This window comes from Erpetoichthys calabaricus, chromosome 17, assembly GCF_900747795.2.
Source record: "Erpetoichthys calabaricus chromosome 17, fErpCal1.3, whole genome shotgun sequence".
In the NCBI taxonomy this organism is placed as follows: domain Eukaryota; kingdom Metazoa; phylum Chordata; class Cladistia; order Polypteriformes; family Polypteridae; genus Erpetoichthys; species Erpetoichthys calabaricus.
Genome location: NC_041410.2, coordinates 11,044,364 through 11,116,452, shown reverse-complemented (window position 1 = coordinate 11,116,452; position 72,089 = coordinate 11,044,364). Strand labels below are relative to the sequence as shown.

The 72,089-nt window shown below is 41.7% G+C and overlaps 1 protein-coding gene across 1 annotated transcript; it reads left to right on the top strand.

Moving 5' to 3' along the window:
* The first annotated feature begins 24,759 nt into the window (after positions 1-24,759).
* On the top strand, positions 24,760-69,990 carry LOC114667662 (intercellular adhesion molecule 1-like). The gene is made up of 7 exons (XM_028823046.2): positions 24,760-25,151; positions 42,833-43,102; positions 46,050-46,361; positions 51,675-51,947; positions 53,021-53,293; positions 62,304-62,543; positions 68,983-69,990. Exons 1-7 carry the CDS (start codon positions 25,088-25,090, stop codon positions 69,183-69,185), a joined length of 1,635 nt encoding a protein of 544 aa, XP_028678879.1. The 5' UTR covers positions 24,760-25,087; the 3' UTR covers positions 69,186-69,990.
* The last annotated feature ends 2,099 nt before the right edge of the window (positions 69,991-72,089 follow it).

The following is a 72,089-nucleotide window of genomic DNA, read 5'->3' as shown; positions in this document are numbered from 1 at the left end:
GTAGAACACTATGCCGTCATGGTTTCAAATCACGCATTGCACGGAAGGTTCCCCTGCTCAAGTCATCACATGTCCAGGCCCGTCTGAAGTTTGCCAATGAGCATCTGGATGATCCAGAGGAGGCATGGGAGAAAGTCATGTGGTCAGATGAGACCAAAATAGAACTTTTTGGTCTAAACTTCACTCGCCGTGTTTGGAGGAAAAAGAAGGAGGAGTTGCATCCCAAGAACGCCATCCCTACTGTGAAGCATGTGGGTGGAAACATCATGCTTTGGGGGTGCTTTTCTGCGAAGGGGACAGGATGACTACACTGTATTAAGGAGAGGATGAATGGGGCCATGTATTGTGAGATTTTGAGCAACAACCCCCTTCCCTCAGTCAGAGCACTGAAGATGGGTCGTGGCTGGGTCTTCCAACATGACAATGAGCCGAAACACACTGCCAGGATAACCAAGGAGTGGCTCCGTAAGAGGCATATCAAGGTTCTGGAATGGCCTAGCCAGTCTCCAGACCTAAATCCAATCGAAAATCGATGGAGGGAGCTGAAACTCCGTGTTGCTCAGCGCCAGCCCCGGAACCTGACAGATCTAGAGGAGATCTGTGTGTGGAGGAGTGGGCCAAAATCCCTGTTGCAGTGTGTGCAAACCTGGTCAAGAACTACGGGAAACATTTGACCTCTGTAATTGCAAACAAAGGCTTCTGTACCAAATATTAACACTGATTTTCTCAGGTGTTCAAATACTTATGTGCAGCAGTGCAATACAAATAAATTCTGTACAAATCATACAATGTGATTTCTTGAATTTTTTTTTTACATTCTGTCTCTCACAGTGGGAATGCACCTACAATGTGAATTTCCGACCCCTCCATGATTTCTAAGTGGGAGAACTTGCAAAATCGCAGGGTGTTCAAATACTTATGTTCCTCACTATAAACAAACACATGGCTGATGGAAGAAGTTCAAAATTATGTCCTTGTTCCTCAATATGTCTTAGTTTAGACATTAGCCTTGAAATCTCTGTGTATGTGACAACTGTCCAGTTTTATTGTTTACAGGACATCTGCTGATCTCTTAGTCATACATGTGGTGTATTACATCAACCCGCTGCTGGTACATTCTGGTCTTTGTTGTTCCATTGACCTTTGTCTGGGTTCCTGATAGGCCTAAACAGGTTTCCAGCATGCATTAACTCTTTCATACTTCTAAGATGGCAAAAACAGTACCCTAAATGACTACAGGACCCCAAAGTCTAGTTTTTCTTCCACGCCTGTTTTTGTCACGTTTAGTCATTGATCCCAACCACACAATTATGGATGTGCCTGACGAGAGCAGAACTGCAGGTGGTATATGACTGCTATAAACAATATTCACTCCTATGGAAGTTTTTGCATTTTATTGTTATACGACATGGAATCACAGAGGAGTTAATTTGGCTTTTTTGGCAACAGGAAGACACTCTTTAATATCAAAGTGAAAACAGATCTCTGCAAAGCCCCCAGGGGCAGCCCATTGGCTTTGAAAGGTCACATGATCAGTTAAGCTGTCTGGGGTTTCACATGTGTGTAGTCTAAATGGCACTGCATATGGAAGGGCCCACTTACGGAGAGTCGGTATCTACACAATGAAGACAAAAAACACTGAGGGCAACTTTATGAAAAGCACAAGTCAGGGCATGGAGACAACAAATAAAATAATTCAATTACATAAATAATTGTATTAGAATGATTTCACAAAACTGTGCTGTTTTACTAAGAACCTCCATAGACCACAAAGGAGATGCCATCAAAGGTCAACCCAGGGTGACCAAATCCCAACACACAATCCATTACTGAAGTCAAAAAACAAATGAGCAAAATAATCATAAATTCATTAAACCCCCAGAAGTAAACTAAGAAACACTCGCCAAACTCGCGGGCAAATTCAAAATGAACTAAACAGGAACTGTGGGCGACTCTGAATTTATAGAGCAGAGGAGGGGCAGTTCCTGGTGGTGATTGGCAGGTGCTACCCCGCCTCTTTGGGAACCGCCCACAAAACAGCTGGAACTTCACACAGGCAGCCTACATACATAAACAAAATCAAATAAATAAAAAACATAATACATATAATCAACACATATCAAAATTTAAAATGTACAAGATTAATTTGAATCTTTTATTTTTCTTTTGTTAATTATTGGTCATTACTTCATTTGGTATACTTTCAAAAATGTTCGTTTAAGAAAGTTGAACGACACCTTCAGCACACATCAATGAAATCTTCAGTGTATGAAGGCTATTGAGCCACCACAAGCCCAATTTAGGCTTACTTTTTAAACATAGGGCATCTTAAAGGGCTTTTTAAAAAAGGGCTTATTTAATTTAGTCTACTAACACTCTACTTTCACTGTTAAGATTGAGTATGACTCGTTGCTATACAAATATTAAATAAAAATGTGACAAGTGGCTCTTGAATGAAGTAAACAAAAATCTGAAACTTTCATATCAGTGAACTGAGTCACCGAAGGCTCCTGACCGCTACGCCATGCGCACATTTTCTAACTTATTTAAACACCCAACTACCCCATCCGACACACGCTGGTTTCATCTCCGGCTGTCCACCCGGGGTGTTAGCCACAGGTGACTTCCGCTCCTCTTACTCCGCTGCAGCCGCATCTAAAAACAGAACGGCCAAAAAGCAGCCACGTACGGCACGCTCCTTCACTGCTTTTAATTGAAGGCTCGCTTTCTTCTCCCTCCCACACTCCCTAGACTCCGAAACGAAAGGGAAATTCCAGACATGCCATGAGAGGAGCCTCTGAGTGAAAAAATGTCCGAGTACTCAGCCCAACTGAACGGCCCACAAACTTTCCGCCGGCGCTGCCTGCTATTTTCAAAATAAAGCCGCTGATGCAAGCTCAAAACTCGCCTGCAGTCGCGGGATGACGTCATACATTCATTTACATACTAAAAAGGAATAACTAATAACGTTTAAATGAAATATAAATAAAAAAATCGGGGAAAGGCGTGTAAACATTCGTTTATTATGTTTAAAAAGTCAGTTTCGGTACATATTAAGTTAAAACAAATAAATTCGATGCTGTTTAATGACCCAATGATGAAATACAATACATGCAATTACAAATTGGTGGAAACAACTTTTTACATTATTCTAACTCATTATGCTTTCACAGGGATGTTGTACCGTGTTAGCCATTAGGGATGTTGTGAGACGTTAAGCAAATCATTACATTTTGTCTGAAGAAGGGGGCTGAGTTGCCTTGAAAGCTTGCATAAGTATCTATCTATCTATCTATCTATCTATCTATCTATCTATCTATCTATCTATCTATCTATCTATTGTAGTCAATAAAAAGTGTCAATTTGCTTGATTTCTCACCACAGGTCAGAACAAAAATAAACGATGTGGCCGCGTGTGTTGTGATTAAACAAACTGAATTCTTCTGTTTTTACAATATAAAATGCGTCAAAAAGTAGATAGATAGATAGATAGATAGATAGATAGATAGATAGATAGATAGATAGATAGATAGATAGATAGAAGTTATTATTAATTACAGGGGTGGACAGTGTTGGTCCTGGAGGGCTGCAGTGGCTGCAGGATTTTGCTCCAACCCAATTGCTTAGAGATCAATTCTTGCCAATCTCAGACCTTATTTCATTTTATGGCTTGTTAGTCTGCAACATTTGGTTCTTATATTGTAGATTTTTTCCTTTCTAAGGTTATCATCCAAATGATTTGAAGCCTTCTTCTTCTTCCGGCTACTCCCATTAGGGGTTGCCACAGCAGACCATTGAAGCCTAAAATGGATCATTTTCAGTCTGTCACGTTTTTCTCTTAAGTGTTTTATTAAACCAAATAGTGCATGATGAATCCACGCAGGTGTAGATGAAAACAAGTTAGATGGGGAACATCTGGCTCCTTTGTCATGTGTGTCTTATTGCTAATAAGAAGCCATTCAAAGAGTGAATTCAGCTATTTAAGACTGAAATAAGCATTTAAGTGTGGGGACCACAAAAATGAAGCATCAAAATGTCACTTGAGCAATAAGTGCTTCATCAGCAATTATTGAGTTCTCATTAAGAAATTGGGTTGGACCAAAAGTCTTCACCCACTGCGGCCCACTGGGCAGGACTGTCTTAATGGCACCACAGGCCCCCTGGGCAGAGTAGTGCGCTGGGGCCCCTGTTTTGAAAGCAAAACAGAAGCATACACAGGCATCAGAAACATCATGGGCTCCTATGGTCCTGTGGCCTCTGGCCAGTACCCTTTGTGCCCATAGGTTAAGACGGCCCTGCCTTCAGGACCGAAAATTGACCACCCCTAAATATCCTATTGATGATTTTGAATTTGTAAGGTTATGTTTTGTTTTGGACCCTTTATATTCGTCTCCAAGCACAGTTATGGGAGTTGAGTGACTAAGCATTTCACTCCACATATTTTCAACAGACCTACATTTTTTTAGGGCCTTGAAACTTGTAACCAGCAATGAGGCTCAGTTAACCACTGTCATCTTCTTCATTGGGGTTGTTCTGCTGCAGAACACCAAAAATGGCTTGAAATATTTAACCACTACATCTCAGATTTTCATTAAAATGTATGTACTGAATTATGTCACATGTCAGAGTCACTGGTGTGAATAAAACTTTTTAGTAAAAAAACCCCCCAAAAATTAATAAATATTACTACAAATATTTTTTTCAAATTATGGGAGGAGGGGTGAAAATTAAAGTAATTTCTGGGGCCCCTCCAGGATTAGGAGACCTGAAGCTTAAGCTTTAGTTTTATAGTAAATCTGCCCCTGCATATTGTACTGTATATGTGAGAAATACAATTTGATTTGATATAGCGACAAATACTAGATAATATCATCATCATCATCATAATCAAAGTCTGAAGCTGGCAGTTCTGCTCCCAGTCTGGCCGTGTGACGTCATCACTCAGGTGATTACCCCCCCCCCCCCCCCCCCCACTTTCGGCAGAGTTATGTGGATCGAGTGAAAAGCGGGGCTTTCTGGAAAAAATCCCACGGGCCAGTTACGTTACATCTGCATTGTGATTCGCGGGGGCCGTGCAGAAGTAAAAGCAACTTGTCTTTGGAGCGGCGGCGACAACACGATACCTTGGTCTGGTGCTCCGAGGCTGCCAAGCGTGTCAGTTAAAACAAATAAATAAATAAATAACGTGAGGCTGTGCCGATTCCCCTCCCCCAGTCCCATAACTAAGCGGTGTGTACTCAGATTCACACGCTTTGCAATGTGTCCTTCAGTCGTGCTCTTGGTATGCGGCGCCCTCGAACGATGACGTTTGTCTTAACATAGGGAACTTGACTGCCCCACTTCCTGTTTGATTGTCGTGGTCAAACCGAAAACGCCAAGTTTGTGCCGAGCAGCGCACCGTGCGCCTCATTTGGGTGCAAATTTGGCATCGGCATAAAGTGTGGGGCCGTTAGGTGGCCTGAAAACTTGAAGGACACATCTGGAAGAAAACTTGCAATTTCTTGAAGTACATCTTTTTAAGCTTGTCTCTGCTGTGTCATTTATATTTTTTGTGCTAAACTGCTGTGGTTTATTTATTTATTCATTCTGCAGTACTTCCTGTGCATGGCTATTTACTTCTGCATTGAGTTACTTCTCATTTAAACGCACTCCCTTTTCTGAGCACAGCAGGCTCTGCTGCCTTTCTTTCATTCTAAATAAGCTGTCTTACCTAGTGCTCTCATTCACTCATGTTCTGAGTCTTTTGTGTTCTCAGAAGTTTCACTTTCAGATCTTTCTGACTTGCTAAGGAAGATGAAACCTTCATCATGTCCTACTGACCTGTTGCCAACATCATTAATGTTGAAATCTTTGAGTTTTATAGGTCCGTGCCTTTTGATTATCATAAATTGCTCCTTGAGATCTGGTGTGGTTCCATCGTATTTTAAACATGCTGTAATTCAATCGTTGTTGAAAAAATCTAATTCTGGTTCCTCTATTTTGAGGCCAATTTCAGAACTGCCTTTTATTGCCAAAGTTTTGGAAAAGGTGGTTGAACAGCAACTTTCTGCCTTCTTAGAAAAGCATCGGTTCTTTGATTCTTTTCAATCTGGTTTTTGGAGGCGACATTCTACAAGAACAGCTCTTCTAAAAGTTTTTAATGATCTTTTAATTGCTGCTGATGCAGGCAGGTGCTCTGTGCTTGTACTGTTAGATCTTACCGCAGCTTTTGATATGGTAGACCAGGGGTGTCGAACTCCAGGTCTGGAGGGCCGCAGTGGCTGCAGGTTTTTATTCTAACCCTTTTCCTAATCAGTGATCAGTTTTGACTGCTAATGAACTCCTTTTCCCTTCATTTTAATAGTCCTGTTTTTAAAGAGTCAGTCCTCTGAATGTATTCCTTTCTTCATTAAATGACAGCCAAACAGAAATGAGATGTGAAACGAGCCGACAGATGACCAGCTAAGCTGGGATTTCAAACTCCAATCACTTTCTTAATGAGAAGCCGATTCTTGCTGTTAATTAAACTCATTATTTAATTCCATGGCTTGTTGCTGCTCTCATTCTTTGTTGATTTTTCTGTTTTTTCTAAGAACACCGTCACCATGTTTTGGTGACCTGAGAGATCAACCTTACTGAGACCTTCACCTTTCTTTATTTTCAGATACTGTGTGATGGGCACAGGGGAGCTGGTCATGTAGCGCCTCGTTTTGTATCTCATTATTGTTTAGCTGCTAATTAAGGAAAAAGAGACGACTAAGGGGCCTGAGTCACGTTAATTAAAACTAAGGCAAAAGAAGTTAATTAGCAGAAAAAAACAGGTCACTAATGAAGAAGAAAGTTAGAATGAAAACCTGCAGCCACTGCGGCCCTCCAGGACTGGAGTTCGACACCCGTGCGGTAGACCATCGGGTCTTAATTAATAGATTAGAGCTGTTAGGTGTCTTTGGCTCTGCTTTGTCAAATAGGAGTTTCTCAGTCGGTGTGGCTGGCTTTTCATCTGACTCTACTCCTTCCACATGTGGAGTGCCACAGGGATCGTTCTTGGACCTGTACTTTTCTCTTTATATATTCTTCCCCTACCACAGATTCTTAACTCTTTTAAGGACATCTCGTATCATCTATATGCAGATGATATACGCCTTTATTTTTCATTTAAGCCTAACCAAATTAATACTTTGGTCACTTTGGTTGATTGTCTGTCTCAGGGTAACGACTGGCTCAGTAGTAATTACCTGCAGTTGAATTCAGGAAAAACTGAGGTACTAATTGTTGCTCCTCCTGTTCTTCATTCTGAGATCAGTTTAAAGCTTCTGTCTCTCCTGTTATTAAGTCAAGTCTACGTAACCTTGGGGTTATTTTTGACCAGTCCCTGACACTTGATGAATATGTAAGGTCAGTCAGCCGCTTGGGTTTCTTTCATTTAAGAAATGTCTCAAAACTAAGAAATGTTGTTTCAAAATCAGAATTGGCGATGCTTGTTCATTCTGTTATTTCCTCACGACTTGATTACTATAATGCTCTCTTTACAGGTTTGTGCAAGTCCTCTCTCTCACATCTTCAGTTAGTTGAAAATGCAGTTGCCAGACTCCTAACTCGCACTAGCCGGAGTGATCATATCACCCCCATTTTTCACACACTGCACTGGCTCCCAGTGTTTTATAGAATTCATTTTAAAGTTTTGGTACTTACTTTCAGAGCTTTGCATGGACAAGCTCCTGAGTGCCTAACCAGCCTGCTCCAACACCATGCAGCTTGCCGGACCCTAAGATCTGGGCAACAGGGCCTTCTCGTTGTCCCTCGCACTCGGCTAAAAACCCGTGGGGATCGTGCCTTTCAGTCTATGGCACCAAGACTATGGAATAGCCTGCCTTGTGGTCTGCATGGAGTCGAGTCTGTTGATTCTTTTAAAAAAAACAACTAAAAACATTTATTTTTAAACAAGCTTTTAATCAGTGCTGAATAGTTCCAGTTTGTTTATTTATTGTTTTTATTGGTTTTAAGTTTTGTTTTAATTGTTGTATTTGTATTGTATTTGCTGTTTAGCGCTCTGTGACCTTATGTCTGTGAAGGGCGCTATATAAATAAACTACTATTACTAGTAATTACACTTTTGTGCCAACAGATCGGATCAGGATGGCAGACTGAGCTACAAATCCACCAGTTCTTTCCCTCTGTGGAGTTAAAGCAATCAAGCCAGGCACTTTCCAAATCCGCTTTTTCACACAGATCTAAAGGTAAAATTAATGGATGTCTCTAAGATGAACACCTGTTGGATTGCCCTAAATATGCCCTGCATTGAACTGGTGTCACATCATTAGTTTCTACCATTCATTTTCGAAACCTGCTCATCTAGAGCAGGGTTGTGGGGAAGCTGGAGCCTATCCCAGCAAGAGTGGGACACAAGGCAGGAACAGGACAGGGTGCCAGTCCATCACACACACACACACGCACACGCACACGCACAAAAACACACAGGGCATCACCAATCCACCATAACATGCATGACTTTTGACTGTGGGAGGAAAACCGCATGAAAAAATGGGAAGAACATTAAAACTCCACACTCTTAAATATAAAATATGCCAGAGCAGTTCTTCAGAGCAGTGCTATAGGGGAACCATTTTTGGTTTGTTAAAGAACCATCCACAAGAAGGTTCCTGAAAGATCCTTTAATAATTGTTTTGTCTTGGTAGAGTAATATATATTGCTGTACTTTCCCCTATTGTATTATTAATGTGTAGCCTTAGAATGCCTAATCTCACAGACTTACCACTGTTTATAAGGTACTATTGTATATAACTTATCCTCACCTTCCCTTCTATATCTATAACCTCAGGCAATTAGATGTAGCAAAAAGACAAGCAGAAGTTACAGTTTAAACAATGTATTATTGATAATATTCATAAATGATAACAACATGCAAAGTATATTTGAATATTGGCAACCATACAACCTGATTAAATGGTGATATGTAGTTCAGGCGGCACACGGACTTGTAGTTACTTAAATGTCTCTAGTTAAGGCATCATTGGTGCTCAGCTTTCAGCCACATGTCTGTTCAAAATGGCTGCTGAGCTGTGCTTTTCATTGTGTTGTCTTCATCATCACAGGTTAGCACGAGAGATGCTTCTTTCAGATGTTGGTTAGTAAGAGAGAGATACTTCTACATCATCACAGGTTAGCAAGAGAGAGAGAGATTGTGAGGTTAAACACCTACATTTATAGATGTTCTGTCCAACCCCTAAAGCCAATAGGACATCATGGTAATTAAAAGCTTCTGATCCAAGGGGGGGTTTGCAGGTAGAAATTACCTTAGCAAAGAAACACTCGGCAAACTGGTTTAAGACACATCCCCCCAAATCCTGTCGTAAAATTCAAACAGACCCATTCCTATGGGTAAAACACTAAATTACATTGCTTTGCCTAAATTACAAATAAAGACATACAAAATATTTATCAAGTTATATGTACAATCTCACATCACAACAATTATTTAGATCAGTAAGAGTCTCAATAAATAACCATTAATAGCTAATAGATCCATCCATCCATTTTCCAACCCGCTGAATCCGAACACAGGGTCACGGGGGTCTGCTGGAGCCAACACAAGGCACAAGGCAGGAACCAATCCCGGGCAGGGTGCCAACCCACTGCAGGACACACACAAACACACCCACACACCAAGCACACACTAGGGCCAATTTAGAATCGCCAATTAGCTAATAGATGACTTATTAAAAAATACCAGTGGGTTCCTGATTTTAAAAGTACTTTTGATGCACACAATAACCCAAGGTTAAGTTCAGCTTTTCTTGATCCGTTAGTTTCCTATTAGGCACTCTACACTAAAGATTTCCCATTTTTCCACATATTGTGAATCTTTTCAAAGCCCAAGAGCCTTCATGTCTCAGAGTGAAACGGTTATTTATTAACCACACGACCCAGTAAAGTGCCTCTGTAGATCCATTAATCGTCCCACACTCTTAAAAGATAAGGTGTCAAAGTGATTCCTTCAGAGCGATATCATTGGGGAACTATTTGTGGTTCTCAACCGAAACATCCACATGAAGGTTTCACAAAGAACGCTGCCTTCGTTCACGTCCTCCGTAGCCAGCCAGCCACACTATGAAATATTGTCGCTAGATGCCAGTCCAGTCAATTACGTATTTTTTCTTATATATTTTTCCAATATAAAATACAAGAGCTGTCTCTATGATTTTTACAAATCGTGTCAGCTCTGACTCAGTGCTCTGTTTTCTATAACATTACATTGGGGAGCATCCCGCTAGGAGTTTCGAGCAGGGAAGGCCGATGAGTCGACGCCCCTTGCCCCACCTCTTGACCCTGATTGGCCATTCCATTGCATCTGGTCTCGGATCAAAATTCAATACAGTCGGATCTGCCGCTGAGTGGAATGCAGTACGTCTGCTGTGCTTTTAGATATGATGCGCGACCTATGGACAGAAATTTAAATCGCAACATGGTTTTGTATTGCGTTTTAATTTGACAATACACTTGCGCGCATTAGTATAAAAAAAATTAAACATTTGGGTTATGTTTTTAATTATGACACTCCAAACCTGAGCCAAAACCAATTCTTCCCTGCATTTTCAGATATATTGCGTTAAAAACCTAGTTAACACTTTGGATTGCATTTCATTTTGCACGTATAATCTTCCATAACGTCCTCCCACCACCACCAGAGCCCAACTGCGTGGATGGAATTTTGAAATACTTCTCCTTTCCTTAACGGTTTTACTTTTACTTTCTAAAAATAGCACTAAAGAATAACGAGTCCTTACTTTGAATTATGTCCCTTTAGTGACGCTGTGCTGGCGGGGGCAGGAGACGTCATCTGCTGAGAAACGCTGCAAAGACCTGAAAGCTTGTAATGTTAGGATCACGTACAGATTGCGACCGCAATCACATGACAAAACGTTTGCTAACAGGACTGCTCTTAAAAGGCAATTTACTAGGGAAAAGGTACTATATACAGTAGCACAAAATGTCTGTCCATTACCTGATGTGCCATTTTTTATACATCCAGCTCAGTGCAAGTGCTGTGAAGTTTGAAACGCGATACACCTCTGGGTAGGTGCAAAGTGTTGGGGTGTCGTTGATCTGCCAACTCATTTTTATATTCAGCAGCGTCACACTTTTTGGGCAGGACGTGCCATTTCTCAGGAACACTCGGTGTAGGCAGAGCACCACCAACCCCTCCTTCCCATGTCCATTCTTTCCTCCACATTGTGTTTTGCATGGAGCCTGCCTTGCATCCTAATGGCGCCTTTCACCCCGGGGATGAAGCTCATTTTGTGCTGAAAGCAATGAAAGAAAAAAAAAATCTTGACAAAAGAAAGCTGTCGCCAAATAGAAAGATCGTCAGTTTCATTAAAAAGGGTCTTTAGTCTTGTGAAAAAGGACAATACAAAGGATAAGCAACGAAGCGCAAAAAAAAAAATGACAACTGTGAAAGTGTAAAGTTGGTGAGGCCACCTTACTGTTTGAAGAGTTTGAATGAAGGGCTCACCGAGGACTGCATCTGCTAACTGACGAGCAAATCTCGCCAACATACTGGGAAAGGCGCTGTGGGCAATTAAATGAACTGGATGCATGGCGGCAAAAAATGATTGTATGTGGCGAAATGGTGACAAAGTGCTCTAAAGTGCTGCTTCAGGAACTTAATGGACAGGGGTGCAAAATAAACTAGGCAGCCCACATGTGTAATTAAATACAATTCAACTAAAAAAAATGAAATGAGATACATCAAGCATATACAAGTCAAAGGTCTGGACATATCAAGATGTGTGAATGTTTTTGATAGAAATGAATACATTTCTTTATTAGGGTACCATTATATTGATTTTCAAATACAGCTAAAACATTCCTAGTGTGTATAATGGCTGTTACTGCTTGAAGTGACTTGATTTTTATGATAGACAATTGGAATAAGCTATCAAGTATTGTGTGGTAGACAGTAGGACTACAGGGACTTTCAAAACATGTTATGATGTTATTTTGGAAGAATTAAATAGATTGGACTGGCGAGCTTTGCTGGACTGAATGGTCTGGTCTCGTCCAGATTGTTCTAATGTTCTAATTTTAAATTTATTATTCATATAGGACTGCAAAGCCCCACTTTTAGCAGCCGTTCCTTTACTGTTCTAATGGTCGGCTCCCTTAGTTTATCCTTAGTCATTTTAAGTGCTAATTGGTTATTAGGGAAACCTGCATATAACTGCATTAGCACCACTGAAACCTGTCATTCTGTTTGTTCATTTAGGTTGGAAGGTCCTGGCAATCCTAGAGTTCAGTTCTGGGTTCAGAATTGGCCAAAATGATGTAGCTTTCTCAAGAAACATGTCCATCCATTATTTTCTTGCAGAATGAAGGTTATTCTAATTGACAGATTGCCAAGGAAATGAAGATTTAATGCAAAAGTCGCAGTATGGAGACCACAGTTCATGTCCCGAGTCCCAAGTTTGCATGTTCTCCTTGTGACTGCATTGGATTCCTCCAGGTGCTTCAATTTGCTCCCACAGTTCAAAGATATGCAGGTTAGTGTGTGTGTGAGTGTGTTCCACTGGGATGGACTGGTGCCCTGTCCATTGGATTGTTCCTGCCTATTCATGCTGAGTTAGGCTCCAGCCCCCCTAAAACCCCACTCAGGATCAAGTGGGCTTAGAAAATGATATGGCATGGTGTTTACAGAGATGAGGGCAAGCTGGATCTACTGCAGGATAGGGAAAAAATGGGAAGGCCCAGATGGACAACTGCATAAGAACAGAAGGACATCAGATTGTGTAGTGTGAGGAACAAATGCTTTAGAGGTCCTCAGTTAGCTTCTTCCTTAAATACACACCAGATCCCAGCAGTGAGAAGACAACTTCAGCATGCTGACCATAATATGTTCTTCCAGCTATCTTCTGTCCCGCGTCGGAGTTCTTTTGCCTGTTTAAACATTTTCTTTTCACTTGGCCATTTCACATATGGCTTTTTCTTTGAAACTCTTGCCTCTGAGGCCAGCATCCTGGTGTCATCTTTTCACTATTGCAGATGGTGTGTATTTAAGGAAGAAACTAACTGAGGATCCGTAAGGCATTTATTTCTAATACTACCTCTTATGATGTTCTTCTCCTGTTATGCCGTTGGCCATCTGGACCTTCAACCTTCTTTTTCTGTGCTTGTCAGATCCAGTTTGCCCTCTTCTTTCAAGACAGTAATGGACACCTGTGTATGAAATGTTCATTTTCTTGGCAATCTGTCACATGGAATAACCTTCACTGTGTAAAAAGAAACAAAAGACTGACAGTGCTCTTAGAAAAGAGAAAATCAACAATTTCAGAAATGTCTACTATTGCAGAATGAGAGCAGTGACAAGCCACGGAATTAAAGAACGAGTTTAATTAACAACAAGACTCGGCGCCTGATTAAGCAACTGGTTGGAGTGAAACTGGTTGGATTTTGTGGCCCTGACTTAGTTGGTCTTCTGTTGGCTCACTCATTTCACATTTCATTTCTGTGTGAGTGCCATCTAAGGAAAGAAATGAAGCAATTCAGAGGAACGATGAAGAAATTCAAAGGAACACATCTTAAAAAAACAACTCTCTTAAAATGAAAGGAAAAGGAGTTAATTAGCAGCAAAAACAGGTCACCAATTAAGAAGAGAGTTAGAATGAAAACCTGCAGACACTGCGCCCTCCAGGACCGGATATGGCGATCACTGCTCTGTGGTATCAATTTGAAGAACTGCTTTGTCACCCTTTATTTGTAAGAGGATTTAAAGAATGAGATTGCAAGTACAAGCAGCCATAATAAGGTAGGTTCCTATGCTGGGTCACTGAGCTCAATGATATACAAGAACCTCAGGGTAGAACTGCTGTGTCTGCAGATTGAGACAAACCACTTGAGGTAGTTTGGTCAGGTAATTAGGGGGCCTCCCATGGCATGGTCCACTACAAGAAGACCAAAGATGGACCTAGCAGATGTCTCATTGGCCTTTGGGCCATTAGGAAGTTCACCAGGAAAGGGTGATAGTCCTAAAGTGGCCTGGAGGACCTGGTTCAGCATGATAACCCACCATCCCCAGCTGGAAAAGCAGAATGAAAAGGACGATAATGATGATGTGAGGATGATGAGTACAATGACTTTACTTGCATCTCCAATTGTACTCCTTTCTTCCGTACAAATGTTCCTAATTCTCACTTAAACAAGACAGATGACTCCTAATTTTGATTTGAGTAAACTATCAGCTGGACCCCGACTTCCCCCCATGTTTAATTACATCACAGTGCTGACTCTGACACCCCTTCAGCCCTTACATTAACACTTAAGATTCTCTCCCACACGTGCAGAGCCGATTCCTCCCTTTCCTCTTTGTAATTTCAGTCTTCCTTTTCAAAATTCCTTTACTGTAAAGAACTCCCCCTGCTTTCAAATGCACCATCATGTTTAAAGTTAACAGACACAAAATGACACTCACTGGGCTACTGCACAATGCGAGCTGACAAATGACACAAACATGCCAAGGGGTGCATGGTGTGAGTGCGCAGAGTGGCAGACCCAGACTTGACATGCAAACACTGCACCCCAAGACACAGGCGTGAAGTGTTCAAACATACAGCTGGTGTCTGCTTTCTAGAGCCAAAGTGAGCAACAGGTCCTTAGTAAGAGACCTGGGTAAGAACTTAATGGTCACTCGGGCTGAGCTCCACAGAACCTGTGTGTAGATGAGAGAAACTTCCAGAAAAACATGAAGGCCTATGGCACAGTGGCCAGACAAAACATGAAGGCCTCCTTGAAGTTTACAAAAAGGCACCTAATGGACTCAGACTGTGAGAAATGAGATTATCTGGTCCGATAAAACCACGATTGGACAGTTTGGCCTCAGTTTTAATGCTGTGCTCCATTTACCTTGGATGACATGACTGAAGTGTTTAAAATTCTGTACGGAATTAGTCCTGTGGATCGAAACTATGACTTTAAAATTATTTCAACAAGAACACCGGGGCACAGTTGGAAACTTGTTATGGGTAAATTTCGCATAAACATTAGGAAGTTTTTCTTTACACAGAGATCCACAGACACTTGGAATAACTGACCAAGTAGTGTGGTAGACAGTAAAGGAATAACTGACCAAGTAGTGTGGTAGACAGTAAGACTATAGGGACCTTCAAAAATCAATGTGATGTTATTTTGGCAGAATTAAGTGGATGGACTGGAAAGCTTTGTTGGGCTGAATGGCCTGTTCTCGTTCTAATGTCCTAATGTTCTAAAAACGTTCTATTAAAACATTGACACATTCAAGTAAAACATTTGGAAACCAACATGGAACACGTCCAGGAAAACCTTTTTTGTGCTTACTCCATCACAATAAAAAACAGTTAAAAACAACTCATTATGTGGTATTTTATGTATCCAAACATCATTGTACAAAAGATTCGCTATTCAGCTGCTGTCATTTCCTATTTTCAACCCTGAATGTCCTCTACAGGTTGCTATTCACTGCAAAGCCAATAATCTTTTAATATAACCTGTCAGACTGTAATGTTCTGAAGAGATTGGCCCAAGAACCTTTGCCCTGCCCTGGAGTGGATATCCTTCTGAGAGTTATTGCATCAGCCAGCTCCAGAGGAATGCCCGACTCGTAGCATTTTCTGTGAATTTGTCTTCAGTTAATCGTTACTAGAGACTTCTCGACCAAATTCTCATCTGCAACAGGATTTATTATATCAATTCCATTCCAAGAACGTCTCTGAAACTTTCTGTGTGTCCATAAGAAGTGGCTACTATGTCCGTATAATACAGCTTCAGAGAGCAAGAAGTAGAGGACAAGAAGATATGGTTGTTCCAAAATGGATTCATGATTGTAATGAATGAGTCAACTATTACTGTTTCAGTTAATTAAAAAGAATCACATGTTTATTCTGTCATATAAATGCAAAATCTTTTTAGTTATCAGTTGATCAAGTAATAAGTCACTTCTTCAAGTACTTTAATCATTTTTTCAGAATTCTTTCATTTACATAAATTCAGGAATATCCAGTGGAAGTTCACAGACAACTTGAACAACAATATCCTTGTTTTCGAAAGGGCAGAACACATTCAATGAAGGGGCTAACGCTCACAAGATTCAATTTCAGTAGCATGCTATGTAAAGATTTCTATTCATATTTATCCAAGAACCCAGATTTACTGAGAAAAATAGCTTCTGTGGAAAAATATAAAAGAATGTAGATAAATGCAAATAAACTAAATTGAAAAGAGTCAAATTATTTTCATTTTACTAGAAGTGAATTACCATGTGTGTCATTTTTTTTTCAGGTTTACGACAGTTAAACTATCCAAATAAGAATGGAAGGAATGAAGTCTGTTAATTTAAGAGGCTTGACGTATTCAAAATATTCAATGGGTTATTAGTTTGCCAATGACTGTGATTGTGGCCATCATATCATAATCCATCCATCCAATATCCAACCCACTATATCCTAACTACATCATAATGATAAATGGTTACTTAAGGTTTATATCATTTAAAAAAAACGTAAGACAGTATACTGCGGTGGGATGGTGCCCTACCCGGGGTTTGTTTCCTACCTTGCTCGCTGTGTTGGCTGGGATTGGCTCCAGCAGACCCCTGTGGCCCTGTAGTTAGGAGATAGCAGGTTGGATAATGGATGGATGGATGGATGGTAAGACAGTATAATGGCGTACTATGGTATCAGAGGGAAAGGCGTCAAAAGTCCTCCTTTTTCGACCCAAATGTCCTCATTTCCAGAGAAAGAGAGTTGGCAGCCCTATCCTTGTGTGGCCCAGCCAGAGCCCAGGCTTAAACACAGTGGAACACATCTGGAGAGACCCAAACATATCTGTCCACCGATGGTCTCCATCCAAACTGACAGAGTTTGAGAGGATCTGCTGAGAAGAATCAGAGAAAATCCGCAGATCCAGGTGTGCCCTGCTTGTCACGTCAGGCCCAAGAAGATTCCAGGCTGGAATGGCTGCCAAAGGGACTTCAACGAAGTACTGAGTAAAAGGTCTGGATACTTGTGTCAATGGGATATTTCAACTTTTAATAAATTTGGGAACATTTCTAAAATCTCATTTTGTCTTCGTCATCTAGTAAAATGTGTACAAATGTGAAGAGGTCTGAAGACTTTATGAAGGTGCTATAAACAGTGGCCTGGTCATCCTCATACTTTTAAGTTTCAAACCACCCCTTGTGAGGTCAGATCTAACGTTCTCACTTCTTCCATTTAACTCCTAATTCCTACGAGTAACAGGAAGCAAAACTTTTAACCAAAAATGTTGTCCGGTGTTATTGGAGGATTATACTGCTTATGGTTTACAAAGCCTTAAATCATCTGCTCCATCCTATATTTCAGAATGTCTGTCACCTTACACTCCAAATCGTAACCTCAGATCTTCAAATGAGGGTCTGCTTAGAATTCCAAGAGCTAAACTTAAAAGAAGTGGTGAGGATGGAATAGCTGACCGATTTGCCAGGCTAATATGGTGGAGCACTTTAAAAAAACTGCTGAAAACTCATTATTTTAACATGATTTTTTCATAGCTTCATTTTAGTTTAACCCTGATATTCTGTATATGCATTTAATTATCATTCTTGGTGGCTCAGAAATCCATACTCACCCCTACTTTCTCTGCTGTTCTTTTTCCGGTTTTCTGTGGTGGACATCTGTGCTCTGTGCTGTCCCTACATTGATGGATCGAAGGCCAGATGTCCACATGACCATCATCATCAAATTCTTCCATGAGAACCCTGAATAGCATTAGGACTGACTGAGATCATTTATGTTAGGTAGAATGCCTACAGGGGGCCAGGAGGTCTTGTGGCCTGGAACCCCTGCAGATTTTGTTTTTTCTGTCCTCCCTGGCCATCAGACCTTAATTTTATTCTATGTTAATTAGTATTGCCTAATCTTATTTTCTCTTTCTTCATCCTGTAAAGCACTTTGAGCTACATCTTTTGTATGAAAATGTGCTCTAGAAATAAATGTTGTTGTTGATTTTGCACATAAGAGCTATGTGAGACGTTGGTATTTTGTTAATGAAGCGATTGATCACCATACTGCATTGTCAAATATAAAATCTTCACTATGCACTTGTTAATTTTTTATTCACGCCCATGTCTTGCTGGAAGTACGGATAGATTGGCATAAAGCGGAATTAAAAATGGGACCACTCGGCGTTTAATCCGCTTGGCCAGCACTTCAGTGACATTGTGGTGCTTTCTTTTTCACTACATTACAAGCAGGCTTTTATGCTTGGGGGGTGGGTATGGGTCTGCATGTTTTTTTTGAACAGTGTGTGCTTGTCGTCATAGCAACTCAGAGGTAGAAGCTTTCTAACAGAAATGAAGGGAGATGTTGTTGCCACCAGTAGCACAGCGTTACTAAAACTTAACTTGGATTGTGATTAACATTTGCAGAAATGAAGGGACTTTCCTGCACTAGCCCTTTTTTTTATTAATTTGTATTATGAGTGATTCAATTTGGTGGAGCAGTCTGCGTTGAGAACAGTCAGTTCGCTCACAATGAATGGATGGAAGTCATCAGGTTTTCTGATTTAATCATTAAGCCTTACACTCAACCACTTGGCTTTCTGCTGTGGACCAGGATGAACTTCTTATGTCCATCCAACTCGCTCATCCGGCTTGTAGACAGTGCCAACTGCAGCCACAAGCTAGGATCCAACCCTGGATAGGGTGCCAGGCCTTCTACGAATACACACACACACACACACACACACACACACACATGCACTAAGAAAAGTCCCCTGCTCTCCGCTGTGATGATATCAGAGCCTGCCTTGCAGTTCCGAGAATTGCAAAAGCTCGGGGAGTCCGTAGGAGCCGAACGCTGTGACAGACTGTATGTGTCACTATTTTTAGTTTTTTATAGGCTCCTGAAATAAGGAGCGCTACAAAGTGTGGTGAGCTTTGTCTTAAAATCCCAGAAATACAAGAAACAATGTCACTCATATTTGGCATAGGATCAATGTTAAAAAACACTGGCCATGGCTTTTCTGAACGCTCTGACAGCTGGACTTTCCGTGACTAAGGTCCCTGGGAATGCCCCTCTTTTCAGGGGATTTCCTTTAGCTGATAATCAATAGTATTAAATCATTGTTAGCTCATGTCAATGGAGTTCACCTCTGGCAAATGGATTTGTGTTAAAACAACACTTCAAATCTCACACCTTTCCATTGTTCATATACATTAAGTCCACACTAGAAAGAGTTCAATGTGACACTTCGGAAACAGCAAAACGGTTCACTCCATCAAAGTGACATTTATTCAGATTCTTGTAGTGTAGAAAATGTACAGCAGCATCCTCTCATCAGCCTAACCCAGGTCAGCACCAGAAGCTGGAGTCTCTCCTGGCAATGATTGACATAATACAAGCCCACATAGGGTACCTGTTCATGGGAGGGTCCATGCACACACACACACACACACACACACACAAAACAAGCCAAAAGAGAAGCAATCCCACACAGCATACCTTTTAAGGTGGGGTTCCACACACACACACACACACACTGACATGTACACTACCAGTTAACAGGGTACCTGTTCAATGCAGGGTCCAGGTACACACACAAACACACACGCACGCACACACACACACACACATATTACCAGTCAAAAGGGAAACAACCCCACAAAGGGCAACCATTAAGTGGGGGGTCCATACACACACATAGTACCAGTCAAAAGGGAAATAGCCCCACACAGGGTACCCATTCAGTGGGGGGTGGTCCACACACACACACACACACACACACACACACACACACTACCAGTCAAAAAAGGAAACAACACCACACAGGGAATTTTTTAAGTGGAGGGTCCACACACACACACACACACACACAGACCCACACATACACTACCAATTAAAAGAGAAACAAGTTCACAAAGGGTACCCATTAAGGGGGGTGGGGTCCACACACACACACTACCAGACAAAAATGGAAAAAAACACACACACAGGGAACCCATTCAGTAGGGTGTCCACACACAAATACACACACACATGCACACACACACACACACACGCATACTCTACCAGTCAAAAGGGAAACAACCCCACATTGGGTACCCATTAAGAGGCGGGGTCCACACACAGACACACACACATATACACACTACCAGTCAAAGGTCCAGACACACCCATAAATGTTCAGGTTTTTTGGTAGACATCCATCCATTATCCAACCCGCTATATCCGAACACAGGGTCACGGGGGTCTGCTGGACCCAATCCCAGCCAGCACAGGGTGCAAGGCAGGAAAAAACCCTGGTCAGGGCGCCAGCCCACTGCAGGGCACACACACACACTAGAGACAATTTAGGATCGCCAATGCACCTAACCTGCATGTCTTTGGACTGTGGGAGGAAACCCATGTAGACACGAGGAAAACATGCAAACTCCACACAGGGAGGACCAAGGAAGCGAACCCAGGTCTCCTTACTGCAAGGCAGCAGCGCTAACACTGTGCCACCCTTGGAAGACATTAATATTCTTTTTTTAAAGATATCATTAGATTGCCTAGTGTCACTAATGGCTATAACTGCTAGAAGTAACTTATTTTGAATATATTGTCCACATACGGCTGCAAAGCCTCATTTTCAGCCGCCATTTCCAGGGGCACTCCAGCCACCGTAAAAAAACTCACACTGTTCCAAAATGGTGCTGAGGTGTCATCCGCTGCACTCGGTCCCAATCCAGGTGGTTTGTCATGTGGTGGGTGCGGTGACGCGCTATCAGGGCATGCTCCCAAACTCCTCCTCCTCCTCCTGTCTGTTCCCAGTGTCATAGTGGCCAACTCCCTTAGCTTATCTTTAATTATTTTTCCATAGTTTAAATACTAATTCGGTTATTAGAGAAACCAAATACTCGCCAAATCCCAGTGTCATCTGCAACAGGCAGAAGACAACTCTGCAGTGCTGGCCTGAGAGTCAGAGTTTCAAAGACAATGCCATATCTGAAAATGGTAAATTAAAAGAAAAAATTAAAATGGGCAAAAGAACAAGACAGTGGATGGAAGATGACTGGAAAAGTGTATTAGCATCCTCGACCTGATGTTATTTCAGAGAAGTTATTTGAATAGGGTGGGCAAGCTTGTTGGTCTGAATGGCCTGTTCTTGATGGAATTGTTCAAATAAATGGAAACATCCCACAGACAAAAGTGTTCAGAACTTTTGCTGTGACTCAGATGCATCCCACCCTATTGATCATTGCTGATATGTGCAGAGTCCATCTTTGTGTGCAGTTCAATTGAATGGCCTACATTACGAAAAGTGCACATTTGTCAACAGAAGGCCCAACAGATGAGCTAAAAAAACAAGCAATATGAGGTGAAAGGGATGGCCTGCAGAGCTTAGAAACAGGCCTGAGTCGTGCCACACATCTGGAGAGGGAAGGTTACAAAAAAATGTGCACTGAATGTTCCCAAGAAAATAGTGGATTCCATAATTCTTAATTAGAAAAAGTTTGAAACAATCACGACTCGTGACTCTTCCTAGACCTGGCCATCCAGCCAAACTGAGCAACCAAAAAACCTGATGGTCACTCCGGCTGAGCTCCAGAGAATCTTGTGTGGAGATGGGAGAAACATTCAGAAGGACAACCATCACTGAAGCTCACCACTAATGTGGGCAATATGGCAGAGTGGTCAAACAGAAGCCTCTCCTTAGTAAATAACACACGGAAGAAAATTTGGAGTGTGCAAAAAGGCAGCAAGAGGGACCAAAATGACTGTGAGAAACAAGATTCTCTGGTCTGATGAAACCAAGATGAAACTGTTTGGCCTCAATTCTAAGTATAGTATCTGGAGAAAACCAGGCATTGCTCATCACCTATCTGCACAATACTACCATTACAACAGTGAAGCAAGGTGGGGACAGCAGCAGGGACTGGGAGACTTGTCAAGGTCGAGGAGAAGCTGCACCGAGATATCCTTAATGAAATGTTACTACACAGAGTTCAGGAACTCAGACTGGGCTGAAGGTTCTCCTTCCAACAGGACAAAGCAAAGACAACACAGCAATGGCTTAGGGACAAGCCTGTGAATGTTCTTGAGTGGCCCAGCCAGAACCTGGGCTAGAAGTCAATGGAATATCTCTGGGGAGACCAACAGTGTCAAAATTAAAGTTATCTGCAATTTAGGTAGAATGTGGAATGTTCTGATGGCACTGAAATAAGAATAAATAATAATAATACATTTTATTTATAGAGCGCCTTTCCCATGCTCAAGGGAATTTGCTCCGTTCTTTGTTCTGATCTTCAGTGTGTGTGTGTGCGTGTGTGTACTGCTGCATTGCAGTGTCCTGAAACTGTAATTGTATAAGCTACTCATTGAGAAAGACACTACACAGCAGAATATCCAGGGTTAATTTATCTCTTAAAATTGCACTTATGGAAAAGTTGTTTGTGTTTACTGTATACACATTTGACCGGCCACTGACCCAAATGTTTTTCCTGCCCTGCACCTCATGTTTGTTGGGATAGGCTCCAGTTGCCCTGTGACTAATACTGAACTATTTGGCCTCGGCCCTAACCATCATGTCTGGAGGAAAATAGGCACCGGTCATCACCTGTGCAATGCCATTCCAATGCCATGGTGGTGGCATCATCAGGGACTGGGAGAATAGACAGGGTCAAAGAACGGCTGAACAGAGCAAAATAAGGAGATGTCTGTAATAAAACCTACTCCAGTGCACTCTGGACCTGGTTCACGTTCCAACATGATGAAGTAAAGACAATACAGGAATGGTTTAGGGACAACCCTGTGAATATCCTTGAGTGGCTCAGGCAGAGCCCGGACTTGAAGCCAATCACACATCTCTGGAGAGACCTGAAAACAGACGTCCACCGGCCATCTCCATCCAGCCTAGCAGAGCTTGAGAGGAACTGCAGAGAAGAATGGCCGAAATTGAGGAGTGTGAAGTGTGCCACATCAGACCCAAGAAGACTTCAAGCTGGAATTGCTGCTAAAGGGGCTTCAAATAAGTACTGAAGAAAGGGTCTTACTTGTGTCAATGTGATATTTCTGCTTTTTTATTTTTAATAAACTCCCAAAAATCCCTAAAATCATGTTTTGGCTTTGTCATTCTGGTGTATGGAGTATTGCTGGATGAGGAAAAAAATACATTTAAATGATTTTAGCGCAACATAAGCAAATATGAAAAAAGTGAAAGGGTCCTAGTAGTTTCTGAAGGTGATGTATGAGTCCACTTTTGAAGTATGAGAGGCAGGTCAATACATTAGGCCTGCCACACTACAGACACTAACACATTACTATGCTATGGACCCCCCACCCGTATGGGTTTCATCCAGCCTTGGCAGCATTACATTAACACTGTGAGTGTATGAATCCATTGCATATTTGGCTGACGTCTTTATAAGGCAACACACACTATCTGAGATACAATTATATATATAGTGTGACGTGTCTTGCCATTGCATGGGCTATAGGGAATGGAAGCAGTGTTGGGGTGGAGTCTTGGGGGAACACTGTTTGTAAGGGCTTGGGGCACCTCCCTAGAGAAAGAGAGAGTTAAGTGACAGGGATCCGGGTTAATTAACGGTGCGTGATGAAAAGGGGAGGTGGTGGCCGGAAGTGGTAGTTGGGGGGTGCTGGAGCAAAAAGGGAGAACAGCATTAGGTTGAAAAAGGAAGAAAACGGTTTTAAGAGAGGTAGATAGGAGGAAGGTGATTTGTCTTTGTTATTTTGGAGGTGTCCCCATGACCCAGACAACGGGCTGCGGTAGGGCACCGTTTATATCGCGGTATATTGAATAAAAAGCCAGTAGGCATTTGGAAGACTTCCCCGGACAATGGTGTTTATTCAACGGGATGTCACAATATATATATTTCCAATTTGGGTATGGAGAGGTGAAGTGACTTGCTCATGGTCACACAATGTCACTAAACTCACACCGTAAAGACTTGAAGTGCACAGCCTTAACCACCACGCCACACTACCTGCCTACGTTTGACTCATACGGGTGACTTTGGCGGCGTTAAATTAACACTGAAAGTATGCCAGCCCACTTTAGCCATCCGAGGGTCAAGTTGTTAAATTATCTTTGGCAGTCTGCTGACTGACTCGCATACAGCAGTTCGTGTCGTGCGCTCTTCAGTGTGTCTCAGGGTGACTGCTGTGCTCCTAAGTTAGTGGTCAGGTTTCGGACATGACATAATAAATCTGTCCAAGGCTAATTGTCTTCTTTAAATAGCTCCAGTACGTGCAGGGCTAACATTATGTTTTGGGCGCTGACGTTTATATCAGGGGTTACTGCCTCGGGCCAGGTGCCTTTTCGATGCGACCGTGCATTCTGGGAAAAATAATCTAGAAAAATTAATGAATGGGTGAAGTGTATGAAGAAGACTCGAGTGTACCTATCAAAGCTGAAATAGAACTGTATTTGTGGCACTTTCCATTTTCTCGTATAAACAAATAGACCGTTCTTTGCATTCAGAAAAATTAAGAATTTTTAATGTTTCAATAGTGTTTAAAAAATTGAAATCGTATAAAATCAATATTCTTTTTTAACTTCCAAAATTGGGAAATCTCATCCAGACACGTGTTGGAGACTCTGATAACACACACTGACTCGCCGTTTTTACTTGTGGATTGTGTAATTTCGAAAGAAAAGATCCTTGTACCTCCTTGAATCGGGAATTCCATTGCAGGAGGGGGGCACCTGGGGGGTTTCCACCCTGAGCCAGTTAAGGCGCTGATTTCCTGTAAATCGCATTCAGCATCCCACGACGCGTTGTAAGCAGAAGAGAGCGAAGTGTGCGAGCGCTAAGAGCAGAAGAGCAGAGCGAAGAGTGCGGGTGTGAGGAGGGCAATAGCAGAAGAAAAGAAGAGAGTGAGGGTGTGAATAGCTTGAGAAGAAAGGACTGCGAGTGTGAACAGCTAAAGAGAACAGGAGGAAAGAAGAGGGGCGCGTGTGAGCAGCTCAAGAGTGCGGAGCTCACGAAGGAAAATCTGTGCGAGTGCTCGGGGCTCAAGAACAGAAGAAAAAGTGCGAGTGTGTTTGGCTCATTGGACGGACGCATCGGCTTTTGGAAATGTCTTTAAGGATTACAATCATCGGTCTGATCTCCCTCTTTCTGTTACCGATCGTGTTAACTGGTAAGTAACATGAACAGGTCTGAGTACAGCGGGTAAACGGCCGGGCAGACCTTTAAATGGCTGTCCACTATTTGCTCAGTTACCGCTTCTCTCTCCTATGGTGTTTACATAAGAGATATTTTAAACGTGGATGTCGCCCTCGAGATTAGAGGCGCCAGCTCTCCGTGATCCGTGGATCAAATGAAGGCGCTGAAGGTTAACGGCTTCTGGCAGCGCTGTTGTAGTGAATAAGTGCAAAACTTAAAATGTGGATATGTGCGCAGGAAAGCCGTCCCGACAGAGTAATCCATTTACATTTCTTTATTTAGCTGATGCCTTTATCCAAAAATAATTGAAATTTAAAGGCATGTGAATTAGGCAAATTGTGGAATTGGCGGACAATATAGTGGTGACTGTTCTCCGTTCTCTGTGTTGTATTTGTGTGTGTCGGTGTGTTGTCATTGCATTGCAGTGTGCTAAAGTCGGACAGCAGACTCCATTAGAAATACGCTATAAACGCAGCAAGATATTCAGTGTTATGACTTTTAAAAGTGCTTATGTGGTAAAACTTGCTTACACACGTTTTACAGCGGTGGGAAGTAAAGAATTTACTTTCGTGACTGTAGGCTACTTGGTTAGATTTTGTTGGGAATTGTTGTTTCTGCTGCACGTGGTGACAGCTGCGCAATGGAAAATGCGGCGGAAAGTTCTCGGTGTGGTGGTGGCAGGGATATTCTTTATTTGAAAAAGAAAGAGAGAGACCCGATACTGCACGTCACTGACCACATAAGAAAAAACAGGTTTATTATGCGGTGCGTCGCTGTGGAGGTACGTGCATACAAGAATTCTTACTCAAATTTACAAAATCTCAAGGGTGCAAGCCGATTTTTAAATTTGTGGGGTGTTTAAAATACACCATAAATGATTTTAGTAACCATAGCTAATTGCACTGAAAAAATACTACAGTAAATTTCTGATAACCACATATTGTTACGAAGGAAGCAGTGCCCGGTTATCCAAAAGGATAAATTAGCACGACCTGCGTCATCATTTTTAAAAAGTCATTCCTCTTCAGTGTGCAGTGAGAGGTGTGTTTAGCACAAACATCGTTTCTTAAAATAGGTATTATAACAGTAATTTTCTGCATAAGAATAAGGGAGCTTGAAAAATGTTTGGTTTCAAAAAGTGCAACTCTGAAAATTGTAAGTTTGAGTCCAGAGCGCCACCCAAGGTTGATGTCATATTATATATATAATATATATATATAGGCATCACAGTTGTAAATTTGTGATTGAAATGGATACATTTTTTTAATCGATGCTCTGTTAAATTGATTTTAAAATATTGCAAGTGATTGTAATGGCGTTTGCTTGAAATGACTGATTTTTTAAATTTATTAATCACATTTTCTACAGCAATTCCTTCACGGTGGCCAGAGCGCCACCCAAGGTTGATGTCATATTATATATATATAATATATATACTGTATAGGCATCACAGTTGTAAATTTGTGATTGAAATGGATACATTTTTTTAATCGATGCTCTATTAAATTGATTTTAAAATATTGCATGTGATTGTAATGGCGTTTGCTTGAAATGACTGATTTTTTAAATTTATTAATCACATTTTCTACAGCAATTCCTTCACGGTGGCGCAGTGGTAGCGCTGCTGCCTCGCAGTTAGGAGACCTGGGTTCGCTTCTCGGGTCCTCCCTGCCTGAAGTTTGCCTGTTCTCATCGCTTCTGCGTGAGTTTCCTCCGGCTTCTTCCCACAGTCCAAAGACATGCAGGTTAGGTGTATTAGCGATCCGAAATTGTGCTTGGTGTGTGTGTGTGAGTGCCCTGCGGTGGGCTGGCGTCCTGCCCCGGGTTTGTTTCCTGCCTTGTACCCTGTGATTGGCTCCAGCAGACCCCCGTGACCTTGTAGTTAGGATATAGCGGGTTGGATAATGAATGGTGTTCTATTAGGTCAACTCCCTAAGCTTATCCTTAATTAATCATCTTTAAATGCTAATTGTTTATTAGAAAAAAAAAATAGACAATTGTGTTAGCAAAGCTGAAAACTGTGATTCTGTTCAATAAAGCAAGTAAATTGTCTCTCCTTGAGTTGCAAGGTACTGGAATTCACTAAAGCTGTAGAAGCGGCCCAAACAAAACAGCTTTCTTAAGAAACACACTGTGTTCCATATTAAAAGGTTATTCCATGCAATGGATTACCAAGAAACTAAAGATTTCAGTTGTCTGTTAACTCTCTTAAGATAAGAAGAGAAACAGGATCTGACCAGCACAGAAAAAGGAATAGTGAATAATTAAAAAAATACAGACATTGAAATAGCACATGCTTTAAACTCACATTTTTCTGAGGTCTTCACAAGTGAGGTTGTAGCTAACCTCCCAGCGGTAACTGGGACAACTGAGAAAGAAATACTGAGAGATTGAGAAATTGTAGAGGGAGAAGAGCTGCTGGGATTAAATAGGCTGAAATCAAACAAATCACCAGGACCAGATCATACAGTATGTACCCTCGAGTTCTTAAAGAGGTTAGGAAGTACAATATATAAATCCTTGACACACTTGTTTAGGAAGTCACTGTGCACTGAGGAAATTCAGAAGGACTGGAAAATGGCAAATACTGTATATACTGTAATATAAAAAGCATGACTGGACAGATCCAAGCAGCTATAGGCCAGTAATCTTAAAATGCAATGGAAGGAATGATTAAGGATAAGTCTGAGCAACACATGGCAAGTACAGGAGCTTTACTGAAGAGCCAGAAAGGGGTTAAAAAGAGGGAGGTCATGTTTTACCAACATGCTGGAATTCTATGAGGATGCAACAAATAGGTATAATCAAAATGGGGCATATGATATTATTTATCTAGACTTTCAGAAAGCATTTGATAAGGTGCTACATGATAGATGATAAGGGTGGGCATCAAACTAAAAGAAGTGGGAGTTCTGGGTAATGTTTGTAGATGGGTGCAGAGGGCTATGGTGCAAGGAACCTTATCAGAATTGGCTGATGTTAAGAGTGGCGTCCAGCAGGAGTCAGTGCTGGGGCCACTGCTGCTTTTAATATGTGTAAATGATTTGGATAGGAATATAAATAATAAGTTGGTTAAGTGTGCAGATGATACCAAGATAGGTGGATGTGGATTGGCAGATAATCGAGAATCCATTGAATCATTGCAGAAGGACTTGGACAACATACAGGCTTGGGTACATTTGTAGCAGATGAAATTTAATGTCAGTAAATGTAAAGTATTACACATAGGAAGTAAAAAGGTGAGGTTTAAATACATAATGGGAGGTCTGAAAATCAAGAGTCCACCTTATGAGAAGGACTTAGCAGTCATAGTGGACTCGACACAATCAACTGCCAGCCAGTGTTCAGAAGACATTTAAGAAGGCGAGCAGATTGTCAGGTTATATAGCGCCTTGATGTGTGGAGTACAAGTCTAAGGAGATTCTGTTCAAGCTTTAAAACACACAGGTGAGACCTGATCTGAAGTATTGTGTGCAGTTTCAGTCTCCAGGCTACAAAAAGGACATAACGCCTCTGGACAAATTCCCAAGAAGAGTGACTAGGCCTCTTCAAGGGCTACAGGGGATGAGTTATGAGCAAAGATTAAAAGAGTTGAGCCTTTACAGTTTAAACAAAAGTAAAAGAGTAAGAGGTGACATGAATGAAGTGTTTAAAATTATGAAAGGAATTAGTACAGTGGATCAAGATGGTGACTTTAAAATGAGCTCATCAAGAACACGGGGACACAGTTGGAAACTTGTTAAGGGGAAATTTTGCACAAACTTTACAAAGTTTTTCTTCACACAGAGAACGACAGACACTTGGAATAAGAGACCAAGTAGTGTGGTACACAGTAAGACTTTAGGGACTTTCAAAACTCGAAGAACTAAGTGGACAGGACTGGTGAGCTTTGCTGGACTGATTGGTCTCTTCTCATCCAGATTGTTCTAATTTTCTAAATTGGAAGGCCCAGAAGGGCAACTGCATGAGAGGAGAAGGACGCAAGACTGTGTAGGGTGTGTAGGTCGAGAAACAAACACCTTACAGATCCTCAGTTGTCTTCTTCTGTAAATTCACACCAAATACCAGTGCAAAAGTGAAAGCAGGGTGAACACTGAAAATCTTTGTGTTTTTTTTTGGCAATCTGCCACGTGGAATAACTTTCATTCTGGGAAAAAAAAAATTATCGGACAAGTTTTTTGAGGAAACTGTTTCATTTTGGTCATTTTTGTACCCAGAACTGAAGTTTAGGAATGCCAGGACCTTGCCACCCAAGTGGACAGAATGACAGGTTTCAGGGGTGCTGATGCAGTTACAAAGGTTTCTCTAATAAACAACATTTAAATATGACTTAATTAGAATAAGCTAAGGGAGTTTACCATTGGGACAGTGAAGGAATATGGCTTTGAAGTCAGATGTGAATAACAAATTAAAAATCTGTCATTTCAAGCAGTAAAATCAATCGTTAGAAACATTAGTAATGTCTTGGCTGTCATTTTAATCAGTTTAATGATATCGTGATAAAAAAAGGTACCAATTTCTATCAAAAACATGAAAATGTCTGTGTGTGCATAAGCCTACTGGTAGTGTGTGTGTGTATATATACACTATATATCCATCCATCCATTATCCAACCCACTATATCCTAACTACAGGGTCAAGGGGGTCTGCTGGAGCCAATCCCAGCCAACACAGGGCACAAAGCAGGAAACAAACCCCGGGTAGGGCGCCAGCCCACCACAGGGCACACACACCCACCACACACTAGGGACAATTTAGGATCGCCAATGCACCTAACCTGCTGTCTTTTGACTATGGGAGGAAACCGGAGTACCCGGAGAAAACCCACGCAGACACGGGGAGAACATGCAAACTCCACGCAGAGAGGACCCGGGAAGCGAACCTGGGTCTGCTAACTGCGAGTCAGCAGCGCTACCACTGCGCCGCCCTTACACTATATATTTGCATATATAATCAGACACTATGTAATGTTTGGGACAAAGACACGTTTTTCTTTGATTTACTGCTCTGCTCAACAGTTTAAAATTGCAAATCTTATGTCTATGGTTGATGAAGGAATTACACACTTCAAGCAGTCATCATATGCAAGTGATATGCAACAAAGAACTAATATGACTGCTTTAATACACCTGCCATTGCCATATCCCAAACATTATGGTGAGCTGAGATGGGGGGCATATAGGAAACATGTTGTGTGTCCGAAATGTATGCAAATTCCTTTAAATAAAAGTCTGCAATGTATACTTTAATTACGTTTGAATTGTACTTTTAAACTGTAGAGCAGAGAGGTAAATCAAGGAAAAATGTGTCTTTGTCCCAAATATTATGGAGGACACTGTATATAATATATGTAATATATTAATAAAAAGATATGTTTTCTGTTTATCACTCTGTGCGTCCGCTCAGTTGCTACATCCCTATCATTCCTAACGAGGACACATCAGACATTTTTTGTAAAATGCATTTCATTTGTCAGTCTAACAGATGGCGCATCACAAACATTAACACTACTTTTATGAATCCCATACCAAGAGGTATATAAAAGAGACATACATATTGCATGTTGTACAGCAAACATTAATATATATATATATATATATATATATATATATGTATGTGTGAGTGTGTGTGCGCGTGTGTGTGTGTGTATGTATAAGAAGCGAGGACATAATGAAGTGAAACTGACTTGGATGTCCCATAACTTCAAACCCCCCCCCCCCCCCTTGGAATAGAGACAGGGTTGCATGATGACATTATGCTACTGTTCTACTCAGCCTCTATTAGAACAGTGCCAAGAGTGCTGCACGGTTCCGCTTTCGGATAAATCTTTCACTGATGTGGGCTGATTGCCTAGAGGTGAGTTTCTTTCCTTTTTATGTGGTAGCGTAGCTGCGGGAGGTTTAAATTGCTCCAAGGCCACAGCCTGAAATGTTTCTATACGATGAAGACGAATGTGTAAATCGATCATCAACGTGTCCCAAACCTCCTTCTTTAAATCCCCCTAATGTAATCTTTCAGAACCATTGAAGAAAGCCAGCTGTCTTCCAGCCCAAGCGGGAAGGAGGAGGAGATCCAAAAATCACACAACACGATGAATCATACATAAACAGTGCCATTCGTGTCATTTTAAAAGGGCCGCGCTGCATTCAGCTGTTCGACTTGCGCTGACTCAGCTGTATTCTGGTTGCCAGCTATTTCCATATTTTGTCAGCTTTCTAGCACTTTTATTAATTTTATTTGTTTTTGACTGTCTGGTCGAGTGCTGGGTGTCACTGTGGTGCAGGTGGTATCCAGCATCTTGAGTTCCTGTCCTGCTCCTGTTTGCTCTTAGTGTGGAGTTTGTCTGGCTTTTTCTTTGGCTTCTCCAGCTTTCCTCCTACATTTGGCGATTTCCACATTGACCCCATGTGAATGTATGTGTGTGTTTTTGATGGATTGCAGGTTCCTGCCTTGTGCTGAGTGCTGCAGGGATAGGTTACCCCTACCCTAAGTGTGTGTTGAGGATGTTACATCATGCTAGTCTTACACCACTGGCCTCCAGTCCAAACTTGGTTTCCCATGCTGTCCTGACCACCACACACCTCACTGGACGATGAGTGGATAGTCTAGTAGTGTGGAGATGACGTCTGGAAGCTATTAGGAGTTTGGATTCAGGCACTTGGATAAGAAGAAAAGGAATGGGTATTGGCCAACAAGAGCCCAAGAGTTTCATAAAAGGATGCAACAACAATAAATGGATATATTAAAAACAGTATGGTGGTGCAGTGATAGTGCTGCTGCCTCGCAGTAAGGAGCCCTGGGTTCACTTCCCGGGTCCTCTCTGCGTGGAGTTTGCATGTTCTCCCCGTGTCTGCGTGGGTTTCCTCCGGGTACTCCGTTTTCCTCCCACAGTCCAAAGACATGCAGGTTAGGTGCATTGGCAATCCGAAATTGTCCCTAGTGTGTGCTTGGTGTGTGTGTGCCCTGCTGTGGGCTGGCGCCCTGCCTGGGGTTTGTTTCCTGCTTTGCGCCCTCTGCTGGCTGGGATTGGCTCCAGCAGACCCCCATGACTCTGTGTTAGGATATAGTGGGTTGGATAATGGATGGATGAAAAAGAAAACTCAAATCTGCACATCCAGATCTACAAGTCGGACTCAACCCTTCCCTCCCTGGTGCACAAAGTGTGTTAAAGTGGAGGGTGGGGACAATTTGAAGTCACTCAGACCAGAAAGTGTGCCATTGGCCTGTGGGAGGAAATTCGGTCAAGCCCTGAGAACATGCTGACTCCCAGAGGTGCTCGAGGCTAAGGCTGTATTTGTATTGCTGGCTAAAGTGCCTTTTCCTGTGGAGTTTCCTGTCACAATCAAAGGAGGTGTCATTAGACCCATTGCCAACTCTAAGCTGGCCTGGCATTACTTTTTGATTGTCTGGGTTCCCATCCGGTGTGGCTTTCTGCCTTGCACGTAACTTTAGACTTGTGCGGTTTTAAAAAGATAGCTGATTAAAGCAAATGTGATGCTCAAATGCAGTGATCTGTATTGCATGAAATAAGGAGTGTCATAAGCAAACATTCCAAAACTCGAAGAAAATGAATGAAAATCTTATTAGTCCGGAACCAGGCTACACACAGAATTGCTAATACCTGCTTTTCCCATGCCAACCAGCCAAGAAAGCAACACTCCGAGATGCTCCTTAGCCACTTCCCACCATACAAAAGGCCAGCCCCTTTGGTGGCAGAGCATGTTGGCAGCGTGTTAAACAGAGCTGGCTATACAGGGCACATGGAATAATGAGTGCGATGTGATTAACAGCAGGGAGGGAGAAATGGCAGCCAGAAATAAAGAATTACAGGAAGGCAATCTATGATGTGTAAAGATAAAGTTGGAGTATAGGTGGGTCAAAAATTAAAGACGATAGAAGAGGTCTTAAAATTTACAACCCTGTTTACAAAAAAAATTGGGATGCTGTGGAAAATGTAAATAAAAGCAAATCATTTAAAGCCATATTTAATTGAGAAAAGACCACATACCAAGTGTTGGAACTAAGAAGTTTGATAATTTAATGAAAAACTAGCAACAAAGACATGTACCAACCAGTCAGTCATTTTCTAACCCTCTTAGTCCTGAACAGGGTTACAGGGGGTGCAGGAGTCTATAGGGTACTTGGCAGGAACAAACCCTGGAGAGGACGCCAGTCCATCACAGGGCAAACAAACACACAAAGTCCAACCCATACACTAGGGGCAATTTAGTATCGCCAATCCACCTGACCTGCACGTCTTTAGACAATGGGAGGAAACCCATGCAGATAAAGGGAGAACATGCAAACTCCACAGAGGGAGGACCCGAAATGTGAACCCTGGTCTCCTTACTGTAAGGCAGCAGTGCGACCCGACAGGTAACAGAATAATGTAAAAATATTTTCTATCTCGTGTGCTGTGTGTACCTTCAGCACCATCCATCCATTTTCCAACCCGCTGAATCTGAACACAGGGTCACGGGTGTTTGCTGGAGCCAATCCCAGCCAACACAGGGCACAAGGCAGGAACCAATCCCGGGCAGGGTGCCAACCTACCGCAGGACACACATAAACACACCCACACACCAAGCACACACTAGGGCTCCTTCAGCACCTTTCCTCTGTATTTGCATGTGTGAACGTCCCTTTGCCAGTGTTCTGTGTCTCGAGTGTGTTCCCGTAAAGCCTACTTCTCAGACTTTCTCCCCTCCTGTCCATTTTTATACTTGTTGTCACTGAAGACTCTCAACGTGCCTCGTATGCATTTACTCCTCCTTCCTCTTTCATTGCTTCACCAAAGCCAAACTGAGCAAACAGATTGTTCACAGAGACTAGACACACAGACCTTAGTGTTTTATTATGCAGTATAGGAGACTAGGGGGCTCTGCCCCCTGCTCACTTCACTCGCCAAATACCGTGCGGGCGCTACTTTGTGGCTCTGCCACTCGCATATGGGGAAGCGGATGTCCAATTTAAACAGATTGTTATCTCCTTGGGAATTGTTAGATATGCACAATAGACCTAACTATTAAAGCGAGTAATTAACCATAGTAAAAAATAGTAAAACCTAATAAATTGAAAGAAAATTATGTTTCATGTTGCGTTAAGAGTTATGAGTTTGGCTTTGAAATTAACACGCAAGTACTTTTTAAACTTACACTTTTACTGTAAAACATCAGTAAAAACAATAGTTGGAATTAACTTTTTGTCAATATCGCTTTGAATTTTGATTCCGTGTTTGGAGTTACATCGTGACAACACAACATATAACTGAATATCGTTTCTTTCTCTCTAATAAATAAACCAACTTTTTCGAATGTTTGTCCCTGTCATAGCAAAAGCTGTTCTAACGGGAAACTGTAAACGTTTGAATACGTATAGCATATCAAGATCTCCTTTGGTGTATAGAATTGTTCTACCAATTTTGAATACAGCTAATCTTGTCCAATTGTATAGCCCTTCACTCAGACATAAATTACGCAATAACATTACGATACAGCCTTCTTTCTACAGTAATTCGGCCAGTGGAAGACCGGATGGTGTTAACGGTTATAGATATTCTTTGTGATATTGTAAGTTGATGTTTTCATCTTCCACACCATCACCACCAACTGTTTCAGCATAGTCTATTGATATGTATGTAATCAATTTGCCGTGTAACCGATCAACAATTTTCGCATTAATTTGTTTGACTTTCTTGTTTCTCGGTGCTAGGATTACCCGTGTATGCTTTTCTTCTGTTGATAACCCTTCGGGATGAAATTCTCCAATAACCTTTGGACATAATAAGTCTTCTTTTATTGGGAACTTAAAGTGAGGAAAACATAAAAATTTATAAGAGCTGAGAGTGCAGGAACTGTGTCTGACAAAAGCATTCATTCACACGAATGACAGTTGAGAGGACTGCGGGCATGGGCCGTTTAACCGTAAATGGTTGGAAGGACGGCGGGATTTGAAAAAATCTCTTGAGAATAGTCTTGTCTCGTCTCAAGATTTTCTTTTATAATAGAGAGATATAAATTCTCATTTTGAATTTGATGCCAACAACATGGTTCAAAATGGGGCAACAAAAGACAGGAAATGTTATGTAAAAAAAAACATCTCACACCTAATGAGGTTGATTGGCAACAGGTCTGTCACGTGATTGGGTACAAAAAAAGAGGCGGAGTCTCTTAGGAATAAAGATGGGGATGTGCTAACCACTCTGTGAGAGACACACAGTGCTGCTGTGCCTCAAAATAAAACTGCAAACAATATGGGGATTGTTTACGATGTATAATACCATTAAAAGATTCTGCAGAAATCTGTGTACATAAGGGACAAGGCTGAAAAGCAATATTGGATGGCTGTGATCTTTGGGGCCCTCAGACTGCACTGCACTGCACTAATAACAGACATGATTCTGAGGAGCACTTCCAGAAAACATTGTCTTGTCATTGAGCAGTGGGGTCCTCCTTGTCCTTCACCTATAAAGTCCTTCTTTGGTTAGTGTGCGGTTTATTGTGCTTCAGATTAGCCTTGAGCTCTTTGGTTGTTGTACATGGTGTTTTTATTACAGTTCATACTAACCGTCGAGAACTTTGTGGACTAATAATTCTTTTTCCACCACATCCTGGGAAGTTCTTGACAGTTGGATGAGCACAAAACTTCTTAACACTGAGAACTGTAGTGACAGGAATCTCAAGGTCTTTGGAGATGGCCTTTGCGGCAGATGGCCAGGGCGCCCAAAGTGTGGAAGGACTGGGAGAAAGAGGATTGTCTGGAGAGTTTCTTCCCCGGGCCGATAGAGGGCAGCCCCCTTGGTTTCCAGTGGGGTCACGGGTTATGAGCATGGGGGCTCAACCCTGTTGCAACCCGTGGCCACCGCCAGCGGGCGCGTGGACCTTTCCAGGGCCTTATTTGGTCACGCTTATGCCACGTGGCCAGAAGAAGCTCGTTAGGCACCTGGAGTCCATCCAGGTGCCTTATAAAAAGGATCCGCCTCACTCCATAAGTGTCCAAAGTCGGGAGAAGAGGACAAAGCCTGAAGAGGAGTGGGGGGAGAAGGACTGGCGGCAAGAAGGGACTGAATGGTGTTGATGTGTTGCATTTTGGTTACTGGCATTGTAAATTGTAAATAAACGTGTGGAGTGTGGCAACACTTGTCTCCTGCCTGTCTGTGTCTGGCTTAGGGTGGCGGTACATCCCCTAGTGGCTCACACCTTGTATGCTTTTGCATTTGAGTGTTTAGTGATAATGGCTTTTCTGATGGTCTCAGGAAACTCTTGTCTTCTCCATTGTGAAAAATAAACAGAATGTGGCCTTTTTAAAAATGAAAGCCATCATTCCTTGGTTAATTCATGCCATGTGAGCGTTGACAATTGATAACGTGAGTCAAGTTTTATTGCAGTTTACACGTCAAGTTTTATTGCAGTTTAAATGGAGTTCTCTTATTCAGACTAAGTAGTCTGTCTAGAATATTTTGTATGTTTTTTTATTTTTCTAGAAATTACTACATCTATGTTACACAGACATTTTTTTCCTTGCATACCTTAGAGCATACTATTGAAAGATTTTGAATAATATAAAGTTGGTATATTTCCAATTATGATTTTGAATAATATAAAGATGGTATATTTCCAATTATTTCTCAAGATATTGTACATAACATACCTAAAATGCAATGGTGCCAATAATGTTGAACACATTTGTGTTACCAAAATGGCTGCCCTCAGAGGAAGACATCATTTGAAAGGAGGAGCCAGGATCAGTGTCCATAACAGTACCTGACAGTACTTCGTGAATCATAAGTGCAGAGAATTGTGGGATGCATTCAAATCATGCCTGCCACTATTGGTGCTCAAAGAGTGTGGACTGAACTATGGCTGCCAACTCTGAATGTCCCACACATTCTCTATTGTGGATGGGAACGACAATATATGTCTGCAGCCATGAGCCTCCACATTGCAGCTCTAAGTAGGTGGATTTTTCTAGATTGCATCTTCTGCGGATTGGTGCCGAGTAAGTGACCAATGCAATGTCTGGTCACGTCATGAGACATGCTTTAGGTGACTCCTATACTGCTAATGCCATGGGCCTGTCGTCAAGAAAAAGCATGTGAGTTACAAGGACGTCTGCTCTTGACACTAATAAGGAGGCTTATGAAAACAAAACGGAAAATTGTTGGGCTGAGGGAGAAAAATTTGAATCTGGCTGCCCTCTGCTGGGCATAACAGTTAGCTTCAGGTGGCAGTTTCATATCCACTACAGTGACTGGGCCCCCAGGTTGGTCTCATTTAGATCTGAAATTGGCTGTAACCAAATGGTGATTTTTTTAATATCATTAATAATGTCATTAGACTAGCTGAATAGATAATTACTATGTGATTTACACAGCAGATTTGCATTGGTTTCAGTTTTTGAGACTTAATTTTCATGAAGGTGCCACTGCACCCCAACCTGTTTGCCATGGATTGTTGTTCATGGATCCATGTAAGTATTGATTTGTGTTTTAGATTAACAGCATTCCCCTAATTTGACAGGGTGTATGTGTGTTGATGTGTTAGTGTGCCTTGTGAAAACATATAGTACCTTGTCCAGCTTTTTTCTATCTTCTTTATGAGGCTGCCAGGTTAGGCTATGGGCCCCCCTCAAATGAAAGATGTTTTTATAAGTGGCTAAGAAATAAAATGACACTTTACCTTTTAATAGGGAGATATTCAGGACTGTGGAAACTACACAGGAATAACGCTGATGTTAACACACAATGAAAATTTAGGAAAAGGTTATAGAGAGAAGGTTTAGGGAAGAGACCACCATAGGGATGGAGCAGTTTGGTTTTATGCCCTGGAAAGGAACAACTGATGCCGTCTTTGCATTGAGACAGCTGATAGAGAAGCATCGAGAAAAACAAAAAGGTTTGTACTGTATGTGGTGTTTATGGATTTAGAGAAGGCTCATGTCTGGAGGTACATGAGCGAGAAAGGAGGACCAGAGAAGTGTGTAAGGATTGTCCAAGAGATGTATGAGGGAGTGAGGTCTCGGGTTAAAAGCACTGCTGAGGTAACAGACAAGATCCCAGTTAGAGGAGGTCTTGTACCCGGGATCTTCTTTGAGTCCTGACCTCTTTGATCCGGTCATGGATGTGTTGGGTCATTGGATAAATGACCAGTCCCTCAGTTGTAGGCTTTTGCTGATGACTTTATGTTGTGAAGAACCAGAAAGGAGGAAGTGGAAAGGAATTTGGAAGAATGGAGAAGGGCTTTGGAAGACAGAGGATTGAAGATAAATAGGAAGAAGGCAAAATATACAGTATGAGGTTTAATGATGATCAGGATTCAGAAGGGAGAGGTATTGAAAAGAGTGGACAAGTTTAAATGTCTAGATCAGTGGTGGCCCAAGATGGAGAAGTGGACATAGACGTAACCCTTACAGTGCAGTGTGGATGGAACAACTGGGAGAAGGTATCAGGGGGATTGTGTGTTTGAAGAATTAAGGCAAAGGTTAAAGGTCATGTTTGTAAGACAGTGGTAAGACCAACAATGATAAGGAGCTGAGACATGAAGCAGTAAAGGAAGTAGAAGAAATGGGATGTGGCAGAAATGAGAATGTTGAGATGGATGTGTGGAGGGACAGAATAAGAAATGAGACGATCAGAGGTACAACACAAGTGGGAGAGATGTCTAAGAAAGTACAAGTGGTATGGGACATGTGATGAGGACAGACAATGAATACGTGGGCAAAACAGAATGAAGTACAAGGGAAGAGAAAGCAAGGGAGTCCAACATAGAGGTGGACAGATAAAGTAAAAGAAGATGTGAAAGAAAAGAGCCTGACTGGGGAGGAGCCGCAGGACCAAGCTGATTGGAAACAGTTAATCCAGCACATCGACCCCACATAGAAGTGGGAGAAGATGAAGAGGAAAAAGAAGAAGAAAAAACAGCCCTATAGCAATTACAGTATTTTATACAATATTAGTTTACTCTAGAAAATCGTGCTGATATAACAATACATCTTGTGATGCACTCAGACACATCATTTATGATGTAATCCAGGGGACACTCAGTATTTCAAGCAGCCCCCAGCTCCAGACCATAACAGGCATCTGAAAGATTTGAAACTCAATGTCTGTCCCATCCATGCTGACAATTCACTAAGTTTTCATTTTTTGTCAGTGGTTTGCCCTGTGAGGCCACCATATTTAACCTGCCTGTTTTCTGGATGTTAATGAAATGCTCCCTACCAAAAATGTTTTTATTTTGTTTATCAGCTACTGATCCCATATGTTTTTAGTGATAGCCAAGATAAATTTCCAATCTCACGTTTTCATGGAAAACATGAAAAGAAAAGTTTATGATATAGAGTACAAGCCAATGGTGACCAATGCTGCACAATGACAAACAATGTGAATAATGTTTTAAACTGAAGACAGGACTTTCCACCAATGAATGAGAGTGAGAGGCGGATCTTCAGTTCAAAAAGTCAGTCCCAAGTGACTTGCATTTCCTGATTCCTCGCAGTTAGGAGACCTGGGTTCGCTTCCCGGGTCCTCCCTGTGTGGAGTTTGCATGTTTTCCCCATGTCTGCATGGTTTTCCTCCCACAGTCCGAAGACATGCAGGTTAGGTGCATTGGCGATCCTACATTGTCCCTAGTGTGTGCTTGGTGTGTGGGTGTGTGTGTGTCCTGCGGTGGGCTGGCGCCCTGCCCAGGGATTTGTTCCTGCCTTGCACTCTGTGCTGGCTGGGATTGGCTCCAGCAGACCCCTGTGTTAGGATATAGCGGGTTGGAGGATGACTGACATTTCTTTAACAATATTTTAGCTAAAAATGCATGTGTTTTGCATGTTGTGAGCAAATGACTGGTTAACTGATAATGTGGATGATGTGACATGAATATCGTTAGATATTTTGTTTTTCCTTCATGGTTGTTTTTCATATTGTCTGCCATTGTACAGCATTGGTTTGTTTTAAATCATAAACTTTTCTTCATGCTTCATTAAAATGGGATATTATTTTTTTCCTCTGCCATCGCTACAAAAACCCTGGGGTAAGTAAAATAGTAAATGAATGTCATTTTTGGGTGGAGTGTACCCATTATCAGACATGGAAACGAGACGGAATACAGGAAGGTAGTGTACAGTTTTGTTGACTGGTGTGAGCTGAATCAACTGCATGCAGATCAACGCCAGTAAAACTAAAGAACTGGTAGTTCTGTCTATAAGGGGTGTGGAAGTGGAGATTGTTGAGGAGTACAAGTATCTAGGGGTGCATATGAGCAATAAGCTAGACTGGTCCAGGAACTCGCTGGCCATATACAAGAAGGGTCAAAGTAAGCTGTATTTCCTACGCAAGCTCACATCTTTTAGTGTCAGTAACACTATGCTGCGGATGTTCTGTTACAACATGGTGGACAGTGTCATTTTCTTCGCTGTGGCATGCTGGGAGAGCAGCATGAAAGTGGCAGACATCAGGAGACTAAACAAACTAATTCAGAAGGCTGCCTCTGTGGTAGGAGAGAAACTGGACAGCTTGGAAACTGTGGCAGATCAGAGAATGTTGTCTAGGCTTCGGTCTATTATTGAAAATGCTAATCACCCACTTCATAGTGTTGTGGTTGGACAGAGGAGCGTTTTCACCAGTAGACAGACTAGCATCAAGTGCTCCACTGAACGTCACAGGAAATCCTTCCTCCCCACAGCCATCAGACTCTATAACTCCTTTTCACTCACCCACACTTTAAGTTATTACCCTTTATCTTTATTGGATATCCAAATACATTTTTTCAAGTATTTGAAATGGGCAACATACTATCTGTTCTTGTGCAATAAATTGTCTGCACTTCACATGAGAATAACCTTATTTGTTCTCAAAATGTGCAATATTAACTTAAGGTGCAACACTCTGTACTTTACTTTGATATTTACATTTATTATACTTTATTTATATTTACATGATTACTTTTATACGTGCTCTTAGTGTAACATGCCCCTTGTCTGTTGTTAAGTTGTAACATAAGTAATTTCCTTCGGGATTAATAAACTTTTCTGATTCTGACATGGATGTAGATGGACTGGTACACAGTGATTTTTGTCTTTAGACTCTGCTCCCGATTCACCACTACAGACTAGTACAGCACCCACAAAGCAGCTGCCACAGCTCAAATCCGTATGTCAATTCTCACATTCCATTTTTTAGACAAAATCAGACTGTTTGATTTTGTTGGGGTGAGTCGCTGGGGATGTCAAACTACACGCTAGGTACTCACGTGAGCGCACCGCGACTGCTCCCTACTCACAACCATTATGTGAATGAAGTCTTGTGGTGTAGTGGATCCACAACTCATGTCAAAAGGGCCACTATTTAAATAATCGCCTCACTCGTGGCTTAGCGAGGGGGCGTGGTGTGTGTGTGTGTGGCGCCAAGCGGTTCCCGGGGAATTTGTGATGCAGATGGTTCTCACTTAAGTGCACAGGTGAGGAGTCATCCGCATCCGTAATTGTTCCCGGGAGCTGCTGATTGCCACAGCTGATCCACATCCCCGTGATATATAGAAGGGCAAGGCGGCCAGTAGAGGGGGAAAAAAAAAAGAAAGAAAAGACAGACTGAGGTTAAGGAGGGGAAGATGGCAGGAAGCAGGAGGGAGAAAGCAGGTGCAGGAAAGAAGGAGAACGAGCACGCACAGGCTCGCGCTATTAAAAAACAGCTGGGAGAGGCGCTCCCGAGTGGGGTGTTTGGCCGGTACCCGAGGGCCGATGGTAGTGGTCGCTCCTGCTGAGTGCTTGTTTAGAGCAGGAGTGACCAGGAGAAGGTTGGCTCGCCACAGCGAAGGCAGCGGGAGTCGGAGATTGGAAATAGAAGCCCCAGTGTGAGCGTCCTGGTCGCTGGGGAGCCCAAGTCTCAGTCTGGGTGAGCAGAACTGGAGCCAGGGATCGGAAGGCCACCAGATCAGTAGAGCAAAGAAGGTCAGCTGCATGTAGGGTGACTCCCCTGGTGCATAGCCTGGATGGGAGAAACAGGGGAGTCACCAATAAAAGAAGGCACCGGGCTTTGTTTTAAAGAGACTGTTTCCAGCCATTGTTTTAACCTCGTTGTTTTGAAAGATTTTTGCTATTGGATTTTAACCTCCACTTTTCACCACTGTTTTTATGGATTATTTATTTAAAGATATGAAGCACTGCACTATTTATTTGGACACTGTTTTGTTGTTTTTAAAATAAAAGCACTTGGCACTTTTACACCATCCCCTTGCTTCATTGTTTATGCCTCACTGCCAAGCTCATCGGTGACATTACCGATGGTGTCGGGTTCAAGGGCTCCTGGAAGGACGATGGGAGCGTGGAGCGAACCCGCATCCTCACAAGTCTGTGCTGGAAAAGTTGTGTGATGTGACAGGGTCTTATGTCACAATAATAAGGTCTCATGGGATACAAACTTAATTCACTCCCTGAAAAAACAGGTTACTAAGCCAGTTAACTATTTTGTGCAGAACATGGGAGTGCCAGAGGAATGTCTCACCATAAAAAGAAGAAAAAAAAAGTAATGTAAGTAGTACATGCAAGTAAAAATGCAAGTAAAAATTTTTCTGTGCTGCATTTAGGTAACAATAAGGACATTATAAACCTAACGTTGACTATCATTCGGAGTTTTGCTAAGCCACCACTTCATTTTCTTTTCCTCAGGGACAACAGAGACCTGTGACGTGGAATTTTCCAGCCCAAAGGTGATTGTGAGATATGGGGACCCAGTGAATGTGACCTGTAGCACCAATCACACGGATTACAGGGCCACGGGCTGGGAGGTCTCAGTCGGAGCTGTGAAACTGGAGGGCAGCAACTCGGCAGTGTGGAATGTGAGCAACCTGACTGTGTGGGACGCTGAGCCCAAGTGCTTTATAAACTTGAAGGCACCTCCTCGCCAGTGCAATAAACCACTAAACCTCATCATTTACAGTAAGTTCTTAATTACTCTTTACACCAGAAGATTTTGGGAATGATACATTTGTACTATATGATGAAAATTGTTTCTTAAATACAGTGACACTTGCTGTTCTGCTTTCTGCTTTTTCAAGAATCCAGAAAGGGGACATCTTATCTCAGGCCAGTCATTGAAATCTGTAATAAACACCCTCTGATAATCAAAGAGGCTCAGCAGTTACCATTGCTGCCTCATGGATCCCTAGCTCTGGGTTCAAGTCTTGTAACCAGTTGTTGTCAGTGTGACATGTACACGTTCTCCCCATGTTTGGGTGGACATTCCTGCTAGTATTCCAGTTCTCCTCCCACATGCCTAAAAGTGTGAAAGTTAGGTTGATTGGCAATTCCAAATCGGTCCCAGTGTGTGTGTGTGTTGTTGTGGGGTTCTGTGATGGACTGGGACCCCATCTAGGTTGGTTTACTGCCTTGCAACTGAGGTTCAGGCCCTCCATGTCACTGAACTGGCTTAGGCAGGTTTTGAAAATCTTGCTATATGTAAAATTCTAAGGTCTTAATGTCACATAATTTCTCACAAAGTACTGGGGCTGGAATGGGGGCTGGGCTTGGTCTTGATCAGAAACTTATGACTTGATACATACTGGTATTGCAAAAAATGTGAGGAAGTGGCAATCACACCAAACTAACCTGTACTCCTGGGCTTCTCACAGCAAAGTGAGAGGCGAACAAAGTCACATGGTTGAAAGAAAAGAAAGTTCAGCAACATCTGCTAAGCGTCAAGCAAATCACAGAGGCCAATGACATGATGTGGAAGACCATAATAATAAAAAGAAGAAAGGCAGCACCATCTACTGAGTGTCATGTGTGGGATGCAGAATGTGAAAATAAGAAAGATGGGAGTTTTGACTGAAAGCTTATGACCTGATAAGGACACAGTACATATGTGTTCAGAATTCATAATGAAGTGTAAGTGTTGTATTTAGTCAGTCTGTCATTCTCCAACCTGCTTAATCCTAACACAGGGTCACGTGGGTCTGCTGAAGCCAAACCCAGCCAACACAGGGCGCAAGGCAGGAACCAATCCCGGGCAGGGTGCCAACCCACTGCAGGACACACACACACACCAAGCACACACTAGGGCCAATTTAGAATTGCCAATCCACCTAACCTGCATGTCTTTGGACTGTGGGAAGAAACCGGAGCACCCGGAGGAAACCCACGCAGACACGGGGAGAACATGCAAACTCCACGCAGGGAGGATCCGAGAAGTGAACCCGGGGCTCTTTACTGCGAGGCAGCAGAGCTACCACTGTGCCACCGTGCCGCCCTGTCATATTTATGGATCATGAAATATGATGAACAACTCTATAATAGGAAACAGAAAAAGAAGATCAGCGACATTTGCTGAGCATCCAGCCCATCATACAAAGAGCTTAAGGAAAAGCAAGCTAAGCAGGCTGGCAGACACAAAGGCTCATGTAAGACAAAATCTAGGATACAGAATGAAAGACTGAAGATGTGACAAAGAACACCATAATATGAAAAAGAAGAGCAACAGCATCTGTTGAGCGTCAAGTGCAGGATACAGAACATGGAAACAACGAAGATAAGAGAAATTCACCCGTGTCAAGCACATCGCAGAAGATGATTAAGTGATGAAAACCAAGAAAGAATAAATTGACAGAACATGGATATGTTCTGGAACTTCAAAATATATTTGGTTGCGGCGACCTTGTGGCTACTTTACTGGTGAGCTGAAAGTTTATTGTAATTAAAGTATGGCCCTCGCAAGCCCATCTATCGATAATCTTCCATGGCACAGAACATACGTGTTCAGTTGTTGTATTAATCATAGAACATGACAAAGAACTCTGAAGTAGGAAAAAGTAAAAAGACTGGCGACATTCTGCTGAGCATCAACCACATCACAGAAGGCGCTTAAAGGTAGAGAATTACACAAAGGCTCATGGGAAAGCACCACTTACAAACGTTACATCACCCATGTGACCACTGTGAAGTAACAGCAGTTGAGTGTCAAGCATGTCACAGAAGGTGCTTAAGACAGAGCAAGCAGACATGAAGACTCGTAGGCAGGCAAGACAAAATCCAGCCTACAGAATGCAAGAATGAGAACAAGAGAGAAATGCATTCTGGTAGACGAGCACGACTTAGGAAAGTTGCATCACCAATATGATCACTGTGAAACTGCATTTATTTTTTTACGGTGTAAACAAAAGGATATGTTGCCAAAATTGAACAGTTCTGCTTGCTCTATATAAGCTACCTTTATGTAAGGACCACAGGTCCATGTATTTCACTCGTGCTTAAATATCTTCCTAATGAGCAATCCTGTCAAAGCAGTTTAAGGTGACATCTCTGGTCAGCCTTCTCTATGCTCACTCACCCAACTTGAGGTTCCACTCGATGATTTTTTCAGATCATATTTATATCCACCTGCTCATAAATGCATTTTCATAATTTTATTCCAGAAAGCTCCATGAGTTCCAGTTTATGGTGGCATCTCTGATCTGCCTTCTCTATGCTCACTCACCCCTTTTTGGAGATTCCATTCTTGATGATTGTGCTCATAATTTTATTCCAGAAGGCTCCATCAGTTCCAAAGTTGATGTTTTACTCTGAGGGGCACAAACCTGAGATTAGATCTTCTGAATTTAATTATGAGGAAATGTGAAGACCCTGCCCATTTATGTTGACTGCAGATAATTCAACAGTTTAGCACTTTCCGCATCCCGTGTGTATTTTGTGAATACTAAATGATGACTAAGACTAGATCTGATATCATTTTGCCGCTCATCCAGTGGCTCCCTGAGATGACCATCTCTACCTATTTTTCTACAGTTACCCATTTCACTTTTGATAGCAATTCTCCACTTTTCACTTCTTGAACTTTTTTTTAGGTCACCCATTAACTGTTAATCGTATAAATGTTTGTTTTGTTACACAGAACTTCCAGATAAAGTCTCCATTGATGTTCCTGAAAGGATGGCAGCTAACAAACCTTACAACGTGACTTGCCGAGTGCAAAGCGTGGCACCACGGGCATACGTCAAAGTGAAGCTTAACAAAGGCAATGAGATGCTTGACATGAAGATGTATACTAGTAACAACACAAAGATTCCTGTTGATCTCCACGAGACCTTCACTATCTATCCAAGTGTAAATGACCATGGGAAGAATTACTCCTGTGAGGTGGAGCTGAACTTTACTGAAAAAATACTGAGCAGCCATTCAGAGCCTGCTGTCATATCGGTTGTTGGTAAGTCTGATCTTTTTTGATCAATTGTAGATTAATAATGGTAAAAATAAGCTCAATCTCACCCAGAAAAATACAAAGAGTGGGAGCTCCAGGGCATGGCACTGAAGGCATGAGGAATGGTGGGGTAGAATGGGGGCACCATGAGGGTTACTTGAGTTAGGCCTCATTTTATAATGGAAGAAAACCTCAGCTTACCAGGAGTGATGTGCCATTCTGCACCCTGTCTTGGATGTCTTTAGGAAGTCATGCTGGATCTGTTGTGCGGCCTTGTGCTCCCTGCAAATAGAAATGTATCTTAATCAGTGACCACTGGTATCACCAGAAGGTGGCACTGTTGAAATGTTCCTATTTAGACATAACACTCTATGACCTGACACTTGTATCACACCTATATAAGCTTGTTGTAAGTTCCATTCCAAAACCATGGCCATTAATATGGAGTTAGTCCCCAAACACCCGCAGCTATGACAGTCCCCACCTTTCCTTCTGTGAAATGTTAAAGAGTGTGTCAGTGGGAATGTGTGACCATTCAACCAAAAGGGCATTTTTCAGGTACTGATGTTGAATGAGGAGACCCTGGTTCATAATTGCCGTTCCAGGTGTTCCAGTAGGGTTGAGGACAGGGCTAATAGCCTTTGTGGACCTGGGGTAGAGTCATGCTGGAACAGAAAAGGGTCTTCACAAACTGTGGCCGCAAAGCTGGTAATACACAATCGTCAAAAATGTCTTTTCTTGCTGTCACTGGCACTGAAGGTCAGAGCCCAAACCCGGACATTATCTCTGCTCCACCCAGCTTTGCAGAAGACACTGTACAGTCCAGAAGGACAAGAACTTTTTACATGCATCAGCAGTCATCGACCCTACTCTGTGAGTTTGTGTGGGCTACCATTTTGTGGCTGAGCTGTTGTTGCTCCTAGATGTTTCCACCTCACAATAATAGCACATACAGTTGACCAGGCTAGATCTAGAAGAGCAGAAATGGCACATACTGACTTGTGTCAAAGGTGGCATCCTAAGACAGTGCAGCATTTAAAGTCACTGAGCTCTTCAGTACGACCCATTCTACTGGTAGTGCTTGTCAATGGAGATTGCATGGCAGTGTGCCTAATGTTATATCAAATGGCAAACACCTGAACTCAGATTTTTGGAGAGGTGTCCACATACTTTTGGCCTTATTGTGTATCGCTGTGTGCACACACACAATGCTGCATCACAGCTGTATGATGTTGTGCTTCAGTCTAGCATCTGGTCAATGTGTGTGTGGAGTTGGCATGCTCTTAAGGTGGATTCACCATGAAATTAGTGAAGCTTAAACTTAGGGGCCTCTAATCCCAGAAGGGCCCAAGAAGCAACTTTAGTCCACGTTGATTAAAACTTTTGTCTGTCCTCTGTAAGAGAAGGTTTTTTTTTTTTAATAACAATGTTAATAATTTAATTTAGCTCAATACAAAATAGTTAAAATACAAATTAAAAGGTTATTAAAGTATCATGTAGGCTAGCTGTAAACGAAAAAAACATTCAAATTAAGGATGTTTCATTCTAAATATATTTAAATAGAAAATCATTATAAATAAGTTAAAACACTATTAACATTTATGAGAGAAATTCAGATTTTTATTAAAATTATTTATCTTAGGGCAGACATAATCGAAAAGCATATTTTGTCACTTGCGGCCATTGTAAGGGATGACATTTCGGTAACTTTGCATTTGCACACCTTAAAATATACTAAACACTGTGTACAATTAAAACACAATAAAAATGAAAAAGTATTAAAAATATCTTCTTTGGTAGATACAAACAGTTGATGATGTGCTGTAACAAAAAAAGGTAGCTGTTGAAAAGACAATCATAACGCTAATGTGAATCACGAATCACGTGGTAGCACTCATGATAGTCATCTAGACGAGGATTTTTTTTTTCAATAGTGTTCATAAGGATACAATATTTTAATTACCCCTACTCAAAAATAAATTATCCATCCATCCATTTTCCAACCCGCTGAATCCTGAGCCAATCCCAGCCAACACAGGGCACAAGGCAGGGAACCAACCCACTGCAGGACACACACAAACACCAAGCACACACTAGGGCCAATTTAGAATCGCCAATTCACCTAACCGGCATGTCTTTGGACTGTGGGAGGAAACCGGAGCGCCTGGAGGAAACCCACGCAGACACGGGGAGAACATGCAAACTCAGGTCCCCAGATCTCCCAACTGCGAGGCAGCAGCACTACCCACTGCGCCACCGTGCCGCCCTAAAATAAATTATATTTTTAGAAAAGTAACCTAAGTAATAACGGTAAAGTAATGTTAGATCAGCCTGAACCTGTTGTTTTTATGAACAGTGGTTGCCCAGACCTCGTTGCTGGTTGCAAAGGAGCCCCCATAACAGTTCAAGCTTCTGGGCCCCAGAAATGCAGGTCTGCCACTGTGTGTTCTCCCTAGGTCTTTGTTTGTTATTCTCCAGGTAACTCTTGGCTTTCATTCCAAATGTATGTATTTTAGATTGATTAGTGGCTCCAAATTTTCCTAATAGGAGTGAGCCTTGTGATGGACTGGTGCCCAGATGTAGGGTTGGTTTCTGCCCTCCACATTACCCCAGATTAGATCAGATGGTCTTTAGATTGGCACGGCGCGTTTACCTAAAGGACAGCTATAAGAGGCAAATTAGTGCTGGGCGGTACACCGGTTCATACCAAAAACCGTTTATTTTTGTTATGATATGGATTTTTCTTATACCGCAACACCAGTTTAAATTGTCTAAGCAACTTTTGGATTGTGGCGCAGCTGGAAACTGTTTAAGGGGGACCTTTTTCACTGCTACACCGCTAAACATATGCAACAGAGTACATGCGTTCATAGACATAGAATTACTAGACGCCTCATGACCAGCAGCATCGTACGTCAACGTCGCCGCCATATTGCGAGTGGCACTGCTGTGGAGTGAAGTAATGGATAAAGATGCCTCCCGCATGTGCTGCTTCGGATTGTACAAACCGCTGTACGCTCCAAACCAGATCACAGGGATTACATTTCATAGGTAAAGCTGAACAGTTGTTTTGGTTATATTTGGCCATTAGAAAATCCCATTTTATAATCTTAACTTAAGCTACGCCAGGCTAAGATAGCAAAGCTATGCATTTATGTGCTTAAGTGAGCCTCCAAGCAACGTTTTGGCTAAACGAATTTAGTCAATACCTATGTAGATTGTTGTTAGCTGTTAACATTTCTCAGACTTTGAAAGTTTCCCAAAGAAATCCACCTCAGGAAGCAGTGGGAGGTAACCCTTAGACGGGATCTTGAGAAAGCTGTCCTGTGATGTGTGCCGTGCTAGTTTGGTAACAGATGCTGTACCGGCATCATGTGATCAAAGATACCACTTGCTCACATTAAAAAAACAAAGGAGGTCTGATGATTCCTTCTGAGGGTGCAGTCAAGGTGGTCAAATTAGCTGAGCGTGTTATCCGACAGTCGACATTAGGGCAAGCTGTCAGTGGATCAATCCGTTTGTTTGGGCTGAGATTGGCTCTGATGATGCATTTTTTCTCAAGGACCACATTGAGGAAACACAGTTTGAAATTGACAACCATCATTTTATGCTCATGTCTTTAAGTTGTGTCTGTCTTCCACAAACTAAGGCTGCACCATATTGCCAGACTGAATACTCTCAAATTACAGAGTGGCAACACACGGAAAAAGCTATGGAAGATAGTTCTGTTTCATGGATTTTAGATCCTATCCTGTATATATTTAAGTAACCACATTGTGTGTGTGTGTGCGTGTGTGTGAGAGAGAGAGATTGAGAGAGGGATGAGTGAAATGTTTTCAGAAATTATTAAGCCAATTTGTATACAATAAAATGGTTTATTTTTGTCATTGAGTATCATTTCACTGTTAAAAGAAAGACAAACAAACTGGCAGTAATGGTGCAAAATTCACAATTGGTATGCCAGTTTGAAAAGATAAGTTTTGAGGGTAGTTTTAAAATATGTTATTGAATTGAGCTGACGTATATGAGAGGGAAGAGAATTCCCGAGTTGAGGAGCTCTATGAGAGACGCTCGAGCTCCCACAGAACAGAGTCTGACGTGTGGTACAGAAAGTCGAGCTGCAGATGAGGATCTGAGTGAGCGAGAGGAGTGCAAGTCTGTTGGAGATCAGTGAGGTTGTGGAGAGCTTTAAAAGTTCAGAGCAGTATTGTGTATTGTATTCTGTAGTGAACAGGGAGCCAGTGAAGCTGAGAGAGAAGAGGTGTAATATGTTCAGTGGATTTAGAACAGCAGGTTATTATCCTGGTAGAAGAATTTTGAAGAAGTTGTAAGCGATGGATAAGTTTTTGTGGGATGCCAGATAGAATAGCATTACAGTAATCTATACGTGAGGTGACTTGGGCATTAACCGATACTTCAGTACTGTGTTGCGCATAAGAACAGAACAAAGTCTAGAAATGTTTCAGAGATGGAAGGCGGCAGTCCGAGAAATGTTACTTATATGGGAGGAATTATTTAATAATAATAATTATTATTATTTAATAATTGTCATTATTAGTGTATAAATGGATATAAATAATTGCATTTAAATGATTTAAGCACTTTGAGCTGCATTAATTGTATGAAAATGTGCTATATAAATAAATGTTGTTGTTGTTGATTTGCCAAAATCTGTTGTATGTAAACAATACTGTTTTAAACGTTATTGTTTTTTCATCAGAAAACCCGGTTTCCAAGTTTACCTGTATTAGTTTAAATGGTACTTTTGCCACTCGCAATATGGCATACGCACTGACGTATCGTGTCGACTGGGCAACACAGTGAATGCGGCGTCTATCTATATATGTCTGTGCATGCGTTAGTGGAGGTGTTGCGCGGGGGCTCTTTTTCATGGCCACACTGCTAAACAGGCAAGCAATGGAGTACATGCGGTAGTGGAGGTATTGCGCGGTGAAAATGGACAGAGAACATTCCGAAACTGAAGCTGTAGCAGATGATAAAGTTAAAAATAATGACACAGAAGGACTTTTGCTGGAAAGCGGAGTCACGTCTGTTGTCCAGAGATACTTTGGATTTAAAAGGTCGGATGTGGACCATTATGTTCAAATGTGTGAATTCTATACTACTTGCCCTTGATGTTAACCTAGCTTGCTGTAACCTCGCTGAACAGCAAGTTGCTTTATGCCTCTGTGCTCTAAATGTGTGTGACTGTACACAACGTTATGATGGCAGTAAATTCAAAAGACTTGTATGGAATGTGCTCACTATTCAAATAAAGGCTGATTCGCTCGATCATTAAATTCTTTGCTTCCTTTTCAGATATAAAGAAACCCAAATTATTCCTGGCTAACAGCACTGAGGATATTGAAATTGGCGAGCTCTCACTGGTGGTCTGCTCCTCTCAAGATTCCTTCCCACTGCAAGAAGTGGAGATGCAGGTGTTTTTTAATGGAAAGGAAGTGAATTCGACAGTTAAAGCGGGCTTGCTGAATGCCACCTACACACAAAAGTCTGCTGCACCGGTGAACATTTCCTGCACTGTTTCAGTGCAAAACTTCAGTGAAACCAGCAACCTGATTGTGAGGGGATACAGTGAGTGATGCCAAGTCCTTCTCTTATTCTTTACCAGTCATTGTAGTCTTGGTGATGTAAAGCCAGGTGCCCTCTTATACCATATAAACCAGAATCACATGGCATCAAGGCACAGGTTGGTGTAATTCTGAGGTTGAGGTTTAGCCCGATTGCTCAGTTTTTCTTGAGCAACAGTGTCACCTGGTGGCATGCGGCTGCATTACAAGTACCGACCTAAAGATACACCATTAGACAATCAGGGATTGATCTGTCTGTGCTGTGTGCCAAACCAACTGAACTGCAAGGCAAAGCTGCTATGATTGTTAGGACAGGAACTCTAGGGCTGGCCCCTGGACAGGGCACTGAATATCTGCACTGGTGCCAAAATACCCCAAAACTACTGGTGACCTAGCACCAAATAGAAGAGCTACTGCTCTAATCACTCCAACATTAAGGTCTTTCAGCCTGACTGGAAACATAATTAGTGTGTCACCTATTGACATCTCTGGAAAAGCTAATAGGCAAATAGACTTAAAAGGCGCTATATATATAAGATTTTAACAGATGTAACTGCCTTGAACAGTCTGTGAGAACCATTGCTGTGTTTTAGAGGTGGCCAAGCCATCTGATCATTTCCTGAGGGCAAAGTCCTGATCACAAGTTAGGACTTTAATGAGGGGCAATGCAGCATTGCAGTGATTAGCACCTCTGCATCCTAGAGGTCCTGTGTTCAAATCCCAGCCTTGCTTGTTTTAAGGGTAAAGGTCCTGACTCTGTAAGACCCTGAACTGGACAACTGAGTTAGAAAATGAAAGGGCAAATGGATCTGAAAAATGTGTAGGCTGGATTGATTGTCCTAGTATGCGTGATCTGAGACTGGTGCCCTGCAGGGTCCTGTCTGGAAGCTTCAGCAACCCCTGTCCCCAAAATGTTATCACAAGTTTGTAAAATGGATGAATGGATGACACTGACACCTGGATTGTCGGTAAATTCCCATTCTGTTTGGGAGTGCTTGCTCGTGCTGTGCCCCTGTTATCTTTACAGCACTTCAGACCCTGGACTGTAACAGCTTACGGTGTTTCTTGTTCTTGCAGATCTGCCAATTCCCACTATTGGCATTCCAGATCACATTCCTGAGAATGATAATGTAGATATCACATGCCATGTGGAGAACCAGCAGCCAGTCAATACCACCCAAATGCTGAAAATCCTTGGTGAAGATTTGGTAAGCACTGATGGCAAGGCAGTCATTCACAGCTATACGGGACAGAGGGAGCATAATGGAAGGACAGTTATATGTTTGACCATCCTTCAACTACCAACCCAACGAGTCACGAGGGGCAGCAACACCACCCTCAATGTCCAATGTAAGTACATCTGAAGCATTGGTGGGGAGGGGGCAGGTGGGCACCTTTAGTGGCTTTTTATGTGACACTTCAGTGTCACCTCACAGTACCGTCATGACAGATGAAAAATCCTACAAATGAATGATCAGAATGTCATTTTATTACAGTATTCAATTTTTCATCATATAGTGCATTTACTATTGACAAACTCGGGGCGCCATCCCTATTATAATAAAAAAATCTTGGGTCGAGACATGATCATCTCAGAAAGACACTTGGACGTCCCGCGAGACTAGACTTTACAACCTTTGGAAGCAAGACCCGTGAGACGGTGACTTTTGCATGTCACGCCTTACTTACAAACAATTTAAAACAAGATGACGGACATCTAACCTCTCAGATGTTGGAATGCTTTTGGCAGACACACTTCATGTGCACCCAGCTCTTAAAAATCTTATACGTTCTAAGACTTCATAAAGACGTTCAAAAAATGTTGGCGCGATACACATGCAGAGCAGGTTAGATGTAATAAAAGCAGTGGAATTCGAAAAGCTCAAAAAAACGTTGACGCGATACACATGCAGAGCAAGCTGTTAAAGAAAATGAAAGTAGTAAAATTCGAAAGTATCAAAAAAAAAAGAAAGTAAAGATCGAATTGGCACAAACGGAAATGATTACTCGGTGAAATAACGGAACAGCAAAAAGAGATGAAATATATGGACATAGGTGATATGACAGAAGTATGTAGATATTGTTCGGCTTTAAAGTTTTCGTCTAATTTGTGTTGCCATCAGGGAGAAGTAGTGCTGCCTCCCAATGAAGAGGCGTATCTGCGAGAAGTAAAAGATTTGTTGTTTGGTGAAAGTGAAATCCACAAACTCTACAGACAAAATATCCGAGTCTACAATAAACTTTTCATGATCACATCATTTAATGCTCAAAATGTAGATTTACACGATTCAGGACCATACGCTATGAAAATCTGTGTTTAATTTCGAAGAAACCACAATTTGGTCAGGTGTATATTTATGATTACAGAGAAGCGATGCAACATAGAATCGAAAGAGTATGTAACAATTCCCATGAAAATAACAATCTCTTTAAATTGTATATGCGGATTACCAAACCCGGGAGTGGGCGAGCAAAGTGAGCAGGGGGCAGAGCCCCCTAGTTCATAAATATAATTGAAAGGAAATATAAAATAGCAGGAAATAAAAATGAGTCTCAAATAGGGCTATATTGATGATATCTTCAATTGCTGATTGGCTGGAGACATCGTCAATGTAAATAAACATCGTTGATTGGCTTCAAATATTTACAGAAGTTTCCGAAAAGTGCCAAACTGCAGCTGTCACTTTTTTTCTATCTATGGGGTGGAGCAAAAGCTTTAGATTCATCAAAAATTCCCATCTCCAGTTTTCGATGGATCTCGATATTTTAGAGTTCCTTGATGCCGAAAACATTGATACCTCAATGATGGGTGTCTGTCTATCAGTGTGTGTGTCTGTCTTGTCTGTGTGTCAATTTTAACAGTAAATTTCTGTTTTTTCATTTTATAAATTGTTTAATGTACCTAAATTCAGAAATTGCTCACCTAAAAACTCAAATTGCCCCCCAGTGGGGCGTGTGTCCCACGCTGGGAATCACCGGTCTAGAGGAACCCCGTAATTCTTCAATGAATGATGAATTCTTCTCGTCAATTGCTATCATAATGACCTATTGTATGATCAGAAAGATCAGCATCAGAGTGGTAAATAATTACTGAAATATTATAGAATAGTTCAGGTAAGTTGGTTCCCAGTGTGCAAAGCCTACTGACGCTCACGTCCAAATTTTTTTAAATCTTGAGTATAATTGCAGCCTGCTGTACCTATGAAGTCAGTCTTTTAATGCTCCAACATCATGAAGCACCCACAATGTCAGTCACAAAACGCCGATCACATGACCTGTTACACTATGGCTAAGATTAGGGTTTTGTGAGGGTTAACTGACTCAAGAGGGACTGAGGGCATTACCTGACCTATAGCCTCGCAGGGCCAGACACGATTCTGTAACGACAATATGCATCTCGGGACAACCCATTAAAAAGTGTGTAGGGAATAGCGCTGCAAAGGCTCCACCCAGGGGGCTTCTTACTAAAACACCCGCCCCCCAGTTTCTCCAGTCCATGCATTTTAAACCACCATCGGGGTTTCAAGAACAGAGCAAAAGAAGCTGAACAAAAGACGCAACACTGAGGGAAAATAAAAAAGCTAAAATTGCTGTTACTCATTCAGGAGCTCAGTAGCACCAGGTAACTGAAGCTTAATAATTAATCTGCACGTTGTAATGAGCGCTGTGACAGTGGAGACAGACAGACACCGCAGCTACTGGGCTCCAAAAGTTTAAGAAGTGCCTCTGTCTACTACGATATTTTTGTGTCATTTTAACTATCGTATCACTATATGACATAATAACAGCAAATCAAGTTTAGATGAAGCATTGTGGTCTATCTATGGATATACGACGTGTTAAAACCGCTGTGGCTAGTTTGCCGTGGCCTGTTTGCATTTCCAATTAGACAGTCATATTAAATTTCTTAAGGTGGATATTGTGCAGCCTCATCCATGCTTCACTGGTGTTGTTTGGCAGATCCGTTGAGTTGGGTGTTTTGAGTACTGAAATCCACATCTCCTGAGGCTCTTCGTTATCCACTCTCTTAACAGCAGAGTGTGACACACCATTTACTTCAAATGCATATTTTGTATTTTATAGTTTAAAGAATATAGCTACCAATTCTTTCAAGCATACATCGACTCCTACACTATCGTCATAACACTGAACAAACCAGAGCACACTCAGTAACCTGCGACAACGTATCATTCATGTTTACCACTTCGTCAAATGCCACTGTATAATCTGATGCTACAGAAAGATTTTTCCCTTGCATCAGGTTACGTTTATTTTTAAGACGTGCAATGTGCTCTGTGTAGACGCGACACACATGTATAGGTCTAATAAGATTTTCTTAGGAGATTTTTCAACAGTAGATGGTTCTTGTAAACAGAAGCTTGCTGTCTGTCTGTCAGACCAGGTTTATGAGAGTACCTCTGATCATTGCAGTTCAAAATCTCCGTCCCTACTTTGAGCTCCGCCTTCTTGAGTCGTTGGATTGGTTTAAAAACGTAACACTCGGTGAGCCATCTCATTATTCATACCCAATTTTAAGCACAGTTCACTAATGGTTTGTCTCACATCGTCTGACTTTGATTACCTCATCTACGTCATAGGTATTGCAGGCTGCAGCTAGGCCCATGTCTGCGCCTCACAAGAAAGCTGTTAGGAACTCCTATTCCAACAGGAGGCGCATGAAATTCCAGTGCTTATATACTGGAGTGTGCTCAATGGGCTGTAGTTGAGGGAAGGCAGCCTGATCAGTGCGTCACACACAGAGTTTGAATAGGAAGAGCAGCTGCGATGCCTGTGTGCTCCGAGTTCTACCAGCGAATGGAGAAGCTTCAAACACCCTCCCATCCCTGCTTTGATATGATACACTAATTCCGACCTCCAAGGAGGAGCCCCTTGCCCCATCATGTAAACGTAATAATGAACTAGGAAGAGGAACAAGACGTTGACAGAGTACTGCCAGGAATTTGGTACTACTTCAACCACTGCTTGCGGACAGAGAGTGTAGCATATTGGCTGTGAACCGGCATGTCTATAAGCTTAAGTGGCTGGCTGACTCTGCATTTGTTTTTGACACTGGTCAATATGAAGGTCAGCAGCCGGTGGACATTAAAGCCACAGAAAGAAACCGGGGGGGCTGAGCTCACAGGCACCCCACAACCAAATGACTTTCAAAGGCCCTGTGCAGCCCTCTATGCAAAAGAAACAAATGGGCTAAAAAGGGGAGACGGTGCAGGCTGCGGGAGTTGGAAGGGCCAACGATTAACGAATGGGACTGTAAGGAACAAAAGCGCGCAAGTCACAATAGCGAGATGACCTGTTTCAGGGATGAATGAAACACCGGAGAAGCAGTAAGGATGTCCTTCATGGCTATAACAAAGGAAAAGTAGCAGTCAGGTTGGGGGATGTAAATAGTTACATCTTATTTCTTTTATTACTGTAACATCGATGAAAGACACTATTCCTTTATTAATCTTTATTGTAACCTTAAAGAGGAATAAACCTTTCTATTTTTTTCTTTTGTATTATTTGCACGATCCACATTGCCCTCCTTTTTCCTCTATTCATATGGCGGGTCGCTACAATAGAAATGCAATTGTACTGCCTATACGAGATAATCTAAAATAAACTGATTACACTGTATGCCAAAGCAGTGATAGTGCCTTACATTTTTTAAAACCAGTACCGTTGTCCATACAATGGCCCATGTCCATATGTACAATACCAATCGACACTCAGCTTTATGCGCTTTTTGTCATATGTACACAGGATAAGAGAAGGCAAAAACCACAATCAAACACAAAGTACGATATTTTTCTATAACAAATACTGAGTTGCTGTTTTTGTTCAGAAGATGGCAGAAAGAGAACAACTGCAGACATTGTGTTTGAGTGAGTAAAAAAAATATATTAAAAAAAAAATTTAAGTGACACGATTTTATTCAAAAATGCACTATAAGGTTTTTTTTTCTTGTACTAAGATTTTGTTGGTCATATGTGATTAAATATACAATCGTGGGGCACCCATAACATAATTAATTTAATTGCCTAACACTTTATCCACTGAGCCAATATCACCACATCATTGAAAAGAGTATTTTGCCAAATTTGTATAAATGATGAAAAACTGGTAAAATTAAATTTAAAAAAAATTAGTTTGTGTACATTGATCTCGAACTTGCAACTGTTTGATTGAACGACCAACATGTTAGCCACTTGCTAATGCTGCTTAACTGTCACATTGAAGTAATTTGACAAAACCTCAGTATCACTTTATCAAAATGATTTTTTTATTATATTAAATATATGTGCCAGCCACTTTGTGTCTCTGCTGCTCGCGTTGTGGGTAGGGGAGGGGCTGAACGCACGCTAAGGAGATGCGGTCGGATCAGCTGCCGGCTTGCTGCTGCCGCCGAGCTGCGTGTTCTGCTTGTTGCACTGCGCATCGATCATTTAAAAGCCTGTACAGCAGCTGTTCTTTTGTCTCACTGCCTTGTCTCGCTGGACGTTAAAGTGTCTTTCCGAGAAGATCACGTCTCGACCCAAAAATTTTTTATTATAATAGAGAGATTTCTCTACATCTGTTTTGAACCCTTGACCATTTGACCGAAAGTCCAACACGCTAACCATTTGACAAACACCACTAATTTTTAATATATACTATGTGTGATGAGTAAAAGCACTATATATATCTGTCATCGCTGAAAGTATAATATAAGGAAATAAGAAATTTAAATTCAATGTAATTAACGTACAGATCCCAGGGCCAAAACTGATGAAATACTGCATTGTCATCGGACATCAGCATGCATGAAACATTTGAAGGAAATCAGTTTGGTAAAAGCGGTGAAAAAAAATTGATTGCAAAATTTGACCCAGACAAATAGAGAGGGCAAGTTGTAATTACTATTATTATCATTAGTAGTAGTAGTAGTAGCTTTTAGTTTCTTTAAAAAAAACTAATTTCCTATTGCTAGACATTTATTCAAATCAATTTTATGACAATGCAGATCTAATTTTAGAGTTGCGTGCCAACATGGCATCATGATTTGTAGCAATTTAAAAAAAAAATCAAAGGTGAACGTAAGTAGATTTTGCACCCTAGGAACTAAGTAACCTGAACTATTCAATAACATTTCCTTAATTATTTATCGCTCAGAGGCTGACCTTTCTGATCATAAAATAGGCCATTGTGATAGCAATTGACGAGAAGTATTCATCATTAATTGCAGAATTATGGTATTTGTGGGTTCTTCTAGAGGGCCTCTTTTTCTTGCACGATTTGGCTTAAAAACTAATCAGCACATCGTCCTCTCATAACAAGGTTACATTTCAAGTTTGGTATCTTTCCATCCAGCCGTTTTAGCTCTAGACCATCCTCAAGAGACTGTGACACACAGACAGATAGACGCACACATAATCGAGATATCGATGTTTTAAATGTCGAAATCCATTGAAAACCAGAGATAGAATTTTTGGACAAATCTAAAGCTTTCGCAAATCCCCCATAGATGATATATTATGGTGGAGGAGGGCACAAAGCAAATAAAATGGTATGACTTACCTTTGAAACATCATAACAACATTACCAGATACCACTACTGTATGGGTGCTGAGTTACAGCAATCTGCGAGACGATAAAACTCCTGCATCCTGAGCTAAAACGCCCAGCACCACGATGATATGGTACTTCGCTAATGTGCTGAAATGACACATAACTACAATCAGGCAACAGTCTGTAAGCCCAGTCTTTCCATTTGCTTCATCATATAGTGCCTTTCCACAGTGTGCACTGGCTCACAGTGTCTTACGGGTGTAGTACAATTGTTTTTATATTTCTGGCAGTCTAAAGAAGTTTGTTGGGTCATTGAAGTAGAACTAGGAAGACTTTATTTTATGTAGCACCTTCTCTTAGTGGACACTGTCCCATGATGCTCTGCTTGGCACATTTCTACTGTCCCTATATTAGTACCACCTGGGCACTGGTAGAATGACTTTGTGAGGATCATAATAAATACAAACAAGCCAATTTATTTTATATAGCACCTTTTTAGAATAGACATTGTCCCATGGTGCTCTGCAGGTGCACTAGTACTGTGTTTATATTAGTAACAATGTGCAAACTGGCAGACTGACTTTATCAGCATTATACAAGCACACACAACCCAACTATTTTGCAGAGCACCTTTTCACAATGGACACTACCTTATACTGCCTTTCAGATACACTAAAACTTTTTCAGTGCTCGCACACACAAAGCCCACCCGTACCAATTTGGACAAAACCAAACCTGTTTAAATTTGTCGGGTTGAGCAGCAGACTGGTTGGACTGAGTCACTCAGGATGTCGGACTACACGACTGCTGAACATAGCGGCATGCTGCAACTGACTTCAACTTGTTAAAAATTTGTAAATGAAATCTGTGACTGAAAATTGCTGGAAAGGTCTTGTAGTGTGGCAAAACCATAAGATGTTAGGCCAGGGGTCTCCAACATGTCGCTCGCGAGCTACTGATAGCTCGCCACCCCTTTCTAAGTACCTCACCAAAGGGTTAATGAATTCTACATAAATTTGAAAATTTGATTAGTTAAATTATGGGCGGGGGATCTTTCCAAAAAATCTGCAATCTCTCTTTTCAATGTGGCAGACACTTGAGAGAATATCCGGACTCAAACTCATCAAAACCTAAGTAACACTTTATTTTAAATATCAAACAAAGCTGCATTCAATTGTTCTCTCGTTCGCTAGCTAAGCGGAGGTAAGGACCACGCCCTGAAGCTGGTGAGTGAGTGAGGAAGGCCCCGCCACTCTGCCTGGATTCACGCAAGTAAATCGGCACGACAAGTGAACTCTGATACATAACGAAATGAGAGAAGTCGCAAAATCAACCAGAATGTTCAAGCAAATTATAGAAAAAAACCCGATCTAAATCCATTAAGTAGTTCTCTTGTGAAAAGAGGACAGACACACAGACAGGCAGACATTGGATTTTATTTATCATATATTAGTAAACCTTAGTCTCAAGAGTCTCAACAGCATTCTCAGCATTTCTGGAGTTTAGTAGAGCAAGATAAGTATAAGAATCGTCACCAAGCAGCTCTGAAAATGTCTGCTATGTTTGGGTCTCCATACCTCGGTGAGTCGGCCTTTTCTGAGATGAATGTCATGAAATCAGAGTTCAGAACAAGACTGACAGACGAACATTTAAATGACTCCATAAGAGTGAACCTCAGTGGCTCCACTCCACCAGACACCTGCCTCTCTTGTTGACTCCATGCAGTGCCAGTCATCTGACTAACTAAAAAACACATCACACATGCAACTGGACCTGTGAATAAAGTGGCACAGTGACATGTGACAAAATGACAAAGGAAAAAGTCAGATCTGTGTATTTGGAATTGCATTGTTTTGTTTTGACAGCATTCATGTTTTAATTAAATAGTGTGAGATACACTAGAAAATGCATACAGACATGCAAAATGCACTTGCAGGTGAACTCAATATTTTTTTGTGATTTTTTAATGCAAATTGTGAGTTGTGGACACCAACATTCTGTATATGTTCAGGCAAAACAAGCTTATTCAGTTTGTTTGGGTTGAAATAAGCGATGAGAATAAACGTTAGAAAACACGAGTGACTGCTGTCACCGTCCTGCTCCACTGACAGACTGAGGAGATCGTTCCTCCCCCAAACTATTTGACTCTTCAGTTCCACCTGGGGGGGTAAACGTTAACATTATTCAAAGTTATTGTCTGTTTTTACCTACATTTTTATTACTCTTTAATTTAATATTGTTTTTTTGTATCAGTATGCTGCTGCTGGAGTATGTGAATTTCCCCTTGGGATTAATAAAGTATCTATCTATCTTTCTAGCTCTTGGCCATTTTCATTTTGTAAAAGTAGCTCTCAGGGGAAAAAAGGTTGGAGACCCCTGTGGTAGGCTAAATGATGCAAACCAATACATACCAGTTCCAAGCATTCCAAGAAATGAGGAAAACCAATAAGTAGCTAACTAATATCCATCTAATGGCAGAAGCAGCCGTAATTTCATGTAAATGTACAAGGATATGTTTTATATTTGACAGTGCGCCCCATCAGCTCATATCTTCAAATCTCCTTACAACTGACTCGCTGCCCATCTCCTTGGCTTCAACTGCATATTCTGAACACACATCTAGTTTGGCCCCAATCACCCTCCATAGAATAACCTCACCTGCCACGGTCGCAGTTGTTCAAATACCAACACAAATTCTGACCATTGACAGACAATCTACTAAATACATTTTATTTTGATGATGTGTTTGCCTTCAAAATGAAGCAGCTTTTGATTTTTTTAAAAGCATGTCTTTCGTTTTGTTTTATTACAGATCTACCAGTTTTTCTCAAAGCATTACCAGTAAAAGAAGACTTCAAAAGCGGCGAGAGTCTGGCCAGCAAAATAACCTGTGAAGCTGATGGGAACCCCAAACCTGAAATAGAGTGGTTAAAAGACAACAGAAGTATCGAACCTGATAAGAGTCTGGGTCAGGGAGATGAAGGAACATACGTGTGCGAAGCAAAGAATGCGCTGGGCACGGCCACCCATATTGTCATAATCACTGTTCAAAGTAAGTGTTAGCTCGGACTCCTCTACCAGCTGGACGTGGCCTAAATTGTCCATGATATAAGACAGGTCACCAAGGCTAGGAGTAAGCAGTGTGCCACATAGACAGCTGATGTGGGACGGAAGCAATGCGACTATGATTATCGCCTAAGAGCTCTTGTAGGGATGGCTTGGTGACATTGTGGGCAGAGTCTGTAAGCAGAACATGGAGGGCCTGCAGGCAGCATCTATATGAGAAAGAGAATCCAGGCTTCCTAAGCTTGGACCTTTCAATTAAATTTAGAAACTGAACATTTATAAGGACTAAAGACTAATCTGACACTGTTTTCATACTACATGACCCTAATACTGTCCTACAAGAACATGAAATAATAAAATAATAATTGTACATTTTATTTATGTAATGCATTTCCTGTACTCAACTAAAGACTAATCTGACACTGTTTTCTTATTACATGACCCTAACACTGTCCTACAAGAACATGAAATATCCATCCATCCATTATCCAACCTGCTATATCTGAAGTACAGGATCACGGGGGTCTGCTGGAGCCAATCCCAGCCAACACAGGGCGCAAGGCAGGAAACAAACCCCGGGCAGAGCGCCAGCCCACCGCAGGGCACGCACGCACACACACACACACACCCAGCACACACTTGGGACAGTTTTTAGTAATAATAATAATATAATAATTGTACATTTAATTTATATAATGCATTTCCCATACTCAAAGTGCTTCAGAGAAATTCATATTGAAAACAGGGCATACACAATACTGACTACAAAGTAACATCCACACAAGACACTAACTAGAGAGAATTACAGGAAATACAAAGCTCTGAATTAGAATATGAGATGACAGACCAGAAAAAAACTAGAAAATACTACACGCAATTCCCAAACAAATGACTTAATTTGTGGTGCAACTACAAATCACCCTGAGCGTCTGGGCTGAGAGGGATGGTCAGAATGTCAGGGTCCGTTCAATGCCCTCCTGAATAAAGGAGTCTGGAACTGCTTTTTGAAAGAATGAAAAAAATGTCAGCTGATCTCACTCATTTAGGGAGGTCTTTCCAAAGTCTAGGATACAGATACAGCAATATACAGCTGAAGGCTCCAGAAATTATGCACCACAGGTTGGTTTTGGGACACAACATGATGGCCAGAATCGGTGAGCCTTAGTGGGCAGGCAGGAGCAGAGTGACGGAGGACATTACCCAGGTGATCCAGTGTCACGCCATTTAAACCTTCATAGGTTAGTAGCAGAATTTTGTACTCAATCCTGTAAGACATAGGGAGCCGGTGGAGATGGGAACAGGATGGCTGTGATGCGGGTTTGTGTCAGGACTCTTGCAGCAGAGTTGCCATAACAGATTAGAAGAGGACCAGGCCAGTGAGCAGTTCGACTAGTTGATACGGGATAGAAAAAAAAGCAGGAAGTAGTCTCTCAGCATTAGAAGAGGAGAGGAATGAGCAAACACGGGATATGTTATGGAGGTGGACGTAAGAAAGTTTCTTATGTTTATTTACCCCTGGAAAAACGAGGCAAAAATGTTGAATTTTTTTCAACAATAAAAAAGTGTGATTATGTGTAATGGAAATATATAAATGCCAAAACATCAACATAAATACAGTAGGAAAGGCATGTCAAGTGTCCACCGCTGTGCAGATTCAGTGCACATCCTTTAGTGTGATATGTTCTGAGACAGTCACCAATGCACAGGCCAAAGTCATAATCAGGACTGCAAAAGTGTGTTTCTTTGTGCACTTTTCTTTTTTGTTTTTGGATCTTTTATTGAGTTTATTAAAAGCATATAACATTCCATACAATCAAGTCAAGTTTAACAAAACTAAAATCAAATCAACCCCCACCCATGAGAAAGAGAGGAAGGCCAACAACCAGAGCAAAACTGTTAAGAGTAGTAAAGAGAGAAAGGAGTCTTTTCCCCCAATGTACAGTAAATCCTCATTCTAAAATGTTATTAATTGGATCCTGCCACGTTTTAAAAAAGATCCTCTAAGTGAGAATTTGATTTTTTCCAATTTCATATAGTAGATAACATTTACATTTACATCATTTAGCAGACGCTCTTATCCAGAGCGACTTACAACAGTGCTTAGTAGTCTACGACTGTTCTTCAGTCTTTAAGGCTAGGATTAAATCTACTGTCATTAAACAAGTTACTGCTGACCAAGTTGAACACAAAACCATGCTAGAAGAAAATAATAGTAAATTGTTAGTACTAGGAGTTAGAACAAATTTTTTTTTTTTTTTTTTGAGAAAAGGGTAGAAAAAAGTATGGGGACTTTAGTCCCCCAAGTGCTATTTAAAGAAGTGTGTCTTCAGACAACGTTTGAAGACAGTGAGGGTCTCCGCTGTTTGTACAGCAAGAGGAAGTTCGTTCCACCACTGAGGAGCCAACACTGCAAAGAGTCTTGATGAATGTCGTCCTCTTCTTTTAAGTAAGGGTGGTTCGAGACGAGCAGTGCTTGATGTTCTGAGAGAGCGAGAAGTGACACGCTGCTTAACCAGTGCTGATATGTAAGGTGGTGCAGTTCCAGTTTTGGCCTTAAAGGCAAGTGTTAGGGTTTTGAACCTGATGCGGGCAGCCACAGGGAGCCAGTGCAGGTTCCGCAGCAGATGAACATCAGTTACCCACTGACTTAACAGAGCTGGGCTAGGATTCCTCCAGTTGCGCAAGACAAGTCTATGTGCTAATAGTGAAGTGAAGGCATTCACAGTTTGTTTGTCCTTCTCCACTTTAAGCCCATCGGGGAGTCCACCAAACATGGCTGTTAATGGATTAGGAGGGATTGTGACCCCAAGGCTGTGGTTTCTTATATTACGTCTGTTGCTTGCACAACGAGAGAGTAGGATGTCAGTGTCTAATCCATGCAATTGACGTACCCGTTGTGTTATTTGTAGTGTACCACCACACAAGGCTTAGTGACTTCCACATTTCCCTGGACACAAACGTTTGACATTCACCGCATTGTGAACATTGCTTAGGGGGCCAACATCGTGCATGTCAGCTTGCCCTCATTCGTGATCATGTTACCTTTATGTCACACAGCTACTGGCACAGCACACTGAAGGATCACCTGACCAAATTTACCAGGCATATCACGGCGATTTGGATGTACAGTGCCATGTCATGTGTCAGTTTTACTATCCGTGTCAAAGTCTGATGACCAAACTCACATGATCATCGCTATTACTCATTTCAAGCAATGGTTCCATTTCAGTTCATTGTAAAACTGCCTTTACGGCTTTTCATTTGCCATTGCGTTTTTGGTGGAGGCTCCACCCCACTCATGAATATTGATGAGTTGAAGTGGCAGAAGGCATAGGAATGTTAATTTTTTTGGCAGAATGTTGTTGTTTCTCCCACTAGATGGCAGCAGAATATTGTCCTGAGAGTTAATCGGCCTAAGCGTTATAAAGCAGGGTTTCATAAACCTTTTTTTTTTCCTCTCGTGACCCAGTCTTGCCTTTCTTAATGTCTTCAAGACTCAGTCTATGACGACCATCAGAAACCCCTTGGAGAATTGCTACCAACATTCATAGTAACCCAGTACAGACCATTTGCAACCCATTCCCATTAAATACAACAGTGAGTTGTAGCCATTTTGGCTTGCGGCCTATTGTTTAAGAAACTATGCTGTAAAGCATATCATTAAACATCACCCCAAGTGCAGAATTCCAAACCAGAGTCATGCTTGTGGTTATCGGCAAGAATGTTAATGAAATTTATGAGAGGGAGGAATTAAAACTGACACCAAGATTCCTAGCAGAAGAAAAATGGTCTGATAATATTATCAGCAAGAGTGATTGAATAGGAGCGCATTTTCTTAATGTGAGCTTTAGTAGCAATTATCAGGACTTTGGTTTTGCTGCAGTTTAATTTTAAAGAGTTACGTTGCATACACTCAGTTATCTCTTTAATAGTCTACCATTCTTGTACCAGGTGCCCCCCCCCCCCCCTCCCCCCTCCATTTGCCTCTAGAACAGCCTTATTTTTGGAGGTTTGGATTTGACAAGGTGGTGTCAAGTCTCTTTAGGTATTTTAATTAATTAATGCCAACTCAATATCATCATGCAAATCTGTTACATTTTTTTAACCACACATTCATCCTGTAAAATTCTCGGTTCTGTCATCACCCTCTGACCTCTCTGTTTATCAGATCTGACACTCACTGGATGATTGATTTTGATATTCTCTGTAACCTCTAAAGGACTGTAGGGGCAGCCATTTCTTAGATGTATAACAAAAAGGAGTGGAGGGGCAGAGCTTTGGGCAACTCTTGACAGTGGGCACCTTAGTGTCTTGTAGATCACTTCTTCTTCTTCTTCTTTCGGCTCCTCCCGTTAGGGGTTGCCACCGCGGATCATCTTCCATATCTTTCTGTCCTTGTCATCTTGTTCTGTTACACCCATCACCTGAATGTCTTCTCTCACCACATCCATAAACCTTCTCTTAGGCCTTCTTCTTTTCCTCTTCCCTAGCAGCTCTATCCTTATCATCCTCTTCCCAATATACTCAGCATCTCTCCTCTGCACATGTCCAAACCAACGCAATCTCTCCTCTCTGACTTTGTCTCCCAACTATCCAACTTGAGCTGACCCTCTAATGTCCTCATTTCTAATCCTGTCCATCCTTGTCACACCCAATGCAAATCTTAACATCTTTAACTCTACCACCTCCAGCTCTGTCTCCTGTGCCAGCGTCTCCAGCCCATATAACATAGCTGGTCTCACTACCGTCCTGTAGACCTTCCCTTTCACTCTTGCTGATACCCGTCTGTCACAAGTCACTCCTGACAGTCTTCTCCACCCTGCCTGCACTCTTATTCACTTTTCGTCCACACTCTCCATTACTCTGTACTTTTGATCCCAAGTATTTAGACTCATCCACCTTCGCCAACTCTACTCCCTCATCCTCACCACTCCTCTGACCTCCCTCTCATTCACACACATGTATTCTGTCTTGGTGGTCCTACTGACCTTCATTCCTCTCCTCTCCAGAGTATATCTCCACCTCCCCAGGGTCTCCTCAACCTGCTTCCTACTCTCACTACAGATCACAATGTCATCAGCAAACATCACAGTCCACGGGGACTCCTGTCTAATCTCGTCTGTCAACCTGTCCATCACCATTGCAAATAAGAAAGGGTTCAGAGATCACTGAAAGACTAAAAGATAAATGGCCACAGATGATGGAGATTGGGTTGTCAAATGTTACTATGGAGGAGCCACATAGCTGCCCTGTCCTCCCAGGTCCATAACTTGCACAAGTAAATTTTAGCTGGAGTCTGTGCCTGGTTTGACAGGACAGACTGTGCTAATGTACTGCCAGCAAACTGAACAGTGAGAAAATAAACCCCACACAGGATCAGGAAAAGAGCTGAAGTCAGGAGACAGAAAAAAGGGTTGTGACTGTGAGTCGACATAACAGGAGCATCAAAACCAAATTGTAGTCCAAAAAAAAAAGAATTTGAGATTAAGAAATTCCAGAGACACACAGAAAAAGAACTGTTTTGAATTCCAATCAGGGATACATGATGGAGTGTCACACTGGTAGCTTTTGATTTGTCATAAATTTGCAAACCTGTCTGATAACACATTTTTACTTTACCATATTGGATTATTGAGTGTAGATGGGGAAAATGGTAAATTTATTCACTAATGTGTACAGAAAGTGAAGGGGTAGGAATACTTTCTGAATCCACTGTATTTTTACCAAGTAGCTTTGATGAATACGTCAGTGATACGGGTGATGAGCAGTTGGACCTCTTTTTTTTAATTTTTCTTTTTTTTTCTGACCACTTCTGCAGTTGCAGTGTAATTTGCCAGATCTATTTGGAGTCCCACTTCTGGCACCATTTCTAATCTATGCTGAAAATTACACAGTTTATGGTGAGGCTGTGTGGGTCTTAATGAGGAATTTCACAGTATAAATAAAGCTAAGCATGTTTGGGCTTGGCCAGTACTTGGGTCTGAAACCAGCCAGGAAAGCTTGGGTTGCTGCTGAAAGGTCCTGACTCTCTGTAGTCATAAACTAATAACCTAGGCATCGTTGTTTCCCCATGTCCTGGCTAAACTGGCCACCGCAGCCTGGTCATTCTGGCCCCTAATCATCCCCTGTCCACCTATTAACTAACTATCTCTCTCTCACTCCTTCACCACCCAATAGCTGATGTGTGGTGAGTGGACTGGCACAAGAATGGCTGCCATTGCATCATCGAGGTGGATGCTGTACATTGGTGATGGCTGAAGTGACTCCACACTATCTATGTAAATCACTATGTAAATGTAATTTATTATTTTTTATTATTATTAATGAAAAGTGACTGAATGAAGTTCTCTGTAGTATATTAGGCAATATGACAATGATTATTGTTGTAATAATTTCTCTTTTTTTTTTTTTTTTTTTCCCCACAGGTCCTAACATTTTACTCTATGTATTATTAATCACATTTGTAATTGCAATTGGTTTGTTCACTTCTCTTTTCTATTATATATATCGCAAGAAAACCAAAACTGGTGAGTACGATGTCAAGGACATAAAGAACCCATCCCGTAATGGCAATGTGGCCCAAAATGACAATAAAGAGAAGCATCCCTTACAGCCCGTAAAGGTCTAGGATTTACCTGGAGACTATTGCCCATTTTAGGTGTGTTTCCTGGACAGCGCCTGGAGCTGAACGTTATGTGAGGAGTGTGAAGAAGCAGTTGTGGCTGCACGAAGGACGAACTGGACGTTTGTAGCACACAGATTGTTGTGGGGCCACAGCACCAGGCAGATGCCCTCAATGAATCAAATAAGCCACAGCTGATGGACTGCATTACCACAGGATCTGTGTCATCAGTACATTGGAGGGCTGAATTTGTATATTTTCTTTTACATATTACACTAATTAGAATTTAGATGCTCTCCTTTGTACACTAAAATTCAATTTTTGCTTTACTATGCAGTGTTATTTAAGAGGTTACTTTTCCAGAAAAAAAAAAAAAAAGAAATCCTCTCCAGCTACAGGGTTCAAGACGCTCAACAAATCAGTACATCTGGGAAATGCCAGTTGGCCGTCAAGAGGGGCTCATGTGAGGGGATCTGCATCGAATGGTTCTTTATGCTACCTGTCTCTTCCCAGTGCCCAAAAATGTTCACATGGAATCTGAAAGGATCACACAGAATAGTGCCCCCTGCAGGGTGGATGTGTTGGCTGAGATGGCATTGCAGGAGAAGAGTTGCCCGTAGCCACTACTGTTCTTTTTGGAGGCCATTCAAGTGTTCTTTACTAAAATGCCTTTGAAGATTATATGGACTGTTTAAATGTGTGTGGGTTTTTATTTTTTACTTAATTTATTTTGTAATAGAGTTGCACTTGATTTGAATCTACTACGTTTTGTATTTACTATGTTCAGAATTAAAAGATGTCTTATAACTGACTTTAATGTGTTGTAGACACTAATTGAAAGTGGCGATGTTAGGATGGCTCAGGCATTCACCCCCGTCATCTTGGACTCACTTCACTCTTTTCTGCCTTGGTGCTTTGATCCGAATGACAGGCATGCTACACCAATAATATGAAGCCGTTTTTATATTTTTAAATACATTCTGTAAAAATGTAATTTGCTGATAAAATGATGATATGAAATATTTCTTGCGTTTTGTTGTGCACAGCATCAGGTGAGTAATTCCATCAAGTTGCTTTTATTGTCATTCCAGCAATACACAAGTGCCAAGGCATTTCAAGGTGCAAAATACTGGGGTTTTCAGGGGGATAATTCATCCCATGGATCCCCTGAAAATCAAAAATGTTTGGTTTAATTATGATTTGCAGTTTTCTGATGATGGAATTTTTTTCCTAGCTGATTTTATGATGTGGGAGTCCCTGTCTTGCAGCCCAAAACACCAGGCTGAGTCTCAGTACTTCAGCAAAACCAGCATTACTCAGCTTCAGAACAAGAGCAGCATGGTTATTTATTGTAGCGGGATCACCACTCTCCTATACACAGACACAGCAATCGGGCAGGGTCCACCCCACCCATCCATCCATTTTCCAACCCGCTGAATCCGAACACAGGGTCACAGGGGTCTGCTGGAGCCAATCCCAGCCAACACAGGGTGCAAGGCGGGAACCAAGCCTGAGCAGGGCGCCAACCCACCGCAGGACACACACACACCAAGCACACACTAGGGCCAATTTAGAACTGCCAATCCACCTAACCTCAGGCAGGGTCATGGCTAAGTAATACTGTTCCCTGCATTTATAATGTTCCTTGTATCACCCATCGACAACCGGCAGTTAAAGCGTGAACGTGATGGCTTGGACTTGCTTTTGCTGCGAACCTCTACAGCGCTGGGAGCCTGTGGTTGCCCCCGCAATGGATATGCTGTCTTCCATATCCATAGGTGTCTTCCATAGTCTTTTATGTTCTCCATAGGTGCGGCGATTGTGCTTCAGGACACTCTTCTGCAAGTTATCTATTCTGGGGAGTCCCAAAAGAGTTTAGAAACCTTACAATATCTGGCATCTGTATATAGAATTACAATATCTGGAAACTGTATATAGAAAATGCTAAGTTCTGTCTGTCTGTTATCTGATTACTTGCAAACCATAGGAGCCAGAATCTTAATGTTGGTCTTAATCAAAAGCTTACGATGTCATGTGTTGGTAAAGCAAAAAATGTGGGTGGCACCAACCTCAGTGAAGTTATTAGGGTTTGTGTCTTTCTTATGGCAGAATTGATGGAGAGGACACATGGTAGAAAAAAAAAGTGGCAACATCTGCAAAAGCAGATTATATGATGATTATGTGATTCACTTCTGTTTACAGAGATCTGGTCGTAGATAGCATTGTTGCAATGTTACTTTTCTTGGTGGCTTATTACATTACGGATGTTTCACATGTTCATTTTTTCCCCTGTGCTTAAAAGACATTAAAAAAGTGTTTCTCAACTGTGACTCCGGAACATCTCAGTATGCAAGCTATATTAAGCGTCAACAATGAAGACTCTCTACGCCTTAATCTACAAGTACTGACACTTCTCCCTACCGACGAAGTAACTTTCACCAGCGTGGCCTTCTTCGTCACAGACGATCCAGCTTTCAGTCACGGACAATTATATGTTGCTCTCTGTTTTAGTTTGGGAAAATGGTTCAAAGGTTTTAACAGAAAATAAGCAGGCAAGAATCAGAGAGGAAAGGTCCAATACTTCAATTGTTTACTTGTTCAAATATAATATCAGTTACATACAATATAATAGCAATATACATGCAGATATAGGAATTGTACTATTGACTTACAGTAATATATATAAAGATATATGATTTATACTATTAACTTACAGTAATACAGATATGTGAATTATACTATACTTACAGTAATATCAAAAGACCCAGAGCCATCATCCTAGACCAGTAGACTGAGGGAGCCCGCGTGTCAGTCTCGTCAGAGGATCAACTCGTGAGCCTGGTCCAATACCGGGCGGTGTGCACGTTCCCCACGGTTGAGCTTCCGAAGAAACTGAGGGCGGAACCTTCC

What these genes read in the sequence shown, in the direction of transcription:
- LOC114667662 (XM_028823046.2), top strand. Translation starts at nt 25,088, where the DNA reads ATGTCTTTAAGGATTACAATCATCGGTCTGATCTCCCTCTTTCTGTTA. An exon ending in GTTACCGATCGTGTTAACTG is followed by an intron (nt 25,152 to 42,832) that starts GTAAGTAACATG and finishes TCTTTTCCTCAG; the next exon opens with GGACAACAGAGACCTGTGAC. An exon ending in ACTAAACCTCATCATTTACA is followed by an intron (nt 43,103 to 46,049) that starts GTAAGTTCTTAA and finishes TTTGTTACACAG; the next exon opens with AACTTCCAGATAAAGTCTCC.